Consider the following 71,288-nt stretch of genomic DNA (forward strand, 5'->3'; position numbering starts at 1 on the left):
CATTGACCCTTATGACCGATGATAAGCAAACAATGTTGAAATGTGCCTGACATGCACATATGATTTGTTGACGGTGCGAACTGAGAATAAATATAGGTCTGTTACCACGCCTTGATGCCACGCCCGCCCAGTGGAACTCCGCACTCGCTCCGGAATTGGCCGCGTCCGCCGCACACAGTGCGTGCAGTTGGCCCCCCCCCCCCCCGCCCACACGGGCGCGCAGGTCGTCCGTCGCACACGGTGCGCGCAGGTCGTCCCCCGCACACGGCGCGTGCAGGTCGCTCTCGTAGAGAGGTCGTAATGGATGCATGCGAGCCACCGCGATCCCACAGTCCACGGCTACAAACTGCCGTGCTGTAGGTTTAGGACTTAATGCTAACATGTTCTTTTCGTTTTAACCAGTGTGGGGAATATCGAGGTTTCAAAGCAGCCATGGAAGGCTGTTGCCCATGACAACCTGCATCAGGGAAGGGAAAAACCAAGGCCCATCATTGAGGCTCATGGCGGCCTGCACCAGGGAAGGTATAAACCAGGGCCCATCACTGAGGCTCATGGCGACCTGCACCAGTGAAGGAATAAACCAGGGCGTTACACGGAGCGATTCTTTGATACCCCTGGCTGGGTCTGCAGCGTATTTTCCTCCTGCAGCCCGATGCGTGCTTTCTGCAGCGTGCTGCTCTTCCGCCAGAAACTCGAAGCGAGTTACCGTGCCTTGCGTGCGCACGCCTAAGAATCAGCGCCGTGCCCTCACGCAGGCGGGCAGCTGACAGCGGCCGTGGAAGTAGGACGACTAGCGACCTTCCGCGCAATGCCGCACGTGATCGGAGCGTATATATATATATATATATATATATATATATATATAGTAGTTAAACGCCAAACGACGGGATCATGCCATTTCAGCCGTTTCAGCCGATCATGCCGTTCAGCCATCATGCTATCACAGCCTCCCAGTCCCTCAGCTTCTTCACGCCAGCTGCCGGTCGGTTCACGTCCCCGCCATGCAGCTATGCGAGCAGCCTGCCATCGGTGCACCACAGCAGCCGCCAGTTTGTAGGTGGCACACCACAGCCACCAGCCTGTCACAGCCGCCAGCCTGCCACCGGTGCACCACAGCCGCCGCCAAACCTGTCAGCGGCGCACCTCAGCAGCCGCCAAACCTGTCAGCGGTGCACCACAGCCGCCGCCAACTTGTCAGCGTTGCCTGCAGCAGCTGCCAGCCTGTCACCGGCGCACCACAGCAGCCGCCAACCTGTCAGCGGTGCACCACAGCAGCTGCTAGCCTGCTACCGGCGCACCAAAGCCGCCGCCAGCCTGTCACCGGCGCACCACAACAGCCGCCAGTCTGTCAGCCGCGCACCACAGCCGCTAGTATTTCGTAGTCTGGCGGTAAAGTCATTGCCAGAGACCTTTTTGTGTTCGTTATATGAGGCGCTGGATTGGTTAAGAACTGCATGAAGAAGATTCAGTAATGCTGAAAGTTCCCGGATAACATGATGTGGCTCTCCTTGGCTTATTCTGCCTGAACCGATGGTTACTTACATACGTCATGTGCGTCATGTCCCATCCCCCTGTTTGGCTTTACATGAACACAACTACTGACATACGACAGGCATTGATGAGGGTGCATGCATCTGAGCAGCATATTGAACTGGCACGCATTGCGCGACAAATCTGGGTGCAACGCGGTACAGCCAATTCATACACACACAAAGTTCGAGCACCGCAAACAAACCAAGCGGTCCTTCAGTGCAGGACATTTTTAGAATTGTTGCGCACGGCTACTGGCCGTTAGTTAAATGCAGTGGCGGCTCTGTACATGACCCTTCGTTCACCTGTCTCAGTCCTCATGACCCTTGGCCTTAACAGCTCCTGCTCGCTGGCACGGTACCTCTTTGCTGCACCTGACAAGAAAGCGTCATTGGCTGGGCGATTGCGAATGGCTCCTCAGTGCCCAGTGCTCGTCGCAGCAAGCAAACGCAACGATGCGCACAGAGCTTATGGACGGAGAGCCAGCCGAGCCGCGAAACCACGTCACTGAACAAACACCAGTCAAACACCAGTCACCAGTAACCACCACCAGGAAATGCCAGTCATGTTACTGCGGGCCCGATATCTTATATTTATTATCCGAGCGTAGAAATGTAATACCTGAATTCGGCGCATGGACTGCTTCGATGCGCTACCGATGTGGACGGAAACGCAGTACCTTACAATGGAGAGAACAAGACCATTGATGACAGTGGGCAGAACCTCTAATGGCAGACTGTGATTATCGTGGAGCAATCCGATGAGCAAACCACCACACCGATTCGCAATCTCGTCTACATGAGGCCCAAAAGAAAAACGCCTGTCGAACGGCACGCCCAGGTTTTTGACAGCGTCCACCTCTGCAATGCACGTGCCACACACGTAACGCGTGACGCGGGTAAGACTGCTTAGCATCTGATGAGTGCCAATCACATGAAGTTGGGTCATGTCGACGCTCACTTTCGCCGGGCTCTGGCTGAGCCAACCAGACAAGATTTGTGGGGCGTATTCCATGCTGTAAATAAGTCCCTCCAGGTCGGATTCACGGCCGTTTGCCAAAGCCTAGGTCGTTATCGTATTGGGTAATGAAATGTCTCTCTTCGCATAGACTCATGGCATTCGCTAAAGCAGTGTACACTAATGGTCCCAGAGCGGTGCTCTTATGTGCCAGAGCTTATGGGTTGAGGCGTCTAGCGGAGTTCAGTAAGCCGTTCTTCGGTGTGTTGAGGCGTCCAGCGGAGATCAGTAGGCTGTTCTCCGGTGTGTTCAGACGTCCAGCGGAGATCAGTAAGCCATTCTCCGGTGTGTTCAGACGTCCAGCGGAGATCAGTAAGCCGTTCTTCGGTGTGTTGAGGCGTCTAGCGGAGATCAGTAAGCTGTTCTCCGGTGTGTTGAGACGTCCAGCGGAGATCAGTAAGCCATTCTCCGGTGTGTTGAGGCGTCCAGCGGAGATCAGTAAGCTGTTCTCCGGTGTGTTCAGACGTCCAGCGGAGATCAGTAAGCCATTCTCCGGTGTGTTGAGGCGTCCAGCGGAGATCAGTAAGCCATTCTCCGGTGTGCTGAGGCGTCTGGCAGAGACCAGTAAGCCATTCCCCGGTGTGTTGAGGCGTCTAGCGAAGATCAGTACGCCGTTCTCCGGTTTGTGTTGAGGTTGCACTTGTTTGCATTGGTCTCTAAGGTGGCTTTTGAAGCATTCTATGTAGGCACTGTAGAGAGACTGACGCAATATCAGTAACTTTTCAATCGGCTGTTCATGGCTAACAACGTCGAGAGGGAAGAAAAGTCGCTGATGACCAATGCGCACAACAATTTTGGAGAAGCAAGATGCAATCGAAGTAGAACTGAAGCTGGACGGATCGTCAAGTGAGCCTGCGGACTTAAAAATGGGATGGATAATGCCAGCCCCCATTGTTCATGTGCAATCACAGTGATGAGGCTCGTGTTGAAAATTTACAGAATACATTTCATGCGATTTGTTTGACTTTTCAAACAGCTCTGCAGCTTTTTAAGATTTATTCCGAACCATTACGTTGGATGAATATCAGTTGGTGATCGTTATAACACAAATCATACAAACATACATATAACATACAATAACACTTTTAATTCATACCACTTTCAACACTGTATTGAAGTTGCGTATATTGATATCTAACGCAAATAGGCTTGACACTAGCATTTTTGACAATGCGTCCAAGAAGCCGGCTCTAAATTACGTCACACATTTTTGGAAACTCGCCAGCCCTTGCTTCCCTGTTACGCACTAGTTACGCCAGGCGAAACACCTCTCCGCCTTATTACGCTGTGTTATGCAAAATATTCCCAAAAAGCGACGTCCGTTTCCCGCCTAATACAGCTGGAGATGCGAAACAAATAAAGAGCGTGTTCATTGCTATAAAATGAAATCAACGGTGTCTCGCCTCAAGATTTTATTCCGCTTAAAAAGTCTTAGCATGACTTGTAACCACATCTGAATGTAACATTGCGATGTCGACAACGTGCTCCTCTCTCCCATGTTACGATTCCTCTGCGCTCCTTCAGCTCCCCCTCGGTTCGTACAGTAATTTATGGACGGTCCGTAACAGTGTGTTAGCCATCCTGCGGGCTTTGTAAATGTCTACACGCATTCATAATTTTCCATTTTTATCAGGCTAGCGCTGGATATATTGGTAATCGAATTTCAAAGGAAGCAAGGTTTCTTTCGAATGTCATGGTGTCTGATTTCTCAAGTGTGTGCTGATAGAACTGTCCAGGTTTTTGAGAAGCACAATTACCCGAAGCACACGTCAAGCGTGTAAAAAGCTAAAACATCAGTGATCTGCATGCATTTAGTAAAGTATTCACAACATGGAAGCTTAAGATGACATCACTTGCTTTTCATGTGATCGGAGAGAGTTTCAGCTTTATCGGCAACTTTGTGGAATCATTCTGGGAGTTTTTTTCAGTATAAATACATCATCGGAAGGCATGATCATCACGAAAACGCCACGGCAATTTTCCAAGCATTCCGCAAAAACTGCCTCTTTCGTCACTGATTTTCCGGGTAATTGTGTGTAACCCTACAAGTACAACCCACGCTCTTCGTTTGATCCAGTAGGACTCCTTCCTCTAGAATAAAGGTCCTTGACTCAAGGCACCCCTCCATATAGTAGGAAACCAATGGCATCCTTCAAAGATTTGGGCACTTCACTTAGGAAGATCTTAGTGGTGCGCGCCTGGAGTATGCTGGACACACGATGTTGATCATCGATTAATGCTTCGCATTTCCCCGACAACGAAAGGAAACTTATACCGCAGGCAGCCGTGTGCATGCTAAGAACACCCATTACAACAGAGGCTGGTCTTCCTGGATGGCAGGAATGGTTTCCACACAACAGACCATGCCTAGTGGGAGCTTTATGTAATTTGTTCAGTGCATTAGCGAGGAAAATTATTCACATAGATAAAACAGTGGTATTAACCATATACCCCGGAGAAAAACCAGGAGAGTGGAGAAATAGTTGGGTTGATATTTTGGCAAGATGCCTTTATCGAAATGAAAAATGCATGTTGCCTGCCCTCTGCAAATGGCTTCTGCTATATTCGAAACGATGAAGACACGTTGCATGACTGCTGCTCTTATTTCGATAGAGGCATGTTGCCGAAATATTAATCCAACTATATTTCCATTCTCCTGGTTTTTCTCCGAGGAACAGGACTGATACTACTGTCTTATCGGATGGAAACGTTGATTCAAAGACTGCTTTGAGCAAGTAACTGTGCGGCCACTATTTGTCAAAGCATAGGCAGTACACGCAGCTTCAAGACACGTCTGCAGATGATGCGACACCCGCACCAGGGCTCTAGATTTAAAGTTTGGTGCAATTTAGAAAATAAACTGTCAAATTTGAAAAACGGTCGGCTCTATGGTATATTTTCGTGCTGTGATGCATCAGTATCGTATTACGGTGTTTTTTTTACCACAATATATCTTCCCATCATGACATGCGCGTTACATTCACAAAGATGTGATATGTACGTTCGTCATATCGTTACCTGTCAACGTTGTTATAGCATAGAAAAATTGATTGCAGGGCTTGCGGATATTTTCTCGGTATAGGACGTTCATGACGTCTGAAAATGTATATAGATTCAGTTACCTTTGAACAGTGGACTTTTTCACGATACGTTTGCCTTGCCTTGCCTCGCCTATCTTTTAATGTGTGCAGAAGTTCCTGCATCGTACTGGTTGAAATGTGGTCTTGTCATCATGCTTTTACATATTTTCCAATTTTCACTCCCTGTTCTATTGATTCCTACTTCGTCGATTTTCCACATAGGTTTATAAAGAACCGAGCAGCACACTGACACCCGTTTGTGTTTGTTGTTCGGCGAGGCCCGGCACGCTCTACTCCGAGTAGAACTCAGTGAATGTGCTGAATTCTTTTTCGGCCGATCGGCCGATCGGACCGCCCAGCTCCGTTCTTCCTCCAGCCTCAGAAATTCCCCTGCCTGACCCGCCCTGACAGTGGTTCTTGCAACCCGGCTCAGGCAGGAGCGCACCCAGGGCACGGACATGGAAAGACGTCCTGCGAGCGTCCGCTTTCAGGACCAAACGGACCTGAATAACCTGCGTATTTTGAATCAGTAACCTGGAGCCTGCCCCTGCCGAAGCTTGCCTGCAGGTCGCCATCCCCACATCACGTCCACGGTCACACCAATGTGCGATAAATGTGACGCGATCGCGCGACAACTGCCGGCGGAACTTAGCATTCAATCGCGTTTGGGCAGTGATAGCTATCGCCATGAAAAAGCTTCCTGTGGCGAAAGATGGGCGCAGGAAAGACGCTTGAGGAAAACGAGCCGACGGCTGACAATTGAGCCAACTACAGGGCAAAAATCAGCCGTAGCCTCGTTCAGCGAGATCGGATGATATGAGAAGACAATGAAAGGCGACAGAAATATGCGTGCTGCTGAAGGACGTCTGCGAAACCATCCGCCTTAAAAAATGGTGTCGGGGAAAATATCCTGGATAGATAAATTGGGAATGGCTATAGTAAGGTTAACATGCATACGGTTGACGATTGCGGTTTGGTACCGCACATGCACCGAACAGAATGTGTGACCCATTTGCAGTTCGGCAAACAATCAACATCGAAAATTTTCATCTGTACCGTGGCGCGATTCGTTTGCGGGAAAGAACGCACTGACGCTGGACTGTTCATCCGAAGGACTGATGGAAGGGTCTGCGGGCCTTCCTTCGACCTTTTCGTGTTCAGATCAGTGGCTGCGATGGGGAACATAAATGACGGGAGATCAATGGAGACTAGGCTCCCCGAATGCCAGCCGCAGTCCTCGACCCGCTAGAGATTTGGCCAGCAAATGGCCGCCGTGCCGCCGTGCTGACCCGACTTAAAGTGCGGATATTAGATAAAACTCAGACTGCATTTTTCAGTGTCTTTCCCAACTTAACGCGTATACTTACAACGCACGCACATCGGGTACCTTATTAGTGTCATCTAGTGCACACGATAATGGTGGTTGAGCCAGGCAAGCAGCAACCAGCATACCTCAAGTACGGAATTTCTGTAGCAACTATGCATTACGTCAGTTTCAACTCGGAGAGGAAAGGAGAAGGGCAGAAAATTGGAGTGAGTCCCTCTTTCAAGAATGCCACCTCTGTTTCTCAGATACAAAAACATAATATTTGCCCTTTTGCATTTTATGTTGGCTCCGGCTTTCGCTTTTTTGCATTGTTTGTCATCAAGTCTAATAAAATTGGTTGCTTCAGATCTCATATTGCTAAGCATGATATAATACCACTGACAACTTCTCTTTACAGGCACTTCTCGTGACCCATTGAAACTGTTGGGTTTGCGTGGAAAAGTGTTACGGAAATTATAGTTATAAATATATACATATATATATATATATATATATATATATATATATATATATATATCAACAAATGGTCAGTCTCACCATTTCATAAACCCGAGAAGCTGCACAAAACAGCACCCAATCGCTGGAAAGTGGAGGCATTTCGATATAAGTCACATGAACCATTGGGTATTTTCAATCTGTATGCCTCAGAAAACTTGAATGCACCAAAGTAGCCGTAAGACCACAAACCGGATAGACGAAAACAACTAACCTTGCTGGTGTTCGCCTTTTGCGCACTGCAGTTGCCTCGGCCATTGTCCTTTCACTTGAGTACCGACCGAGTTGCCATATGTCGTCCCCACCGAGTTACCATACGGCCCCCGGCTCAAGCTCATGGCCCTCCGAGTAGACAGGAATGACTCAAGACGAATGTGGAGGGACCTCGTATGATCCAGTGTCCTGCAGATGAACGTATAGGATCCCTGGCAACAGTGTGGGATCCTCCGAGCTAAAATAAAGAACCGAAGACCAATGTTGCCGGCTCCTGAGAAATCTGTATCCTCCTGACAGATCAACAGCAAGTGGCTCGGACAGGTGCACGGGGCCCTCCGCCAGTGGAAGCAAATGGGAATAACGCTATGGCAATTAAGACCGGCCCTGAACTGTCATGAGTGTCCCTGCATAATAACAGGAGCGCATGGCCTCCGAGAAGATTGGAAAAACAATGTCGACATGAAGGGGCCCCATGGCGATCATGAGCGCCCCGAAATGTTGACAGTATCCAAGGCAGCAACGCACGGCCGTTTGAAACAAATGCAAACACAAAGAACCGGAGGCTAGCGCAAAGGCCCTTGGTGATCGAGAGTGCCATGGTAGATTAATAGATACGGTTCTTGAGAAAAGTGTGGAGCCAGCTGCCTATGGAAGCAAAGAAGAAAACATATTTGTGTGTGTGTGTGTGTGTGTGTGCGTGCGTGCGTGCGTGCGTGCGTGCGTGCGTGCGTGTGTGCGTGTGTGCGTGTGTGTGTGTGTGTGTGTGTGTGTGTGTGTGTGTGTGTGTGTGTGTGTATGTGGACGTCATGGCTTGAGCATGTCATCGTACCTTTTACATCGTTGATTGAGAGCCAGTTGGCGACCGTTATACCTGGAATTCGCACTCACGAAGGCCAGATATGAGCGCCTCGACACTTTGTTTTTCTCGCCCTCGATCGCCACATGACTTGTAGAATGACAGGAATTGAATAACGCTATTATGACGTCATGAATATCGAGGTGACTAAAATACTATACCCCATATTCTCTCCCCATTTTCGCGGGCATATAGCTCAGAAACTAGAGGGGCGTAGGCCTTAAGAACGGCAGGGATGTGGAGAGCACCGAAATTTCTTCATTAGAGCTCTTTCAGTTCAAAACCACATATAAATGTGGAACACTCCCTTCAATTCCCGCCCTGATTCGTCGATTTTTCATAACGCGGACTGGTGGGAGGTCGATGCGACCCCTTACCATTTCCAACTTAACAAAGATAGAGCTTAGCAGAACAGCAATGGGCTCGTCCCAACATGATATCGTGACTTGTGGTGCATGTTATGCTACCAGGTCAGTAATATAATAAACCTTATCCTGCCAGGCCAAATCTCAGTTTTTCCCGAACACCGAACTTTTCAGCTTCACACGTTTATGGTTACCAGACAACGTCTCGCAGTGATAGGGAACCTGAACCGGCATGTTCCTTGTTCAACTAAGAGTAACATGGCATGTAGATTTACGTGTTTCACTACATATTTATGATGTAAGAGTCCCCCTAATGTAACAATGTCGGCCCACTACGTGCGTTCCGTGGCATCATTGGCTGCCGTCCGCCGCCCGTGCAGGCTGTGGATCGACGTGCAGTGTTCTACGAAAGCCCCCGCTGCTCCGAAACCAGAAATGCCAGGGACATTTTTGGGTGCCAAAATATGCAATAGATTCCCCGTACGCTAACCCTTTCTTCACAGCGAGGATTAAAATACGACCTGCTTCGGGGCCTTCAAATGGGCACTCGAACGCTAGTCCCGAGGGGACGTTAAAAAGGAATATGCCCTCTGCGCCCCCCCCCCCCCCTGTCTGCACCCCTGCCTGCGCTCCCTCTTGCCCGCGCCGCTGTCTGTTGACAAACTAGTAGCTAACTACAAAAACTAGCGGCGATTGTTATCAGCTGATACTAAACTAATATTGTTGCTACGAAAGCCATTTTCGACGGCTTTACATCCAGACGTGTACAACGCTTGAAGCATATGCGCAAAAATGTAATAGATTAAACAAATATGAGCTAATCTTGGTTTCCTTATACTCCCTTTTTCTACCATAAAACCTTTGGTAAAGTAATGCCCATCTCTACGAAGCATTGTGGGTGAACAGCTGAATGACCTTGCGGCGGTTTTGTTGTGAAAACCGCCCCCTATAGGTCTTCCGCTCCGTGGTTCTAGTTAATAGTTTCGCCCGTTTGGTGTGCGGGTGTAGTTAGGTGGGGCTACGGTTGTTTCTGCTCGTACACGGTTGGATGCGAGAGCGCGTTTCACCATACTCCGCACTGCTGTGATACCAGCGTACACCTCGGTTTGGTAATGGCAGATGGGCTAAGATCAGAAAATGAAGTGAGAGGCTCTGGAAACAAAAAGCTCACGAAGTCAAAGTCTGGCCTGCGCATAATACCCATTAACAACACTGAAAGAAGTCCGTTTGAGTTGAAAGAACCAACATGGTCTCCAGACAAGGAGGTAAGCTATGCCGTCTTTTAAAAAGCTAGAGGGATTTGTTCAATCCAGTTAGGTAACTGTGCAGCTTTTGTCATGCAGGGTCAAGCTGGGATGTTCATGAAGTAAATGTTATTGTTAAGTTCTGTTTGACTGTTTTCCCCATCAGAACAACATGTGTGCAAGTTAACTGTGAAGCACAAAATCATCCATTCAGCTAAAATATCCTTGTGATATATGTGTGGCATGTGTGCCCCACTGCTGTCCCACATTCTGCATGTTTGCTTTGAACTTATGGATAGGTACTGCATGTTCACTACAATACACAAGTTATATTCATATTGACATACTGACATATCAGACATTCATTTAGATCATATAGATCTTATATATCATATGATGCTGCAGGGGCATGCCTGCAGGCATGTCCAGAAAATCAAGGGCCACTTAACTTATTAAGTTGCCAGGTCTGTTCACAGTCATCAGGGTTTTGATTAGGCCTGGGTTTCTGGGAAGATAACAATAGCTACTTCTGTAGCCAAAATATGGGTGTTTTCTCTTTTTCTGCCATTCACCCATAAACAGGTGACCAGGCTGGACCAGCCCTGTCCACCGTAGTACATAGAGCTGTTCATTAATGCCTGACTTAAGAATATGAATTTGCTACAATATTATCTAAACACATATCTACTTATTATCAGTTAATAGATAGATTATCTTTCTATTTATTATCTATTATCAATTTATGGCATTTAAGAAAAACAACTTGGAGATCCGGCTCTCTAGAGAGAGAGGGCCGGAACATAGTATTTGTTAACTGAGACTTTCTTCACCTAGTCACATGTTTGTGAGTAAATGTTAATGAGTACTCCCTGGCACTGCACACCATATCAGCATAGGCAGTTGTCTCATGATACCAACAATAATCTAGAAGCTATAAAATGTGCATAATCACATTCCTAATTCCAGAAAACAAAAGATTGAACACACTTCTTTTGATTAATCTAATTGGAAAATTGGACATGTTGCACATATTTGACATAACTCATTTGGCTATGTTTGAGAAGTCATGCCATCTGCACTTTGCATCTGATCACTGCCGTTGTCACTGTGCGATGCCTTTACGTGCCGGAATACAACTGGCGTCTACTGCAAACACTGACTAGTGCTATGAAATGGAAGCACTAAGAGCTAGGTTTTATACTAGGCACTAGTCAGATGGTTCAGAGATTTTCCTGCTCTATTGACATATGCCTGGGTGGCTGGCTAGGTACCCTTTGCTTGGTTGGGGAGTCAATTTGACCCCCTGTGATATCCTGAGAACTATGAGAGCTAGAGACGCCAAATTTACAGGGTGTCTTGACCCATACATTAACTCACTTGGGTCGAGGTTTGAGCTTCCTAGATCATGACTTTTGGGTCAAATAAGGTCAGACAAGGTCAAATTCCAGGTTGGTCTCCAAAGTGCCCCCAGAACATAGGCAACTGTTTCTAGGCAAGAGCTCACAAGCTGATTTGAGGTCAGTGACCTTGTTTGACCTTTTGAAGGTCATGGTGACCAAAATCATACAACACTGCTCTGAGCTTTGCATTTGAATAAGCAACAAAGATTATGCTAGGCAGTATGTTCCTAAAACAAAATGTCAGCTGGGGTCATCTTAGATCAGTGACCTGTTCTGACCTCTGAGAAGTCAATAGAAGATGTATGATGTGATTCCTGCCATCAACAAATTTGAAGTGAGCACCAAAAACTATCTCATACAGCAAGCCCTACAGTAATAAATCAGGTTGGTTTTATGTTGTTCTCACCTTCATACCTGACCTTAGGTTGATGCAATTTGCTCATTTAATGTTTGTTGTGCCTAAGACTAGAGGTGTATGGCTTCGTCAAATGCTCCGTTGTTGTGTCAGATTGAATGATTCGCTAGATATTGCCCTCGCTGAAACCATGTTCTGACTTTGACCTGCCAAAGGTCAGTGACCTTACAAGGTACATTAGATTTTTATGTCAGATGATCTGCTTTTCAAGTGTTTACAGCTGTGCCAAATTTTGCGCGGCTACGCCGCGTCGTTCGGAAACCATTCTGGAAAATCCTTCGGGGGATCAATTTGACCCCCACCCGAGCGCTTGTAACACGCGTTCGGGTGGCCGGCGAGATGCCCTTTGCTCAGGTGGGGGGTGGGGGGGGGGGCAATTTGACCTTCCTGAGATCTTGGGAACTAAGAGAGCTGGAGACACCAAATTCATAGGGTGTGTTGACCTGTATGTGAAATCACTTGGGTCAAAGTTTGATGTGCCTAAGTCATGACCTTCAGGTCAAATAAGATCAAATAAGGTCGAATTCTAGGTTGGTCTCCAAAGTGCACCCAGAACCTATATAACTGTTTCTAAGCAAAAGGTCACTTGCTCATTTCAGCACAGTGACGAATGACCTTTTGAAGGTCATGGTGACCAAAATCATACAAGATTGCTTTGATGTTCTGCATTTGAATAGGCGACGAGGTTCACGCTAAGCAGTGTGTTCCTGAAAACAAAATGTTTACCTGGGTATTTCATGTCAATAACCTATTCTGACCTCTAAGAAGTCCTTGGAAGGTGTATTATGTGGTTCCTGCCATTAATCAATTTGAAATAAGCACCAGAAACTATCCCATACAGCAAGCCCTAGAGTAATAAAACAGGTTGGTTTAACCTTAGTCTGACCTTTATACCTGACCTTAGGTCAACATAATTTGCTCATTCAGTAGTTAAGTTCCCTAAAATGGTATCTCAGAAATGCATGGCTTCGTCTAACACTCTGTTGCTGCATCAGATTGAACGATCCCCTACAAATTGCCTTCGCTGAAACCATGGCGTGACTTTGACCTGCCATAGGTCAGCGACTTTGCAAGGTGCATCTATATTGTTCATACCAAACGATCCGCTATTCAGTTGTCTAAAGCTATGCAAAATGCGACGCCCCGCCGTTCGGAAATCACTCTGGAAAAACTTTCGGGAGTCAAATTGACCCCCACCCGAGCGCATGTTGAGGTGTGTCACATTTGAAGATATTGAAGCAAGCATCAGATATGATGAAACAGCTCACTTATAACTATTGGTATACTTTTTCAGGAGAAAAACTGCTCTCAACAGCACAATGCTCTGTGTAGTAAATATGCTCAATGTGTCACGGTTTGATCGTCATTTTCCCTTGCACAACATTGATTGATGGCAAATTGAGGGCTATTAAACCTGGATTATGTCTGGAAATCCAGCTCACAAACACCAGAACGCCAGATATGTACACCTCAACAGTTGCATTTTTCTCAGCATTGATGTGCCAACACAGCTTATGGAGTGGCAGGATTTGACTGATGCTATTATGCCATCATGAATGTCGAAGTGACTGAAAAACTCCCAGGTATGCCTTACGCCATTTTCACGTGCGTGTAGCCTTAGACAGCATAGGGGCATGAGCCTTACAAAGGGCGGGGCTGTGAACAGCACCAAAGTGTCTTTGAGGTGCCTGTTTCAGTTCAAAGCCCCATATAAATATGAAACACTGCCTTTAAAAACCCTGGGCACTGAATAGTCATATTTCATTTGAGTGAATAACTAGCTGTAGTGCACTGGCACAGTATTAGAAATGGAGACTTCTGCTGGATTTTCTGCCTCCAGAAGCGTGTGCTCTTATTTTGATTATATTTTTTTTTTGGTTAAAGATTTGACAATCCCCACAGCATGACCTGTGCAATACTAGCAGTTTGAGATGTGCCCTGTTCTTTAGATGCCAGCTGCCGGTAATTTCTGTGGTTTTAGATGCACGGTTTGAAATTTCATGTCTTCATAGCTCTTAAAATTCCACTTTTTATCATCGGAACATGCACACTCAGAATTTGTGTGGGTGTGGGGATGGGTGTGGGTGTGGATGTGGATGTGTTTGTGTCATTGGGGCTTTACGACGCACTCAGCAGCGGGGGCTATATGGCGTCGCCTGCCTCTCACCCTGGCAGGAAGGGTGGGCACCGCGGGAAGTCGGACCCCGTACCTCCGGTTTCCCAGACGCGCAGTGGTTAACGCAGACGCGTTAACCACTGCACTTCCGGCGCCCTGCACTGAGAATTTGCCTTTCCAAACCAGGACCCCAACCTGAAGTCCAGCTCCAGTCCTCTTTTGTTTCATGTCATCTCACTTTTAATTATGCATTTTTCATTATGCTGAATCATTCCTCAAAGTTTTAGTTTGAATGCAACCCGCTGTGCTGTGCCACTGCATGGCGATTCCAAACATTATCCCACCATTAAGACCCCCGTCCTGCTCAGCGACGCGGCTGTTACGACACTCACTACTGAGCAACGCTCGCAGCAACGGTGGCCGCACCAGGAGTGGCTGACTCGCCGCCCGGCTCCAACATTTTCTTTGGACAGATTTATTGGGTCATGGCCCATGCTAAGCAGAGCGTGTTGTGTGAGACATGTCCCCACCATCCGATTGTGAAATTCCATTTCCGCAGCAGAATGAAACACGTATTGTGATGCTCGGCATGGTCCGTCCCTCCCTCTGACCTCATGTGACCTTGTGCGGCCACTGCTGACGGCTGCAGGCCATGCCGGCCAGGGGCAGATAGCGAGTTCCGCGACGGCTCGAACTCACAAACGCCACCGCGGGAATATTAGAGAGCAGGCGCTCTAATCGATGGGCCATGGGTGCCTGTGGCATGGTCTGTGTCACGGTCACAGTCTCGCACTTCATCCTGCTCGTGTTTAGAGCCTGTGTCTCCCGCTTCAGACCTCCGAGTGCTCCAACAGCAAGTGCGGCCTCAAGTTCGACTTCCTGAAGCGGCGCCACCACTGTCGCCGGTGCGGTCAGATCTTCTGCGGCCAGTGCTGCCAGGCGCGCGTGATGCTGCCCCGCATGTGCTTCGTGGACCCAGTCCGCCAGTGCTTCCGCTGCTCGGACGTCACCACAGCGGAGAACGACTTCTTCAACAGCAGTCTGAAGCTGCTGACGCAGGGTGGGTGCGATGCTCCAGCGGCTATGGCGGGGTAAGCGGTGCCGTATATGGCTATTCCAAGATGATGTGTACTGTGGAGGTTTGGCTATTGCCAGCTATTTCGTGTGGGGCTTGGCATTGTAATGTAACTGGTCTTTAATGCGTGCTTTCTGTGTATACGCCCTCACGACATGTCGGATGCATTGCCGGCGATCTTTGACGAGCCAGGTGCAGGTATACGTACTATGCTACAGACAGCGTGCGTGTTCCGAACGTGTCTGTAGCGTGTGCAGTGATAATGCACCGGCTGCCAGCGTCCGTCTGCAGCCGGCGGCGGGCGCCTGTCCGTAGCAGTGCAGTGATACTGCACCGGCTGCCAGACGTCCGTCCGTAGCCGGCGCCGTACGCTGTCCGTAGCAGTGCAGTGATACTACACCGGGTGCCAGCGTCCGTATGGGAGCCGGGGCGCCGGACGCTGTCTGTAAGCGGTGCAGTGATACTGCACCGGCTGCCAGCGTCCGTCTGCAGCCGGGCGCCAGTCAGCGTACAGCTCTGAGTGGCCACGTCGCGTCCATTGGCAGGCGCCCAGTTTGACGTGACCAGCGGAGAGCAGACAGTGCTGTGCCTGGCCACGGTCAGCGCCGACCACCGCTTCCTGCGGTTCGAGCCGAGCTGCGGCGACCCGGTGCCGGAGCGGGTGGAGGTGTCGCGCATTGTGACCGCCCAGGTGACCCAGTCGACCATCGAGTACGGTGAGTCGCGGCCCGGCGCCCGGCCGCGCCCCTCACCCAGCCGTGCCTGTCGGCTCGTTCTCGACTCGCCGGAACTGGGGCGGTGTTTTGTGCATATTTGCATAGTTAAGTGGACAGTTCCGTACAGGGTTATGTCCGACACCGCAGACCTGACAATTTCGCAGACGGATTCGTCGAGAGTCCACAAGGTCTTTGTGCAATGTAGCGGAAACATGACCATTCTCGTCGTCATATGTCAGCGGGTCACGTCAGACACACGGTACGTGATCTGTGCCTGACCGCCAGCTGCCGGAGAACATGGTGCTCAGGAGATGCTCAGGAGATGCTCAGTGTTCAGGAGACGGAGGGGTCTGTTGTGGCGTGGACGCGGGGTGTTTGTGCGGCGATGGTGGCGGGACCTGCCGCCGACACCGCCTCGGGCCCGGACTGTCCTCCCCTGCGCGTCACTACCGTGACGGTTACGAGGAGTTACCTCGTCCCACGGTATCCGGACACGACGAGGTCGTACCCGTTATGATCAGCTCATGTCGTGGCGTCGGTCACTGGCACCGATCGCCAGTGCTGCCACATCGGGGGACATGCTGCAATGCTCTCTGCTGGGAGATGTCGCCGGCACCAGCACGGCTGCTGTTCACTGCACGGGCTCAATCGAAAGCTGACGTGCTTTGGCCATCATACCCCGCTCTATTGAAGTTGGTCGTTAAGCTGACCTGTACGACCGCAGTCCGCCAGTGGAGCACGAGCTCTGTTGAGAGCTGACGTGCTGTGGCCATCATACCCCGCTCTATTGAAGTCGGCCGTTAGGATGACCCGCACGACCGCAGTCCGCCAGTGGAGCACGGGCTCTGTTGAGAGCTGACGTGCTTTGGCCGTCATACCCCGCTCTATTGAAGTTGACCGTTAGGATGGCCCGCACGACCGCAGTCCGCCAGTGGAGCACGGGCTGGGTATTAACTGTCCGGGTATTCGTCGGCGCAGTGCACTTTTAAGGCCTCCTGCACCGCCTCGCCGGGCGGGAATCTCGGGCGATGGAAGGGACGAAGTCGGCTCTAAGCCAGCACACTCAAACCCGGCTCCCTCCAAGATGCCACGACCAACGCAATCTTAGGATCTGCGCGTGCTGCCCCCGTGCCGATGAACGGCCGGTCGGTCACGTCACGCGGTTCGACCCACACACCGCTATCGAACATTGCCGCCGACACCGAGCGACAGAGCAGAGCAGGGCGTACCTGTGCCCGTGTTCCGGCAGCGTGGCGCTGCAGGACTATGGTCGCCGTGCGGCGAAGCCATGTTGTCTTCGTCCCGGCGGGGTCACGCGCCCCGTATGGAGCGTACGCAACTACAGTAATCGTCATTGCCGCGACACGGAATAATTGATGTAAAAGTACCACAACAGATCTGGCCTTCCCACGACTCATAGGTCCGACCAAAACCACTTACTCCCCAGCTTCGTCCAGGCTTACGTGCCTCTGTTCATGCAGGTTATGTGTTCAAATTTATACTGCGCATGTCCGTTACAAGTGGTCCTTGGTACCGCCTTCGCAGAGAATGTCAGGTGATGGCAGTATTGATCCATAAACCTTAGCAACTCATTAACGGGGCAGTTTCGCTGCGATGTTTCTGTAAACGTCATGCTTGATGCATTTTAGCTTTCCCCCTCGAGACCTATTGTGAAAATCGCATTGCCAGAAAGCCCGGCTGATTATTTAGTCACGTTGCATGTGTTTTGGGAAAAGCTGTAATGGACCAAGGAATGAACAATCCCGCGCGTGTACCGGTCATTTACGTTTGTTTCCTTCCTCTAGACTGCTCGGACGATGGTGACGGTGAGTATCCGCTGGCCGCGTCGCGTCGCACTAGGGGGCCCCAGCTCCGTCGGTCTGGCTGGCCAAGCCGTCTCCGGCGAAAGCTTCATGTGTCGCAGCCACGTGGGTTTTACCGGCGTCTTGTTGAAAAATGTTCGTATGTTTTGCCGTTCGACTCGGGCGGCTGCCATCAAAACATGGAATGCTTTTGTACATCATGCACACCGAAGGCGAGCCCAAAAGTCATGCAAGTGCCGGGTGACGCAATGACTCCGTTTTGCCTCCATTTTACGTTTGACCATTCACGGACCGGGTGGGATCGCCAGGAGGATCGGCGCAGGTCACTTGAAAAGGCGCTAATATAGAGGGAGCAAAGGAAGTAGCATACCCAACCTTTCCAGCTCTTCGCATTCTTTATCTATCGGTTTGCGACGGGTTGGTTACAACACGGGAATGTCGCGACATCGGCGTCATAAGAAGCGCGGGTTTGCTGTGACGGCAGACAGGTGCGACCCGCGACATGCCGCCAACTTGTGCTAATTGCCAATGCCAACCCGGGCTGCTGTCGGTTGTGCGTCGATGAGCGGGGCCGTAGAGACATGGGTGGCACCTGGCTGTTGATTTACCATAAGGTATTTACCTCAGGATCTTGCGCGATTATTAGAACATGTACGTGGGGGTTTGTCTTCAGTGCAGCCTGCAAAACGGACCACCTCTCGATTTCAGCCATGTAGTGTGCTTCGATGCTCCGTGTGTGTTGACACAAGATGTCGGCTTTTGACAAGCATGGCTCCGGCAAAAACACGAGCTTGCATTTGACGTGGCAGCAGTTGAAAAGAAGAGTTTCACATGTGTATGAGGTTTTGAACTGAACTAGTCATATTGAAGACCTCTCGGTGAAGCCCTCGGCCATTTCCTTTTTAGACCTAAAACTCGCTGGTTCCTGAGAAAGTTTGCAAAGATGAGTATGGGGAGTATTTCAACATCACTGGTAGTCATTAAGTCAGAATAAGGTCACCGAAATCCTGTCATTTCATGAGACTTGCGACAATCAAGGTAAAAAAAAAAATGTAATGGTCGAGTCGTTTATATCTGGCGTTCGTGAGCATGATTTCCAGGCGTAGCAGCCGCCGATTCGCTCTCAATCAATGCTGTGCAAGGTACGATGATGTAATCAAACAATAACGTATCGAGGAACATGTCCGCCAAACAGAGAGCTTGTGTTGTATGGAGTAGTCATTTTCGTGGAAAAGTATGCTATTAGTTGTAAGCAATCTTGTTTCATCATATCTGATGCTTTGATATCTTCAAATGTGAAACATTCCCTTTAAGTAACACAGGATGTTGCAGTCTTTGAAACGTGCTCACTTCTTTTCCCGCTCAATCTTTATTACCGTGTGGCTGCATCTTGGTCTACATCTGCTGCCATAGCGACCAGCTTGCCTGGAAGCGATGTCCTACTGACCTTTTTGAATCCTGACAGGCCACAAGGGCTCAACGCTTTGCGGCAGGCATTCGCATACAATTGAACGATTTCAAACATTCTTCTCGTGTATCTCGACTGGGAGAGAATTGCCAGCTTCAATGCGTAGAATTCCATGGGTGCAAGTACGTTGTGCTGCACATTTATGTGTCACCGGAGGCAATGGGCTCCTTCTCGCACTAGCAAGTTTGAGCATCAGCTCTGTGTAAGCCACCTTACGCCTGACAAAGGCAAGACACCGTCGCTGAAGGGCATGCGCAGTCCATGAGGAGGCTGTACTGTTGCCTTCCTCCGACCGTCGCACGTTGCGGGACGCTCCGACACCCTTGCCGAGAGGTCCCGCTCGCACCGGGCCCACGTCGTTGTTGATGCTCCCGTGATAGGGTACGTTGATTAATCATCATAATTTGATGGACTAGTATAGCTAGCTACGCTGATTTGGTTTCCATCGGATATTTGTGTTGAAAGTGCGGACGCTTTCCGAATGTCGTAATGGAACTCGCCTGGCTGTTTTTCAGTGGTCACCGATAGTGTGCGCACAATAAACAGCACGTAAACCAAGCTGGTTATACGAGCTCGTGGCAAATGCCCGAACCCGGACCAGTCGCCACGCTGCGCCAGCGGCCTATCGGTGGTGCGTGTGACTCAGCGTCCAGGCACCCGGACAGTCTGAAGGCCGTGCCATCCAGGGCGCCACTTACGCGACAAATTTCCGGGCACGCATTGCCTTATGATGACTCAGTTGACACTTGGAATGGCCTCTTTCCATAATACGTGGAAGGCATAGCCGCCTAGGTCGTGACGTGCCGCGTCCCGGGAATCCGTCGGCTTTTATTGCGCTGTTTTCATTTTTGCGTGGCAAGCGATCTGGTAGCCGTTGATGTTCTCCGTTGCCTGTTCAGCGGGTTGCGGAATGTGACTGGCGTGAGCAGCGCCACCTGTACACCATTTACGACTTAGCTCTGTGGTCACACCAGACCTTGATCCATGTGGTACGTGAACGATGTTCCTGTACGATACGAGAAATGGACTGATCCGGCGACCGGCACCGCATGCGGTGGAAAACCGTGATTTGTGTCGCGCACAGCATGGTGCCAAGCCAGCATTATACCAAGCATTATGCCAAGCATTACGCCAAGCACTATGCTAAGCGTTGTTCAATTCGTTCGTAATCACGATCTATGTTTCTATTGTTTTGCGTGGTCTTCTCTGTCGGCTCCGGCAGCGTGCCCTCACACGCTGCCTCGTCGCTATCGCCTTCAGCTCCAGTCCCGTCGCTCCGTGTGTCCTCGCTGCGAGCTTCTTAGGACGGCTGTGTGGCTTGGGCATGTGGTTGCGTGTGACGGATGTGTGGCTGTGTGTGACTGGAGTGTGGCTATGTGTAACGGCCGTGTGGCTGTGCGTGTGTGTGACGGCTGTGTGGCTGTGTGTGTGTGACGGTTGTGTGGCTGCGTGACGGCTGTGTGACTGTGTGTGGCTGTGCGTGGCAGCCTTGTGACTCGAGCGAGCGCCACACGGCCGTCCGGCTGTCGTGTCGTGATGAGCTTTGCGTGTGCAGCTCTCGGCCGGACTGGGCGCGGCCGAGGGGGCGTGGCACCGACCGCCGCCGCTGCGGCCGGTCACCCTGCCGGTCGGTCCGGCGCGGCTCGGCTGTACGCCACTGACACAGACGCCACGGCGTGCGCGTCGCTAGCCCGGCCTTGCGGCCCGCTGTTGCCTGACGTTCCGCTTCATTTCTGTTAGACTGAAACGCTAAGGAGACATGTACGACTGACGTGTGGGAGTGCTCGACATGTAAAGACGGACGGAGCCGCATGTTAGAAGACACGATGTGACTATTTTGTGCATAAATTCTGGCTTTCGTGACGACTTTGTACTTGGCGGGGAACCATTTGAGGTGACACTGGTGCTTTAACTGATCCAGACAATACTGGAATGTGCTTATTTTGTGTGACACTGTAAGAGTTACTTGTACCCACATCACAGTTAAACGCTGCATGGATAGGTAAGGGTCCGTCTTCTATGTCCTGTTCTGTGGCCTACGTGTGATCATCTGCTCCCTGCCCTGTGGCATGCGTACGGCTGTTGTGCCCGTACCCACTCACGTGCGCGGCGGGACGACTCGGTGCCAGCTGTGTGTGACGGTCCGCACAGTGACCCCACAGCGCTGGATCGGCCACTGCCCGAGTCACCTGTGACAGGTGTGACAGACGGTGCGCAGCGTGAGTCGATGTGTCGCGTGTGCCCTGCGTGTCGGAGGGTGTACCGGTGTGTGACGGACGGTGCGCCGTGTGAGTCGACGTGTCGCGTGTGCCCTGCGTGTCGGAGGGTGTACCGGTGTGTGACGGACGGTGCGCTGTGTGAGTCGATGTGTCGCGTGTGCCCTGCGTGTCGGAGGGTGTACCAGTGTGTGACGGACGGTGCGCCGTGTGTATCTGACGGTGTGCAGTGTGTGCCGGTGTGTAACGGATAGTGCGCCGGTCGCCGCAGTGCCCGGCCAGACGCTGCCCGAGTCTGTGTCGGTGACGTACCGGGCAGCGGGCTCGGTGGAGCAGCGAATGGTCCGACTCACCGCCGGGCCGCACGTCAACGACTGGCGCCAGTCGGCCAACTGGATTGTCGCCCTGCAGAGGGTGAGAGAGAGGGAGAGAGAGAGAAAGAGGAGAGAGGGAGAGAAAGGGAGAGAGCACGGAGCTGGCCGCCCAGCTCAACGGTAGTGCCCACCAGACCCGGGCAGAGACGGGAGTCTGTGCAGCCCGCCGAGCAGCGTCGCCCCGGGCTGTGCAGGCCGTGTACGCCACCCGCTTAGGACCCGGCCGAGCCGTGCAAATTCCCGGACTGCGCAGACGTTGTACGCCTTAAGCTGCCTGTTATCTGAGTCGTGCGGCTGTAGTGGGTCTCGCGGCCGGTGAACAGCTCCGGTTGTGTCGTCTGACCGAGGTGTGCGGCTCCCGCAGGCGCTGCGGCTGGTGTGCGGCTCCGGTTGTGTCGTTTGACCGAGGTGTGCGGCTCCCGCAGGCGCTGCGGCTGGTGTGCGGCTCCGGTTGTGTCGTTTGCCCGAGGTGTGCGGCTCCCGCAGGCGCTACGGCTGGTGTGCGGCTCCGGTTGTGTCGTCTGAGCGAGATGTGCGGCTCCCGCAGGCGCTGCGGCTGGTGTACGGCTCCGTTGTGTCGTTTGACCGAGGTGGCGGCTCCCGCAGGCGCTGCGGCTGGTGTACGGCTCCGGTTGTGTCGGTTGACCGAGGTGTGCGGCTCCCGCAGGCGCTGCGGTTGGTGTACAGCTCCGGTTGTGCCGTCTGAGCGAGGTGTGCGCCTCCCGCAGGCGCTGCGGCTGGTAAACAGCTCCGGTTGTGTCGTTTGACCGAGGTGTGCGGCTCCCGCAGGCGCTGCGGCTGGTGAACAGCTCCGGTTGTGTCGTTTGACCGAGGTGCGCCTCCCGCACGCTGCGGCTGGTGAACAGCTCCGGTTGTGTCGTTTGACCCGAGGTGTGCGCCTCCCGCAGGCGCTGCGGCTGGTGAACAGCTCCGGTTGTGTCGTTTGACCGAGGTGTGTGCCTCCCGCAGGCGCTGCGGCTGGTGTACGAGGGCCGCGAGCCGAGTCAGCACTAGCCGGCGGGCGGCGGGACCAGCTGCGGCGGCGACACGGACGCGGGGGCTCCGGGCGGCCGCGTCGGCCCCCGACGGGAACGGCCTGTTGGGTCACCAGCTGGCTCACCTCCCACCGCGCGCGCGCGTGCGGCCGTCGGAGGCGCTGGAAGGCTGGAGTCACAATACTGATACTGGAGTCGCGATTCTTCCCCGCTCTGAGGTGTGATGGGCATCACCAGACCCGTCGTCGGTCTCAGGGTTGGGAGGATCGGCTGCACCGGCATGATATTGGCGTGTGCTGCACCTGCCCGCTAACCGGCTCTGGACACGGATCGAGTCGCCGCTCTTTCCGTCCGGTGTCGGCGCCAGTGTGTAACTCTTCCAGTACAACAGCGGCCGTCGTCGGGGCCGCGGGGCTGCGCCCGCCTGCCGTGCTCGGCAGGCGGGGCGCGAGTGACCCCGTTTGATAAGGTGTGTACGTGCGTCGCTGTAAGCTCTGGAGACGCCTTGTCTCGTCGCCTCTCGCAAGAGGAGCGGCTCATGAAAGCTAGTTGTTTTCCTTTAGAGATGAGCATCCGCGTGTGTAGCCGCACGGACTCCTCTGCGTGTTCGCGTGAGTCCGAACGTCTGCACGTGTAGCCGCGCGGACTCTACTGCGTTTGTCCGCGTGTGTGGCCGCATGGACCCCACTGCTTCTGTCCGCGTGGGTCCGAACGCACGGTCCAGTCGGCGTGGCGCCTTTCGCTGACGTCCCGGACTGGAGCTCGCCGTGCCGTGACTCGATTCGCCGTGCCATCCGGGATGGTCTGTCGCTGATCCCTTACAAGTGTGGCGAGCCCGCTGTTACCGAGTGGGCCGTCGGCGCTGTGCCGCCGCCCCGCGCCTGCGGGCAGGGGCGACCTCTGCGACTCTGCGGGCGGGGGGGCGACTCTCGGTGGCCTCTGCGTCCGGCCCCGTTCCGGACGCTGCCGGCTGTGCTGTAGGTCGGGTGCCAGTGGCCGGGCGCGGCCGGTTCGCTGGACGGAGCGGGAAACCGTCTGCGGTGAGGTGGCCGCTGGGTCACGGTGCTGAGGTGGTTTGTGCTCGACCGCAGACCAAGGCGAAGGCCGCGAGGTGAGGCTGTGTGTGAACGTTGACGTTTTATCCGGGGGACTCGGCGAGAGTCCACACGCGCGGAGCCGCACTTTGATAACTTTGCTCTCGAGTTGAGCTGGACGAGAGTGATGCCCTGTGCTTTGAACGGAGCGACGGGCTGCTATGCATTTAGATATTGTCGAAGCGATGGATGCGTAATCTTATTTTTACTCAGACTGGTGGTAACAAGGCCATATACGTGTTTCCACGCATGTCGTTTAAACTGCAAAGAAGAACCGAAAACGTGAATAATACATTTTCCAATAAAGTGTTGGTGAGAGCTTGAGTGGAAGAGGCGGTACGGAGGACGGCTTGCCTGCACCGAGTTCTAGGACCGAGCTAGTGGATAAACCGTTGACGTTTTGAGTCAGGCTCTTGAAATCACGAGTGACGGGGCTCTTAGGGTGTCGACATATAGCGTCATCTGAGATGGAATGACATCGCAGTGTTTGGGCGGATACATTCATGACACCTCAGCGAAAACTGGCCACTCGGATTCTCCCCGACATGGTCTCGTGAAACGCACATCGGGCCCTGTTAAGAACATCGCGTTTGATGCCTTAAATTTGTTTACGACGGGTGGCTGGCTGTTGAGCACTGTCTTAACTGGTAAAGGTCCATTGACCGTCTCGAAACGGTGACACAACCAGCGGGATGTGCAACGGGGCCGAGAGGCCCCCCCCCCCCCCCCCCGGCCACCGGGCAGGCACCTGGGGCCGAGGGTCTGTTTTGGATACTGAGAGGCCCTATGTGGCACAAGAGGGCAAGAGGAAAGCGCCAGGCGTTAACGTCACACAAGTAGCGCCAGAGTGCAGGGCGCTAGAATGTAATTAAGGCGCCAGCATAGCGCCAGAGCGTAAGCCGCCAGCAGAGCACCGGTGCAGGATGCCGGCATAGTGCCAGTGTAAAGCGCCGGCGTGACGCCGGGTCGTAAGGCGCCAGCATAGCGCTTTACAATTCAGAAACAATATTCAAAGCAAATAAACGTTTTAGAAAATATTCTAGGCATTGAGCCTCGCCTTGAAGTGCAGGAATCGGTGCGACCCCACCGACGAATCCGTCGATGAGAGGCGGGCATGACACCATGCATTTCAGGAACACCTACGGCATGAGGTAAAATATTCCCACAGAACCAGCTACAACGTACTCAAAGTTCGTTAAAAGGGAACACCTGTGTATAACTTTTGTATTGCAGCGCTGCAAGATTTCGCGGATGTCGCCAGTACATCTGACACAGTCAGCTTTTCAGGAAAAAGTGCCATTTAACCAGGCCTCGAAGCGTCCATTCTTGGTGAAGCAACACAACGATGCTAACCAATCGCGAGATCTCCTCGCGGCTAACCGACGATCTCTTTTTCGCCGCCAGGCTCCATTTTTCTTAAATTGAAAAGGAAGGAAAGAAGTCAGTGCCAGTATCAGTCTACATCGATCTCCTGTGTTTACAACGGAACATCCAGCCGAGGGTAAACGAAGGCTACAAACCTATACATGTCCTCCAAATATGCCGGAGGTTTCAATGCGTGCTATGGCGAAAGGGCCGTGCAGTATTTAAAACTTTTAGGACCCTGCTGGCTTGAAGGGGGCTCATCTCTTGTGTTGCAAAGGTGGCATATAAAGGGGACTTGCTCGCCCTCCGGCTTGTGAGAATGCCCTGTGGGCCAATAGAGGGACTAACCGCCGGCTTGTAAAAGAACCTCGCTGAAATGCTCGTGCCCGAGACACACTGTCAGCACTCCCTCTGACATTTTCATCACGTGACGGCGTTCCCATTGCCCAAGGAAAATGTGACCGGCATCCACGAAAAACGTGACGCGGCAGCGAATGCCAGACACCACATTCCGACCCCATCCCACGCTCCTGTGGACCACCTGCACGGATCAGGCTTGGGGCCCCCTCACCAGCTAATGCGCCAGCTGGACTAGTGCGCCCTGTCCGCAGTCTCCTCTCAGCTGAAGATCGGGGAGGATGGGACAGCAGTTCGCTTCAGCCGATAACCAGGGACGGACCATGCGCTGCCGATCGCCGTGCCGAACCGCCAGTCCATTCGTTAGCCAAATGCGCGGCACTCACGCCATACAGACGTCTGGCACCGCTGCTCTGGTGTGAATAGCGCTAACCAGTCCCACCCAGATGCAGGATCAGTCAAGCTCGATTAGAACGGGCATTTGTCCCTGCGCAAGCTGGAACCCCACGCATCCTTCACCGAAGTTGTCCTCCCATCCGAACCTGAATGCTACCATACACTGGGTTTCAGTATCATAGTCTACTTGCTCTCCTGCAGTTCGCAGCGTGTTCCGTCTTTGAGGCGTTGCTGGGTGGCCGTTGACGGCTGGAGCCCTGATCCTCTGACTGGTGACTGGACCGGGCTGATCAACTACGGCCAGAACTAACGGAGCAACGGTGGCCGCAGCTAGCAGCCGAGGGGAGAGTCAGAGGAGCGGGGGCGTTATACCCGCCACTACAGAACGCGCCCCCGGTTTATTCAGCAGCAGTTCACGACGCCCACATACCGCACGACTTCAGAGAGCGCGAGCGCAAGATGGCTGGTCGCGATCCGTGAACAGGCACAGGGGCACACGTGAGCGGCCCACGGCTCACCCACGTGGCTGGCTATAAATAACACTTGTGGCCAATTAAAATAAACACAAAGGATTGATTCTACTCGCGTCAGCCCTCCCCTCTCAACACACCACACAACGAACCTAACACTGCATACAGTGTTGGGCGCAGGAGCCGGCTTTTCCGGCGTCGACGGGCGGTGGGAGTCACGCGATCGGCGCTCGCGAGTGCAGGTTGGGAGCGGTGGAAAGCTCGTCACATGTGACGCTGCGCCGCTCAGCGGCAAGGACGCCATGCCCGGTCACGACTCGGGTCGCGTCACGTGAGTTGGCACATCGGCAAGTCACATACGGCGGCACATTCTGTACGCAGCCGGGGAACGATGTGTCAGAATCGGTGTGTTTCCAGACATGTTCTTTACAGACAGGCATTTACCGACCCAGCACATGCGCCCAGTGTGAGCGAGCCCCAGCCCTCCGGCGGGACTGGGTCGGCACCGCTGGGCCGGGGCACCGGCGCCGGGACAGGCAGGCGGCCACGGACAGGCGGCCAGCTGGACAGGCCTCTAGCGTCGCGTCAGCTGACTCAAACCGGTCAGGGTGCGCCGCGAGTCCAACGTCCTGGAGGCGCCCGTTAATATGCAGATCTGGAAACCCTGCAACCGGTTGGGCGCCGGGCCAGCAGGGAGTTGGAGATCCCCTGACCTCGACGACTTAACCCCGCGGGTGCAGCTGACCCTGGGTACCAACTGAACGCGATGTCAACTAGCTACAGCTGTTTCAGCAGCCAACCGGCTCGCACGATGTCCAACGCGCACAATCTTCCGAACTCTGCACCAGACGTTTCGTGCAAGACCGCAAAAATAGTCGCTGCCATACCCTATGCAAAATATCACGAGATAGTACCGAAAACTGTGAAGTTATCTCCGCGCTAAAAACAATCTACAATCTACATAACAAGGTCACCTACACCAGCTCCCACCATGCACACAAGAAGAGTCATCGGACTGAGCACAGGCGGCCCGAGGGCGGCGGCGACACTAGCTGTCCATAACCGGCGCTGGAGCCGCTCACGGCAGTGGGTGGCTGGACGGCCGGTGGAAGTCGTCGCCGTGGATCTCGGGCGTGTAGGTGAAGAGCACGATCATGACCCAGAGGTGCAGAAGACACTGGCAACAGGCCCAGCCAGGATCAGTGATCGCAGTCATTGGTCTGCCGTCAGTGATCGGCCGTCAGTGGCGGGTCGTCAGTCCGCCGATCCAGTTATGGACCAGGTCCTTACCGCACGTCAGCCATGCAGGATGCACCGCTACCGAACCGAACAAGGACGATCAATGTGGTGCACGCAAGGACAACGCAAGGACACGCCAGTTTCAACCTTGAGGCAATACCACAACTACTTTGGGGAAGCGCTGTGACCGCAGTACTTCTTCACATAGCAAAGCACAAATGTTTTGTGAGCTGATGAATTAGAATGTGGAATATTATTTTGGTACCACATAATTTGGGGCTTATGTGAAGTATTTATTTCACGGAATACGGACATCCACCAAGAACGAAGGCTGAAAAATATAGCAACTGTTTGTTGTAGTCCTAAATAATACCGACCGCCAATATCTTGCCCACATAACGCTACCGGGTGACCTACCGAGTGCTGCACACCGCGGTCAGCCTGGCGCGTGGTGTGCAGCACGCGACCCGTCCCCGGCTCCACTCACCATGCATCCAAGCACACAGACCCTTCCTCGGCCCCTCTCACCATGTATCCAAGCACGCGACCCCTCCCCGGCTCCACTCACCATGTATCCAAGCACCCCCCCCCCCCCCCGAACCCACTCACCATGTATCCAAGCACAAAGATGCGCGCGATCGGGTACCGCTTGAGGAAGACGCCCATGCGGACGGAGCAGGCGTCCAGCGTCGAGTAGGCTCGCTTGACGCGTCGCGCCACGCTGCCGTCCCAGGGCGTCTCTGCTAAGAAGGAGGGCGGCCGCAGCCGCGGCGCGTCGCCGTCGGCCGGGCCCGGCGCGCGCTCCGGCCGCGGCGCACACCCCTCCAGCTGCTCAATCTGTACCTGCGGCCGCGGCGTCGGCACGTGTCAGCGGCCGGACGGACCCAGTACGTCAGGCCGGGCTCAGCGGCGCCGGCACGTGTCAGCGGCCGGACGGACTCGGTACGTCCGGCGGGGCCCAGCGGCGCCGGCACGTGTCGCGCGGACGGACCCAGTACGTCAGGCCGGGCCCAGCGGCGCCGGCACGTGTCAGCGGCCGGACGGACCCAGTACGTCAGGCCGGGCCCAGCGGCGCCGGCACGTGTCGGCGGCCGGACGGACTCGGTACGTCAGGCGGGGCCCAGCGGCGCGGCACGTGTCGGCGGCCGGACGGGCTCGGTACGCCAGGCCGGGCCCAGCGGCGCCGCACGTGTCGGTGGCCGGACGGACTCGGTACGTCAGGCCGAGCTCAGCGGCGCCGGCACGTGTCGGTGGCCGGACGGGCTCGGTGCGTCAGGCCGAGCTCAGCGGCGCGGCACGTGTCGGTGGCCGGACGGGCTCGGTACGTCAGGTGGGGCCCAGCGGCGCCGGCACGTGTCGGCGGCCGGACGGACTCGGTACGTCAGGCCGAGCTCAGCGGCGCCGGCACGTGTCGGTGGCCGGACGGGCTCGGTACGTCAGGCGGGGCCCAGCGGCGCCGGCACGTGTCGGCGGCCGGACGGACTCGGTACGTCAGGCGGGGCCCAGCGCGCCGGCACGTGTCGGCGGCCGGACGGACTCGGTACGTCAGGCCGGGCCCAGCGGCGCCGGCACGTGTCGGCGGCCGGACGGGCTCGGTACGCCAGGTCGGGCCCAGCGACGCCGGCACGTGTCGGCGGCCGGACGGACTCGGTACGCCAGGCCGAGCTCAGCGGCGCCGGCAAGGTCATAGGAGCCCAGCGCGGCAGGGTCTGTACGGACACGGCGGCGTTCGGCGGAACGGTACGACACGCCAATGTCCGCGCGACGTACAGCGACGCCAGAGGCCCCGAACAGGTTCAGGTGCATGACTCTTAGAGCCACAGCGTCCGCACAACTAATAGGGCTCCGCGAGGAAGAAATGACTAGTTAATTGCTACGTCGGTTTTTCATTTATAACAATCATCCACACATGAGTCGATGTTGATCTGATGTCCCAATGACTAAGGTATAGAAAGTCGATGAATATATATATATATATATATATATATATATATATATATATATACATTATATATTAAAGTCGCTGAATGGCGTGACCTGATGCCGTAACTTGCGTCGGGTACAAGACAAGAATATAGATCAAGACTGACACTAAGAATGAGAAACGTAATTTCACTATGGGATCACAGTATGAATGATGCTACTTAACACTTGAGGCTTCCCAGCTGTGCCGGTGGCTTACCTGGGCGCGTTCCAGCTGCACAGCAAGCGACTTGTTTTGCGTGCTCAGTGACTCGATGTTGGTCTGCTTCTGGATCAGGTTCTCCGTGAGCGACCGGAGACGCGTCTCCAGCTCCACCTCTGAACACAGGTGGCCCAACCGAGTCAGGCCCCCACCCGAGGTCACGCGCCAGGCAGCCATCCGCCACAGCCAACGGCACGTGCATGAGACCACAGGCTGCCGCACAGCAGTCCGCTTCCGCGGCCCTGGCGCCGGCCCTGCTCCCCAGTCTGTCTGTCCGCCCTGCTCCCGCGGCCCTGGCGCCGGCCCTGCTCCCCAGTCTCTCTGTCTGCTCTGCTCCCCAGCCTCTCTATCTGCCCTGCTCCCGTGGCCCTGGCGCCGGTCATAATGATAATGATGATGATGGCTTGGGCTTTAGAGCGCGCCGACTACCCAATGCCGCACCAGTCAGGAAGTCGTGTGCCCACGCCCACGTTACGTTGTTTCTATGTGATCAGTGCTGCGCACAGATCGGCCCATATGCGGACGCTTGTGCCCTCGTGTGACGTCATGGATACACATGATCTGTGTGTGTCATGCCATTGGGGCTTTATGACGCACTCAGCTGCTGAGGCTATATGGCGTCGCCTGCCTCTCACCCCGGCAGGAAGGGCGGGCGCCGCGGGGAATCGAGCCCCGTACCTCCGGTTTCCCAGACACGCATGATCACTTATGCTACGGGCCATGTGTGTCATGCCAGTGGGGTGATCATGATCACCTGTGCTGCTGGCCACGTGCTTGGAAGTGATCTGACGACGCAGCTTCTCAATCTCGTCGTCCCGCTCCTGAAGCCTGGTGAGCGCCTGCGTCTTCTGACGCGTCATCTCCTCACGTAGAAAGCGCATCTCCTGCAGACAACACGCAGACATGTGAATCGACAAGCCGCGTGTCTCCGCTGCAGGCAGTGCGCCTGAGTCCCGAACCACAAGCTCGCGCCATATCCTGACACACGAACCCCTACGGACGCGTTTGAAAACAGCAAGCGCAGTCGAACACTTCCCAGCTTTCTGCAGGCGATGTGACGTGTGATGTGCTCTGGACAAACAGCTATCCTCTCTGGACTCCGAGTTGGCGCTCGCAGCCCGCGGCAGCTCGCCCCACACGCACCTGGCCAGCCTGCTCCAACTCCTGCTCCAGCTCCTGACGCAGGCGGCGGTCGGCTGTCTCGCGCGTCTCCGCCTCGCGCAGCGCGTCCGCCGCCGCCTGCGCCTCGTCAGCCGCCGCCGCCTCCGTCTGGTGCAGCTCGTCTCGCAGCTGCTGCACTCTAGCGGCCAGCTTCTGCACTTCGGTCTGCGCCAGCTCCCGCTCGGAGCGCACCTGCTCGAGCTCGGCGTTCAGCAGGTCGCCGCCGTCGCCGCCCCGGCTACCGTCCTTCAGCCCGGCGATCAGCTGGTCCTTGGACTGCAGGATCCGCTGCGCTGCAGGCGGCACGAGTGGGCCTCAGGCTGCCGCACGTCTCCGTCCCGTCCGGGAACCCAGGCAGCGCGGGCCAGGCCCCCGCGCCTGTGGTAGAGGCTCACCCACCCGAAACACGCCGTCAGCTCAAGTCAGCACCAGAACATTGGATGGACTCGTAAGCGGTCCACGCCGATGGGGAGCAGAGGGGGGAGGAGAGGCTGTGAGTGCGCGCGCCGGACACGTGGGCGGTACTGTGACCGCCACCACGCCCACATTCTGAAAGCGCGAACCCCGCTCTCCGGCGACCTGACCTCACAGGGATATATGTAACGTGTGCTGCCAGCCCGCCGCCGTCTCCACACACGCCCGCCAGCGACCCCGAGCTGAAGAGTGGCTGCGCTCGGCGCCGGCGGCCGGTCGCTAACCTTTCAGTTTGTACTCGGCCAGCTCGGCGGCGGCCGACTCAGCGGCAAGCGGCCGGTCGCTAACCTTTCAGTCTGTGCTCGGCCAGCTCGGCGACGGCCGACTCAGCGGCAAGCGGTCGGTCGCTAACCTTTCAGTTTGTACTCGGCCAGCTCGGCGGCGGCCGACTCAGCGGCAAGCGGCCGGTCGCTAACCTTTCAGTCTGTACTCGGCCAGCTCGGCGACGGCCGACTCAGCGGCAAGCGGTCGGTCGCTAACCTTTCAGTTTGTACTCGGCCAGCTCGGCGGCGGCCGACTCGGCGGCAAGCGGCCAGTCGCTAACCTTTCAGTTTGTACTCGGCCAGCTCGGCGGCGGCCGACTCGGCGGTTAGCCGGCTCTCGGCCAGCCGGCGCTCCAGCTCGGAGCCGCTGCTCTGCTGCAGCTGCAGCTGCTGCCGCGCCGCCGCCAGCTCCACCGACAGGCTCTCCCGCTCGGCGCGCACAGCTGCTCCACCCTGTGCACGTACATCACGGTGGATAGTAGATGGACAGCGGACAACCCGCTCGCACAGCGGCTGAACACGTCACCTGGCGAGGCCGTTCCAGCGCGTCGAATGCGAGTCAGTCGGTTGCCAACGACAAACAGTGCCTTCATCCACATATAACGACGGCCAGTCAAACATATACAGTGACTTCTCCGACTATAACAACACTACCGGAGGTCGGAATGTTCCAGTTAAGACATGAAATCGTTCACTTGCATAGCAAGAGAAAGGACTCCAGCCCGCGGACAAGCATGACGCAAGTATCAGACGGGGAGGGGACAGAGGAACAAGTTTGTTAGGAGGAATTCGACGGCGACCATTGTAATTTCAGGCAGCGCAGCCCCGAGTGCTGATACTGACAAACGTCTTGTCATAAAAATATCCCGGGGCACGAAGTGACCAACCACCAAACCAGAATGGCAGGTGACACAGTGATGCAACCCGAAGTCCACATCAACCGTTTCGCAGACATTCCGGCGACAGCAGGGACCAGACGGCGGCGCCCGCCAGCCGGACGCGACCCTCGCGCCCGCCGTCCTTTCCTGGCGACGGCCGGCCCTGACTGCACCTGTGGCGCCTTTTTCCTGTCGACCGCAGCCGCCCCGGCGGCCTGGCGTGCCGTCATTGTGCACGATTCTTTTCAGCACCGAGAAAAATGCCGTAATAAAACGCGGCCGTTGTTTTTCAGAGTGGCGGCCTTGAGCGACCTGATCCCGGACACGGTAACGGTGTCCGTCTCCCATGGCAGGAGACACCTCGGCTGCTGTCATCCTGGACCCGGCCTGACGACGGACACGGTAACGGTGTTCGTCTCCCGTGGCAGGTGACACCTCTGCTACTATCATCTAGGACCCGGCCTAAGCCGGACACGGTGTCCGGTGTCCGTCTCCCGTGGCAGGTGACACCTCTATTTCCATCATTCCGAACCGGACCTGATCCCGGACACGGAGACGACGTCCGTCTCACATGGCAGGCGACGCCTCTGCTGGTATCACCTCCGACCGGACCTGATCCCGGACACGGAGACGATGTCCGTCTCACATGGCGGGTGACGCCTCTGTTGGTATCACCTCCGACCGGACCTGATCCCGGACACGGAGACGACGTCCGTCTCACATGGCGGGTGACGCCTCTGTTGGTATCACCTCCGACCGGACCTGATCCCGGACACGGAGACGATGTCCGTCTCACATGGCAGGTGACGCCTCTGCTGGTATCACCTCCGACCGGACCTGATCCCGGACACGGAGACGATGTCCGTCTCACATGGCAGGTGACGCCTCTGCTGGTATCACCTCCGACCGAACCTGATCCCGGACACGGAGACGATGTCCGTCTCACATGGCAGGCGACGCCTCTGCTGGTATCACCTCCGACCGGACCTGATCCCGGACACGGAGACGATGTCCGTCTCACATGGCAGGCGACACCTCTGCTGGTGTCACCTCCGACCGAACCTGATCCGGGCCGCCCGACAGGCCGCGCCGACGGCCGCCAACACGAGCGGAACGAGACCAGGGACTCTGAGAACCTTTGCAAGGATTCAATGGATGCAAATTCCTTCTTTTGGGTGTAACGGGAATCGTTTATACGGCCTGCGATTACACAGTCTTCTTACACTGGTGTATAATGTGGCAATCAGTGTGCCAGAGACTGCAGCATGACATGCGACATGCTGGACTGATATTCTCACTGATATTTGACGTAAGTGGAGACCACATGGAAGGTTGGTCCTCACCGCCCACTGTTTGCTGACTCCCAGTTTTCCGTTGCGCATGGCTTCTTGCTTAACGCGATTAACTTACTGCCCGACAGAAGGCAGCATGCCCGTTATCACCCTGGCCGCCAGCTGATCTGATGTGGCCTGAGCACACGCATTCGGTGGCGTGGGCTTGAGTGGCGTGGCGTGGGGTGGGGGTGGGGTGGGGTGGAGTAGGATTGGGTTGGGTTGGATGGGCAAGGCGAGCTCTCTGACCTGCGCGCTCGTGCTCCTGCTGGGCTGTGGCCAGCGCCTGCTGCTCTTGCCGGGTGCGGGTCTCGGCCTCCTGCAGCCGGTCCTGCAGGCCTTGGATGGTGCCTGACTGCAGGCCAGACGTGTCGCTCGATGACTGCAGGATCCTGCCAGGTCAGGTCAGGCCAGGTCACAGTGCTGTAGGATTCTGATCACAGCTGTGTCCTGGCAGCGTTGGCAGTGTGGCGGGACAGACAGTGTGCAGGGTTGGCGGTGTAGCGGGGGTTGTAGTGTGGCGGGGTTGGCAGTGTGGCGGGGTTGACAGATAGGCAGGGTTGACAGTGAGGCAGGGTTGGCAGTGTGGCGGGGTTGACAGATAGGCAGGGCTGACAGTGAGACAGGGTTCACAGTGAGGCAGGGTTGGCAGTGTGGCGGGGTCGGCAGTGTGGCAGGGTTGTCAGCGTGGCGGGGTCGGCAGTGTGGCGGGGTTGACAGTGTGGCGGGATCGGCAGTGTAGCAGGGTTGACAGTGTGGCGTGGTCGGCAGTGTGGCAGGGTTGTCAGCGTGGCGGGGTCGGCAGTGTAGCAGGGTTGACAGTGTGGCGGGGTTGACAGTGTGGCTGGGGTCGGCAGTGTAGCAGGGTTGACAGTGTGGCTGGGTCGGCAGTGTAGCAGGGTTGACAGTGTGGCTGGGTCGGCAGTGTAGCAGGGTTGACAGTGTGGCTGGGTCGGCAGTGTAGCAGGGTTGACAGTGTGGCGGGGACGGCGGTGTAGCAGGGTTGACAGTGTGGCTGGGTCGGCAGTGTAGCAGGGTTAACAGTGTGGCGGGGTTGGCAGTGTGGCAGGGTTGACAGTGTGGCTGGGTCGGCAGTGTGGCAGGGTTGACAGTGTGGCTGCGTCGGCAGTGTAGCAGGGTTGACAGTGTGGCTGGGTCGGCAGTGTAGCAGGGTTGACAGTGTGGCTGGGTCGGCAGTGTGGCAGGGTCGGCAGTGTGGCAGGGTTGACAGTGTGGCTGGGTCGGCAGTGTGGCAGGGTCGGCAGTGTGGCAGGGTTGACAGTGTGGCTGGGTCGGCGGTGTAGCAGGGTTGACAGTGTGGCGGGGACGGCGGTGTCGGACACCGGCCAGCTCACCTGTCGTTCTCCAGCTGCAGCCGGTCGACGGCGGCCTGTCGGCTGCGCAGCTCCTCGTCGGCCTCGTCCAGCCGCACCTTCAGCACCGCCAGCTGGCCGTCCTGATGACAACGTCATCCAGGTCACGGCTCCGCGCACACTGCCCACCGGCGCGCGCACCAGGCCCCAGCTCAGCAGCGCTGGCATCAGCGAAATACGATGGTTGCGCACACGTGGAGACTCATGGTGGAAGGCGAATAAGTCATTTTAAGGGCACTGGCAATGCACCAGTGGCACCCTAAACATTCATCGTAACGAAGATTACAAGTCACATTGTTGCAATAATTTGTTTATCATGGCAGAGTATGGTGCTATGGAAAATCTGATGGGATTTGTATTACAATGCATGTATATACCTTAATATGCACCGAGCTACAGCTGCACATAATCGTGATGCCTATCCCAGAGACGATGATAAATCATCCCACACATGACTTGTTTGCGTCTTTTCCGTTCTAGTGTGGGGCCTCAAACACCTCAAACCAATACGACAGCCCTCCCCAGCACCTCCATAATGGCCAGCTTCGCCTGCGGCAACCCTCTCTGATCGGAGGCATTACCGACAAGAACATCGGCGTGTGCGCTTCGACTGTTCTGTTCGACTGTTCGACCTAATTATGCTTGAAGCTCGAGCATCATTATCATCACCGGGTATTAGCATCGGCCATCAACTTGTTACTAGCCGGACGCACAATCGTGAACAGGAACAAAACACGGTTTGAGTTCAGTTACATATACTTATCACACGTTTCGGGCCGCCGTGCGGGTTAGGTCAGTGGGTTACGCAAACACCCTGATGAGAACACTAGGGACGCATGCTTCGCCGCATATTTAAAGGCATTCCAAAATAGTAAGGTAACTGGTTCACAAAGGACTGCGATTCAAACTGGAATATAAGCCAAGCCACTTGCAGCACAACTGACATCCTACTTCTCTTCCAAAGGTGGATTACAGCCCCACGTGTAATCCTTTTAGTCACAACGAGGACCACAAAGACTCGCAATCAAATTTTACCTATCTCGCGTCGAATGACCACGTTGTCAGTAACCCGTGAAGGAATTACTGGCGCGAGATGATGGGCAGTAATGAAATCGAAACATTACCTATACACACTCGAATGATACAAGACATTGGAAACATTACCTCTACAGACTCGGAGGATACAAGACATTGACAGACTCAACAGCGTGGTGCCGGCACGCTGGCCGAGGGGTGCGCTGGGACTGGCGGTGGTCCGGGGACGCGAGAAGTCCACCCCCGGGGCGCTCCGGCCACGTGCCTGAACCCTGGGGGGTCCGCTGGGACTGGCGGTGGTCCGCGGACGGGAGAAGTCCATCCCCTGGGGCGCTCCGGCCACGTGTCTGACCCCTGAGGGGTGCGCTGGGACTGGCGGTGGTCCGCGGACGCGAGAAGTCCACCCCCCGGGGCGCTCCGGCCACGTGCCTGGCCCCTGAGGGGTCCGCTGGGACTGGCGGTGGTCCGCGGACGGGAGAAAGCCCATCCCCTGGGGCGCTCTGGCCACGTGTCTGAGCCCTGAGGAGGCCGCCGGGAGCAGGCCGCCGCCATCTGAGCCCTGAGGAGGCCGCCGGGAGCGGGCCGCCGCCATCTGAGCCCTGAGGAGGCCGCTGGGAGCGGGCCGCCGCCATCTGAGCCCTGAGGAGGCCGCTGGGAGCGGGCCGCCGCCATCTGAGCCCTGAGGAGGCCGCTGGGAGCGGGCCGCCGCCATCTGAGCCCTGAGGAGGCCGCTGGGAGCGGGCCGCCGCCATCTGAGCCCTGAGGAGGCCGCTGGGAGCGGGCCGCCGCCATCTGAGCCCTGAGGAGGCCGCTGGGAGCAGGCCGCCGGCGCCTGAGTCCTGCGGAGGCCGCTGGGAGCGGGCCGCCGGCGCCTGAGTCCTGCGGAGGCCGCCGCCGCCTGAGCCTTAAGGAGGCCGCTGGGAGCAGGCCGCCACCGTCCGAGCCCTGAGGAGGCCGCTGGGAGCAGGGCGCCGGCACATACCGGGCCACTCCCACCTACCTTGGCGGTCAGCGACTCCTGCAGATCGGCCTCGCGCTGCTGCAGGTGACGGCACTGCCGCTCGGTCTCAGCCAGCTGACTGCCGCTCGTCGTCAGCTGGTACTTCAGCTTGGTGCAGTCTGCGGCGAGACGACCACTCACCACGCGGTCACGGGCTGTCCCCACCGAGAGGGAAGCGTTCACCGGCCATAGGCCAGCTCGCACGCAGTCAAGGTCATCAAACTGCTCCACGGCTGAGGAGCATGGCTCGCCTGATAAACTACCAGCGAAACAGCTCGTGATACTAGAATTGAATACGTCACCATTAAATGCATCATCGACTATATCATGTTTGTTCCGTGCTTGCAGTTACAATGAAAGAAGGCTACGGGCTATCCCGATACTCGGGGAGAAATGGGCAGCCCACGGTCGATTTAGTGAGTCCCTGCTTTCGCGCAGTCGGAAAAATACCGGAGGGCGCACGATCGATGCCTGAAAACCACACACAATAATTACTGCACGTCCCAGTCATTCACCGCTACACAAACCCGCAACTGGCCCGATCCGCGGAGTCTGACCCGGGTATGACGGATCACTCGCCATCCGGCGGCCGTGGCGCTTCTCGCCGGCCCGGCAGCCGTCCTGCAGCCGTCCCCACCTTTCTCGCCGAGCTTGGCGCGCTGCACCAGCTGCGCCATCTCGCGGTTCAGGTTGGCGATCTCCTTCTGCAGCATGCGCACCTGGTCCGGCTCCGGGTGGGCGCCGTTCTCCACGCTGCCAGCCGGCATCGCGATGGCCGTGTCGGCCGGAGTCGCCGGCGGGGGCGCTGGCGGCGAACAGGCGGCCAGGCGGCGTTACCAGCAGGCTGGCATAGCGCGCCCGCAAGACGTGGAACTGACACCAGCGGAGCACAGCAACAGCGCACCACTGCCGACCACCCACTGTCATTGGCATTCATTCGTAGTGTTCAGCCGAAGTGTGGTTCTCACGGTGGCTGACATGTCTGCCCGCAGGTCTGGCTGCGATATTTGATGTACAGTGGTGAGCAAAGCACATCTGAAGAATGGCATTGGCCCCACAGGACAGCTGGCCGTAGATCAGTGGGACTAACAGCCCAGCCAGTTGGACTCGCAGACCGCCAGAACGGGCACAAGTCGAGCCAAGTGCCGGCCGCATGCGACTTCAGCCCGTCTGACGTCCGTATCCCGCCCCAGTCCGGCTGCCGTTCGTGCTCGGCCCCAGCCCAGGCGCCGCCCGTACCCGTACCCGTACCCGGCCCCGTCGCCGCCCGTAGTCGGCCCTAGTCAGGCCGTCATCCGTACCTGGCTCCAGACCGGACGCCACCGAGAGGAAGTTGCCGACGGACACCACCGACGACACGCTAGACTGGCGCGAGTGGCTGGACGACTGCGGCAGACGGCCGGCCGTCAGAGGCAGCGTCCAGGTCACAGGGCGCCGCCGCCGCCGCCTCCGGAGTGTACCGGCGGCGGGCATCAAACGCACGCTCACTGGCGCACTGCGTCAAGCTCATCCAGAACCGAGCCGTCCCTCGTAATATACATCATTGTACAGCACGGATGGTCATGACTACAGTACCAATGAGTGATGCCACTGGCCATGCATTGTGCAAGGGATCCGGACTGCGAGTGGGCACGGCCATGTAAAGGCGTTAGCCATGAGTCCTGCCCAGGCCGGGCGCCAGTCCGTGACCGGAGAGCTGGAGCATTGATAGAGGCGGTCCGCCACATTGAAGTCTGACGAGCGCAGCTAGCGGCCAATAAAGGCATCAAAGCGGCCACCGAACCCGACAACTATTGCAGAAACATGCGAGCAGCATGGAGCACTTGTGATGCAGGGTTCCCTCGCTCTGCCCTCGCTTGCAGAGGCGCATGCGCCAGCCGTACTCACGGCTTCACGGGCGTGGAGTCGTTGAGGAAGGCGATCAGCTGTTCGTCCTGGTCGAGGCGGGCCGGCCGGCGGGCGGGCGGCGTGCCCAGCCCGCTGCCGTGCGAGGGGGTGCGCGGAGGGCCAGACGGTGAAGGCCTAGCAACAGGCGCCACTGGCCTGCAGCAGCACAGGAAACACACACTGTCCGGTCAGGGGCCACGGGCGAGGCAGCGTCGGCACCATTACAACAGGCCAACTTAAGGCTGAGCATGAGTTCGTGTTTTTGTACAGTTGTGTTTTGCCTTACATGACCACAATGACATGTGAACTCGACTTGTACTACCATGCTTTATCACGGACTTAATGGTGGATAACACAATGTTTAGCTGTCACAATAAACAGCAAGAGATGCATCATTGCTGAATGAACAAAATACTGCGCTTACAAAATCATAAAGCATAGTGCATAACACTTACATTGGGGAAGCTCTCTCAGCATCAAAGCGATATGATTGCTTTGAATTTACACCATTGTAGTTGGTTTTCTGTTTCTGCAGGGCAACTGCTGCCCCCTGATCCAAGGAGTTCAGAAGACTTTCTGTCTTTGATGCCAATCCACTTAACCAGGACATTATGAAGGTCTTTCACTTGTTGCAGAATGCTAGTGGTTCAAATTGCAGCTCTCTTCAGCATATCAGCTTCCAGTCACACCCTTGATGCAGTCATGTTTAACAATTGACACAACCTGAAACAAAGCATTTAAAAAAATGAACAGAGAACTGAAACCAATGGCAACCACATGTACATATAATATCAGCATAAACTCATCCATAAAACCTGTTTAAAGTCTTTGAGTAGTCCTTACAAATTTTCACTGACCAACTCAATTTGACATCATTACCTGTTACTTAGTATATATTGGACCAATGATAGAACATATTTCTTCTGCTTTAAAGTTCAAAGGTGAGATGCAAACATTACTAGAAACTGGCATTTCTCAGTGTTAATGAAGCTGTACAGCTTTGCACTCAAAGTTTTCATGATGCAGAAATGCACATTGATGTGCTACATGATATTGCTTTTCCAGCAACCTGGAAATCTATAGTAAGCTGTTTTACTGGTTCTTATTTGCAGCTGCACTCACAACCAACTCAAATAACTATACCTGATTAGCCAATACAAATATTTATTGAGTCTGGTGAGTGACACCAAAGATTGACTGACAACAGCATACATTTGATAGAAAACCTGCATTGTATATCCCTGCTCTGACATTTTTGTCTTCCATGGCTGAAACATGTGCTCTGAAACCAGGAAACCAGACTAATTTTCAGTACTTAAGTTAGGAAGGTTGCAATTTCATATCATTTACTCTAAATACACATTAACTGCCCATTGCTGCCTTAAATCTTGAACTTGAAGTACAGTATATACAATATACATCTAAAATAGGATAAGCCTTGCTCAGCACAAACATCCACATCTATACAATGGGCTCACTGCCTACCATCAGCAGCAAATTATCTCTTTAAAGTTAGATGGGGATGGGAAGAAACAACTAAGAATTCCCTTGCATTTGCAAGTAAGTTTCCACATGCCACCACACAAAGTGAAATAGATCACACACCTTAGTTATAATGCACTGACATGAACAGACATTACAGCTTCTTACCATATACATGCCAACACAGACATGCATACATGCAAATACACATTGTGACACTTGAACACCACCAATGAACCTTTCCTTATAATTGACTGGTAAACATGTTTAATATCAACAGCATGGACTGCTGCATTACAAGTATGGTTTGTTAAAATATCCTTTGTATTCTTATGGTCTTTAACGGTTTATGTACTTTTGTCTAAACTTGACCTTGAGATAAGCTAACTCCCTAAAACAATGGCTCTCAATGCACTGATATTGATGGTGATAGTGCATCAAAATCTGAGCTCTTGTATTCTGTGTTCTGTGATGTACTGCAACATCACTGCTACACTGGACATGTTTTCAAAGTTGTTTTGAGTGTCTGGGTGGAGCCGTGCAGCACATGACGCAAACAATAGGTTGCTGATGATTATTGCTCTAGTTGCTATTGTTCCACAGAAGGATCATCCCAGGCATGCCCATACAGCTATTCACAGCATTTATCAAATAACATTATCATTTAGAAATGCAATATCATTTGGATCTGTCTGTTTGGGGACATCCAACCTTGCCCATGGACGTGATACCAGCCTGGCGCCACAGCATTTGTTCTTGTGAAGTATCATTAACTTACTAGTTGAATTTCCCCAACATTGTGGTATACACAGGCATCTGCTCCACAAAGCCCCTGTCGATTTTTGTGCTGACCAATAGTTGTTTCCAACAGTTCATGCTCAACAAGGTAGCAAAAGCATAAAAGTTTGTAGTGATTCACAGGTGGCCAATTATCACGCTCAGTGTAGTCAGTGTGTCAATTTCTTATATCACCTGTGGGGTGAAGCCAGTGAAGTTGACTGTTCACCATAATTATCATGCAGGAATGTGCAGGAATAATTCATGTGCAGGCATGAATTTCCATTTGAATCCAGACCCCCCTCCCCGGAAGCATACAAAGTAATGCCCGCACGCTGTCACAATCCCTCTGCACCCTAAACCGGATAAACAGGATCCATTGCAAACAAATGCAGCCTGCGTAGTTCTACGAAATAGAACCACAGTCGAAGTTTACGTGCCGCAACTCCCTAAATCATATGTTTCAGTGGAACCTATGCACCATATCATATCACGAACACTATCGTACCAACCCAAGGCGACAGTGCCCAAGGTGCCACATAACACTGCCTACCAAGGTGCCTTTCGAGACCATTAATATGATTGTTGTATTTTGTAGGACAAGGGCCATATTTGTATTTGTATTTTGATGACGTCTTATATAGAGATGGGCAAAATATAGATGGGTTGCAAGGACGTATTAGTTGTATCGGGACATTTCACGCCAATTCAACCACTGTAAGTGCACTTTTGCATACTGCTATCCCAAATATGAGAAAAATGTCGTCTGCAAGCCGTGGTCTAATCGCGATTCGGAAGAGAGTGAGCTTCTGCATCCAGCCGTTCTCCATCGGTGATGACGTCGGAATGACGTGATGACGGAAAGGGCGCTTTATAAAACCATGAATAACTAAAGAGTGTTTGTCATCCATGGTAAAACAGTGATAACTCCGCAGCCATTATGAATCTGCTCCAATCAGAAAATGATACTCTGTTGGCAATGTGTTGCCCGAAGTGGCAATATAACGCAAAACTGAATACTTGACACCATCATCGCGGTTTTGCTTTTGCTTTGTTCTTGCTCTTTGTTTGTGCTGTTCCAGTACAAAAAAAGTCAGGCTGATAACACGTTTGATTTCTCAGCAGCCCGGATTGTCGGCATCATCGCTCAATTATGCACTGGGAGCTTTGAGAAGAAAACCGGGGAACCACCATACACTGGCGCTGAGAGGATGCGATGCGATTGATTGGGGGGAGCGCATTATTTGAAGAAAAAAATGGTAGCGTCGCGGTTATGAGCCTTCCCCCCCCCCACACCCAAGTGCCGCGGTCGTCTCAGCTGCGGCTCAATTGGCGGCGTGAGCTTTGTTCGGATAGGTGGTCGGATAGGTTCGGACAAGGCACCGATAGCAATATATATATATATATATATAGAGAGAGAGAGAGAGAGAGAGAGAGAGAGAGAGAGAGAGAGAGAGAGAGAGAGAGAGAGAGAGAGAGAGAGAGAGAGAGAGAGAGATCTCCCTCTCTCTCTCTCTCTCTCTCCCTCTCTCTCTCTCTCGCGGCCCTCATCTGTGTACCTGTTCAGGCACACCCGAACATTCCTGGGCCCACCGTGTTGCAGCTTGCGTACTTCTAAGTTGAATCGACGGCCCTATGTTCTTGTCGGACCCCATCTATTGAGCTGTTCGCACCAGCGGCGAATCCAGAGAGAGAGCGCGGGACCATGACCCTTTGTGCACTTATGGACCCGTAGGCTCCGAAGGGGCCCATAACCGGACGAACGGACGCAGTTTTCTTAAACACAAAACACAACGAAATTGGACGTCTTTGGGCCTCCAGACGACCAAGAAGAATCGCAAGCAAAAATGAAGTCCCGTAAGCAGACAAAGTTAGTTCTTCGTTGATTGAAGGTTTGGTCATTGGCGAAAGTTTCGAGGTTCATTACGCTGTCCAAGGGTCTTACGCTGTTGTCGGGACCTTATATGTCCTCTCAGCGGATCAATCCGGCCGCTAAGGAGCCTTTTACTTTGCTCTTGACCTATTTGCATTTTCTCATAGGGCTGTGCGCTCCTGTTGGGGCACTATCTGCTAGCATGCCGGGTCATTCTTGATCGATCAGGGGCCCTCCACGGATTCTTCCCATTCGCCCGAAAGGCTCTATACGCTCTCGCTGGGGCCCCATATGACAGGGTACACTCAGTTGCTCACGGGCCCTTCACATTGGTTTCGAGTCCTTTCCACTCGCTCGGAGGGCCTTGTGCTGTTGCTGGTGACCATATATGGTAAGGCACCGAGCCACTCGATGCTAACAGGTCCCCTGCATTGATCTAGGGCTCTTTCCCCTTAATCTCATCTCAATCTACGGACGACCCTATACTCCTATCGGGCCTTTCTGTCAAAGGGAATATTTCACATTTTGAGATGTTGAAACAAGCATCAGGTATTATGAAACAAGCTCGCTTATAATTCTTAGCATACTTTTTAACTGGAAAAGGCTGCTCTAGACAGCACAATGCTCTGTTTAATAAATTTATTGCTCAGTGCGCCATGGTTTGATTATCTCATCGTACCTTACACAGCATTGACTGAGAGCCAAAAGACGGCCGTTAAATCTGGAAACCGCGCTCACGAACGCCAGATATGAACGCTTGGACGGTAAAATTTGTCTCGGCGTTGATCACCACATGACTTATGGAATGGCAGGATTTGAATGCAATTATGATTAGGTCATGAATGCCGAGGTGACCTTAAAATAGTCTTCCCAATATACTCTCTCCATTGTCGCGAGCGAGTAACTCAGGAACTACAGGCGCTTAGACCTTAAGAAGAGCAGGATTGTGAACAGCACCGAAAGGTCTTCAAGATGGCTCTTTCAATTCAAAACCCCATATATATGTGAAACATTCCCTTCAAACTGCTTGGGAACTTTTGATCGCACAATGTGTACAATGAACTCGGCTAATTTCACTTTGCTCAGAGGGTACTGTGCTCTGGCCCGGGGCCCTATATGTCGGTCTGCTGAGGCACTCACGGTCGTTCAGGAGTCCACCACCTTGCTCTTGGATTCTTCTCGCTTGCTCTCCTTTATGTTGACGGGAACCTCTTGTTGACTTACCGCGGCCCCCTTGACCTGCTCAGGTTCCATCCCTATTGACCTTGATGCCTTAACCACAAAGCAGCAGTCTGATATGCGCTGGTGAAATCTGAAGAGCAATTGTCTGACAAATAATTTTACGTGACGCTGACCTCGCATGTCATTTCTGTTGGCTACAGAATTTGTGACACTTATTATACTTGTTAATCACGTTCTTAACACATTAGGAATGCTAGGATACTTTCTTCTCCTTCATGACAGGCAAAGCAAAAACTCCGCATTAGTTATCAAACATCAGCTGATCGCATCGACCAGCCAGCTAGCCGTAATAAGCTAGAAATCTTGTTCGTGCTTGGTCTTGATGGTATTTAGCAGCAGCTATAGCATATTTTACAACGTTTTTCTGAAATACTTAGCTTCAAAATGACAGCAAATGACACCATGACATCAAATAGCAACATGATCTGGAGAAAATAAATAAGCTCCATGCATGTGCATGCGTGGCACACCTAATTTTCTAGGCCCATATTCAGTAAGATGGGTTCGCGTATGCAAAAATCATGCTCGAAATGTCAAAATTTAATGGCCGGAATACGATTATGTTTTTTAAAGGGCTCCAAACTCCACAATGTTGCGTGCCCTGCACATTGACGAAGTCCTGGATTCACTCCTGGAGCTCACGCTAAGTACTGCTTGTTGTGTGAGCCCTGACCCCTATCAATCGATCGTGCAATTCCAGGTCAATGGCAGAATTTCATGGCGAAATTAATTACCTTGCCGCAATGCTCAGCATAGTCCGTCCTGTCCTCTGACGCCCTCTGACCTTCAGCGCGGCCTCTGTCAGTAGCCGCAGGCCATACCTGTCAATGGCAAATAGCGAGCGGCCAAATATACTTGAACCCACTCCACCACGGGTGGGTGGATCGGAAGGCAAGCGCCCTAATCAAGTGAGTTATCGAGACGGACTGATTCAAGTCCCATGCTGTATGCTATCGGGACGGAGAGACGGATTGGTACACGGCCCGGCAGCGAGCGGTGGCCAACATTGAACTGTTTGGTGACGGGGTCACCTCCCTTTATTGATTGCTTGATGCTTTAGGTGAAGCGGGTTGACACAATTCCTGCCTATTTAAGGAGTGTTCCGTATTTGAAGACATTGAGACAAGCATCAGACATGATGAAATAAGCCCAATTGCAATCACTGAAATGCCTTTAAGTGTAAGATACTGCTCAACAGAATGTCTCCTTTCTCGTTAACATTTCTTTCACTATCTAGTAAAGAAGCTCCGCAGCACGCCACCGTTTAACCGTCCATGGGATGCTTGCAATACATCAGAGTTGCTGCCAGATGGCCGTGTCACAATTATCACTGCAGCGGGCGGGCAAACTCATTTGCAGTGCTTCAACATGCCGAGAGATGACGCGCGCGTCGCACGTGTTTGCGAAACCCGAATATCATTATGTGCGTATGTTCTGACTCTTTCTCGTGATGTTCTTGTGTGCTTGTCCGTGATTTGATGATGGTTACTTAAGTTTACATACTCGTTTATGGCCCTATTCTGAAATTACTTGGGTCCCATATTCCCAAAAGGGTTTATAAATTGTCATTACTTCCGCCATAACCCGTACCACTGTGTTCTATGGCGCAAAACGTGATTTGTGTTAGGAACTTGCACTGACCACATCAAAATGGTCGCGGGCCAACTGATGTTCGCTGATGCCATGGATAGTGCTGACGTACGCCAAACACAAATGATTTCTATGATCATGTTTGTTCTTGGCCTCGAGCAATACATGACCAATGATGTGGTGGCATTTACGTGACGTTTTCTTGGCGTTTTGAACGTCTGGGTAATTTTGAAAGTCAGCATGCGAAGGTTGTACAAGTTCGCGGGGGGGGGGGGGGCGAGCTCAGAAACAAGAGGGTTTTAAGCCTTCAAAAGAACATGACCATGAGCTGCACTGAATGATCTTGAAAACGGTTAGCTCAGTTCAAAACCTCATACAAATGTGGAGCACTTCTTGAAGTATATGTGTAATGGTGTTACACGTGTCAGCCGACAAGTCCACGGCCGCGCGGGGCGGCCTGTCCGCTCGGCGGTCGGAGGTCGCGGTGCCCGGGGCGTTGCGATCCGGGCGGTGATTGACTCGCGGCCCGTCGGACGCTTGGCAGGCGACCTGTGGCTCGGGTCTTCGTGCGGCGGGAGACTTAAAAGGAACGTCTCACTTTTGAAGATATTGAAGCAAACATTAGATATGATGAAACCAGCTCACTTATAACTATTGAAATACTTTTAAGAACTGAAGACTGCTCTAGGCATAATTTCTCTGTTTAGTAAATATGCTCTTCGATAACGTCATGATGTGATTACTTCAACGTACTTTGCACAACATTGATCAAGAGCCAATTGACGACCGTTATATCAGGAAATCGTGCTCACAAACGCTAGATTTGAGCGATTCGACCATTATATTTTTCTTCGTTTTGATCGCCACATCCCATATAGAATGGCAGGATTTGAGTGACGGTATTATGGCGTGATGATGCCAAGGTGACCCCAAAATACTTTCCCCGAAATAGTCCCCCTATTTTCGCGGGCATGTAAATCAGAAACTAGTCTTAAGAAGTCTTAGTCTTAGTCCTAGTCCTAAGTCTAAGTCTTAAGTCTCAAGAAGGGCAGGGCTGTGAACTGCACCGAAAGGTCTTCAAGATGAACATTTCAGTTCAGAATCCCATATAAACATAGAGCAGTTCCTTTAAAGGCAGTGTTCCATATTTCTATCGGGTTTTGGACGGATGTCGGCCCGGTGCGGGCGTTGAGATTGGCAGTTGCAGCGGGTTGTACAGGCCACATATTCGCTACATTTACCGAGCCTACACGTGAACGCTTCATGATTATTGTGTACGTAAGACCGTCTATTCAGAGAAAGGTCACGCTGTTTGATGGGTCACAACTGGAACGATTGAGGCCCTTTGGTGTGGGGAGAAAGCTGGTAACGATGACGCTATCACCTTACAATGATTTCAGTCGCCTGGGGTCGTCTTTCTGGACCACGAGGGGGGCCGACAGCTGCCGGTAGCATCGACGCGGGCCGGACCGGTCGGCGGGGCGTTCGGTAACGCACTGGGACGGCCAGCCGGGAACAGCGCGTCGTGCCGCCAGAGGTGCACAAACTTCCCAAACCGTATCTAACAAGATACCCGCCAATGACCAGCTGTCTCATCACTATTTGTGCCTTTAGAGTAGCATTGAGATAATGGTCACTTGTTTTCGTGATCTCATGTCTCTTTTCTCATCAGTATTAAAAAGAACATTCAACAGCACAGGGGTGTATTTTAGCGGCCAAATAGCCTAAATGCAAAGACGAATACAATAACTCAATATGGCGGGCACATTCTCTTCAAAGCATTGTCACCAATACTGCCATAACCACATCTATATGCACGTGCATCCATCACTATACCTTTTTTCAATCCAATAGGTGATCCTAGTTACAAAATGGCACCAACACAGTGGAATAAATTAGTACGTTGTAAGTCCAAGATATCTTCTATGTCTATGATACATTCTAGATAATATATTTTGTTTGAATGCCAACTGACTCTGTTCAAGCATAAGAGCTTGACGCTTCATGGGTAGTTGAGGGTGGCTGATTGACCGATAAATAGCACTTAGCAGCTAACCTTAGCGCTGGTAGCAAAACTTTCTCGGCATCTTTTGGTTGAAACTTTGATTATTCACCATCCATGTCTATGTTACAGGCAACTAAGGCAGAGACCTTCGAGGCTTGGTATCTCGAGATTGAGCAAACAGATACTGCAGAAATTGAAATGTCAGTCCAGAACAACGCGTGGAAATGAATTCATTGGTGCTCATTTTTTAAGGTCGCAGATCCTTAGAAGTCTTCAGGGTGATATTTCTAAATAAAGGTGCTTAACAATAGGAAAATGAGCGATTTGATAAACTCCTGGGTTCTCATATATAATGGTAACAGTCTGGTTCGGTTTTGGGGAAAATTACAGATATGAGCATGTTGATTGAAAAGAGTTGTTACGAAATTTAGAAAGATACCTTAAATGAATATGACACGATCCTCTTGCTTGCGCTTCTTTTCATCATTATTAGCTCCACGTCTATTACTTTTACAGTTATCAGCCCAAAACAGCACGCTTCGGTACACCTTAACAAAAATATTTATTCAGATTTTTAAGTTTTAGTGCGGATATTTTGATCATAAGTATTTCTGGGATCAATGCCAACGCTTAACAGCGCTTGTCGCGATAGCGCTGATATCACCACAGGTATGTATGCATGTATGATATCTCCGATCGTAAAATTGGACCTTTAGCACGGCTGCCGCCACATGCCGCAAAACATCCCAGCCAGAGGCGAACGGCAAGTGCACACAGCGATCAATCACGATCAATCAAAATCACACACACAATCCACCACGGGGTGGTGACCGGATGGCGGACGCCCGGACCGAGTGGCTTATCGGGATGGACGGCAAGGTTCTGACAAACCTTTTTCCTAAACGTTTTCCACAATTTACAAGTACTGTAAAAATTACATGGGTGGCTACCACGCATGAGGAGGTGATAGGGAATGGGTAATGGGTGGATGTGGGCTGGGTGACTCGATCTGCAGGGTGAGCACATATGTACCCATGTGACATGGGTGCAGTTACTTTTTTGTACCTTGAAGAGCGAAACGTTTACGAATTGTCAAGTGCATTCTCCAAGACGTATTACACAATGTTACCCTTTTTGCTTCATTCAGACATAATTAGCTCAATTCACTATTTTTGTGATATTAACGCAATAGAGTAGGTTTATATTTAAACGTTAACGGAACTCTTCCACAAGTTATAAAAGCATACTTGAAAATATGCAAGAGTGGGTAACGGGTACGCACGACTGATCACCAATGGTTTACGGCGAGGCAAGGGGACAGCCATATGAGAAACGGGTGGATTAGGTTAAGAAAATATCACCTGTGAACGCCTTAAGAAATCAAACAGCCCAGGAGTAACGGACGTAGTTGGTTTAGGAAACCTTAATCATGAAGTCCGCTACTCTGGTATTGTCTAGGCAGTACAAATTTCTCCTTTCCTTGAAAGTTTCTCGCAACTTCTGATTCTTATCAAATATGTTGCGCAATTCAACAACTTTGCAATTTCAGCCTTCAGGCGTGTGTACCGAATAGTGCGCACGCCACGTGTGCATCAACAGGGACAGGTTTGTTCAGCCTAACCACGCACACAACGGAACTGTCTCGTCTGGTGGGCGTCATAACACTACAGATGTCATAGCCTTTTTGTCCCAAATCTGTAAAAATGGTCCCAGAGCTAATCATCCAAGTAATGCGCTGTCGAATTCGGAAAAGGACGCAAACTGCGGAACCGACAGAGCCACGTTGCGTTCAATGTGTGCTAAAGGCGAGTCCAAAAGTGAGCAGATTAACGCAAACGCCCCATGACCTATCGTGACCTGACCTATCCTGATCTTGTAAGCATGTCAGTCCTGCTAGGCATATGCACCACCAGTCGCATAGCTGTCAAGAAGAGTGGCGATAGGGAAACCCAGTGTGGACAAAATCGCTTTTCATCTACAGACGCATGAGGGCGATATTTCGAAGGGAATGCAAAATCTGACACTCCAACTGACCTAGAAAGTCTAACTAGCCAGGGTATATCAGTGAAGGATGGAGAAATTATCTACACAATTGTGATATCTGCATGTCCAAACAGGAAGTATTCACGGATTTCAAAACAGAGTGTCCTATTGCAACCCCCATTTTTCGAAAAACTGCACATTTTAAGTTAACGCGCGAGCTAAAAAGTTATTTTACGATTTTTGTACCAAGGGTTTCAGAAAGACTGAGGTGACAGGAAACTCACTCCCGCCTTTGAATGTTAACACTTTGAGCAGAGTGGGCGCATTGCAAACCATTCACGACGTAGAGTTGATTGCTAATCTAGATCCTCATCTATATCTAAGGCTTAGCTTCTTCTAGCCTCTAGTTCTAGCTTTTCTCTAGCTTTTCTTCTTTAGTTCTAGTAGTCAACGCACACTCCGCCACAAGAATGTTCCCCGTGTAAAAGATTTCCGTAAGCATTTTCTACCATCGTTCTTGCCATCAATTGGCCTGTTTTTTGTTCTGGTCTGTTGTTTCCCCTGCTATATCCGCATCAAGCACGCGCCACATAGTGCTCGTAAGACAAGGCATTGCATGGTTTTGCCTTGCATCTTTTTGTCCTGCTCCGTACTTCTTCCTCTTGCTCCCACAGTGGCCCAGCTTGCTTTAGGTGAAAGAAATTCGTTCTTAGCAGCGTTGGTTAAGCTGGAAATAACACTGTTAGGCAGGGAAGAAATGGACTGTGCTTACATAAGATGTTCACCTCCTTGTTGGTTCACTGGTGTACCCTCTGGATGTTTGGTCGGCTATGTGCCTTCTGATGCGTGAAAGGGGTCTCCTGCTTCAGAAAAAGCCTCTAGTTCACAACGGGGCCTCCTAGTCCATAACGAAGTCTCTTAGTTCATAACGGGCCCTCTTAGTTCACGACGGGGGCCTCCTAGTTGATAACGACGATCTTCTGGTTGATAACGGGGAGCTCCTGGTTGATAACGCGGGCCTCCTAATTCATTGCGGGCCTCTGTAGTACATAACGGGGTCCTCTTTTTCATAATGGGTTTCCTGGCTCATTACGAGGGGCCCTCCTAACTGACAGCGGAGGACTCTGAGTTCATACCAGGGGCATCTTAGTTCATAACCGAAGGTCTTCTAGTTCATGATGGGGACCTGCTAGATCATAGCAGTGACCTTCCGAGTCAGCAAAAAGGCCTCCTTAATGCAAAATGGGACCTCCTGGTCTTGAGCATGGGCAACCTTTATAAACAACATTGGGAACATTTATAAAGACGGCCTCATGATCCAGAAAACGGCCTCATGATGAAGAAATGAGTCTTCTGAGCCCAACTTAGCACGATCCAGCTCAGTTATTGAGGCTTCGTCCTTCGTTTGAATTTTCGAAATCCCATATTCGCTACAAAGCCTTTGTTTGTTTGGCGAAAGAGACCTTCGGAAATATACTCTTGCTATCCTGCCGGCAGCAGGTGAGGAAACTAACCAGTCTACTACCACCCCTCGCCCCCCCCCCCCCCCGCCCCCGCTGCTGCACCGCCCCTGCTGCAGGCTATTCCAGTTCAGTGGCGACTCCAACTGACACACCACGCCACAGGTAATTTCGAAGGCAAGGCTCAAACTAATTGAGCTGCGGGGGCGCCAGAGGCTGAATGATTAAACGCAACCTAGACGGCTTAAACTGCTCTTGATGGCGGCAAACTATATCGCGAAGTGTTAATAGCGTGTTTCAGCAGTAAGCCCAGCTCAGAGGAAACGGAGACCGTGCGAGGCAGGTGTTCACTGGAGCAACCAAAGGGGACCTTTCATCCACATACGTTTCCACCGTTGATGGCTTGTAGCAGCTAGTTTAAATTCGGCATGATGCCTTCTTTGAACTCGGCCATCGTATCTCAAGAAAATCTTGACTGTGCTCCTGTAGGTGCTGCCAGCCACGATGCGTCTGACATTATCTAACGTCACGTGCAGCAAACTATCAGTCTGTTTCTTGCCCACTAGATGACACTACAAAACGCATCGCGTTTGAAAGCTAATCATGTTTGATCGCGGCCGGTACTTCACAAGGCCAATCGGCACATGTGGTCGAAGTGCAGCCAACCTCGCTCGCCTCTAGCGAAGCCTGTTCTGCAGTCGGCATCAGGCGGACATCACATATCGACGTCACGCAAATGGTCCATCCGCAACCCACATGAGATCCTCGAGCGACCGACACACGCCCGGAGCCAAACTGAGTCCGAGTGCGTCTGGTGCGATCAAATGCTTGCGAGTCGCACATCCAATACTTTGACAGTCATTAGTTGCCGAAAATTGTCTTGGTCTCAGGGCTTTAAGCAAAAAATAACTTTCACACATCTTTTTTTCCAAAACCGAACCACATTATTACAGAGGATCGTGTTAACAAAGTGAAGATGTGATGACAAAACACATGGGTGTTGCCTCTAAAATCAAACAACCCGGGTTATCCACAGGGCACTGCTGTCAGATTTACTTCAAACTTTATCACGCTGCACATCTGGAGCTTGGTCACATGTTGATTCAATCATTAAGTTGCACCTGCAGTGCTTCGACAGTTATCTATTACCGAAGGCTATATTTGTCATAGAGCTACACATAAAAACATTGCTTTTAATATTGGCTCATGAATTCCTGGTCGTGCGTCACAGTTAAACGCAAGGAGAAAGTATTGGACACTAATCCATGACATATTCAGCCGATATTCAGCCGATTAGAAAGCTTGCCGACGTTATTTAGTAAGCATAATTACCCGGCCAAAGCATTGCATTGACAAATAATATGCTATATGATGCCCTGACATTGCTTTGACTTGTTCTACGTGTAGCCCTTTGTCTTACATGATGATTAAGTCATCCATAACTGCCGAAGCATTACACTTGCGACTGGACGATTTTATCACCACGTGGCCAGGTACCACCTGTACATCACAAGAAAGTTTGACTGAAATCGCAGGGGTCTGCACTTGATCGGTGTGTTCCATGTGTTCCATGTGTTCCAACCCATGTGTTCCTCCGTCGCTGGACTCGGGGTGCTAGAGGCAGTCACGGCGCAGGTAAGCCCGCGGAGACCCGCACCAACCGGCCACCCGCTGAGCTCAGTACCTGGCAGAACGCGGACGCGGGTACTGCATGTTTAAACAGCGAACACCAGCGCAGAAAACACCGCAGAATGTGCTGAAAGTGCTGTCATTCTCTAGTTTTCCAATGAAACGGTTCTCGAAGAAACGGCTGGCAAGTATGAAAACGAATTTGCCCAAAACAAAGATCGTGGTGATTTCAATATAGCCACGGGCTAATAACATCTGCAAGCTTAAAGCAGAGAGCTCGAGGAATCTTCGACTAGAACAACTAGAAGAAGATTTCTGGTGCGTATTCAGTCCTGGTAATGTATTTGCCGATGTTTGAAGATCAACTCAGCAACACATCGCACAAAGCATATGGCGGGTCTTGGTCATAAGTCTAAATGGGTCTAAATGGGTCTAAATGGGTCTAAATGGGTCTAAAGGTCATGGGCGGGCAACAGTCTCCTCGAAGGAGGCAAAGGGAAACGAAAAATATTTCGAAGGAGTTGTATACACGCCAATGCATCAAACACAATGCTTGTGCCAGACGAGACCAAGCATGAAGAAGAAAGCTTGATCTCTGCCATTCCCTTTTCAAATTCATATGACAGCGCCACATAACCACCGTATTTGAAAGCAACTTCTCGGGGAGGAAGGTGTTACAATGGTAGCAAAGCCAAAAGGCAGAAACAAGCTCCGTTCATGCAAAGATGGGGTCCGCACACGAATAGATCCCACATCATTAAGTTACTCCGATAAACTATTTAGATTGCTATTGCGCTATGTTGAGATACACCTTTCATTGATATATATTTCGAGTTTTTCGTTCCGATTACGCTTCACTCAAAAGCATACCGATGCATTTTAGCTTGCGCCCCCCCCCCCCCTCACACCTCTGAACAATGCATTTCTTCAATCATATTATTCAAATGGGGGAGGGGCATTCGTCCCCTTTGCTGTTATTTGTATTGGCTGACTTTCCAAAACTGTTTAAAAGGTTTGATACAGCCAGAATTTGGATTTGGTTTGGTTCTTTCGAAACTATTTGGAAACGGAAGCTCCCTTTATACCTACGCATTGTGTCAAAGTTTAGGGCATATGAGGTGCGCTGATATGATTCCATTGTCCAGTTTGACAAAGGGCCCACAGTATAATTTGTTGATAGTGCTAAAAATAGAGGGCCACCGAATTACGCCTATTGAGATTGCATGAGCTATTGCTGTTCCCAGTTGATGAAACAGCTGCACCACGAGTGTTGGTTTTGCATAACACAAAAAGCTGGCAGTTCACAATGCGCTTTACCAAAGGCAGGCAGCAGGCCGTCTAAAGGATGAATTTCCGTACAGTGTGGGAACAGTTGTGAAGTCAATGCAGCATGCGAGATGCTTGTTGCCACCAGGATGTAAAGTTTTGCATTCTCCGCCAACATTTACAGAACGGCTTGTTTTTAAACTATTCACAACCGAAAGTTTTTCATTAGATTAACACCTAGGCTGGCCAAAAAATGGACTGCAGTGTGAGGCAACCTTTAGGCATTCAGTGGTTGGTTTTAAGGTAAAGAGGCTTCATGCGCTTCGGTAAATATTTTCCATGAACGTCACACTTGAGAACAGTGCACGAACATAACGAGCATTCCAGTCACTCAGGCTCTCACGTTCTGTCACCCAACACGCGATACTGTGTCAACGGCCGGCCGAAACAGAGACGACGAAACCGAAGGATTTCAATGACACATACCGGGCAAAAGCCCTCCATCTTCTGATGTGTGCGCTCTCCGTAAACGTGCGTTTACAAGGCGTTCACAACACCGGTCATGAAATTACATTTCGCGTTGCCTCCACACGATATCCCTGAGAACAGTTTTCAAGAGACCTTGCGTGCTACGTTCTTCCGCGTGCATTTCCCCTAAGCCGATTTATTCATGTGCGGTGAGCATAATCCCCGCTGGACACGCTGGAGTGTCGAGGGCTTATCGAGATGGCACAGACTTTAGGCAAGCGCCATCAGTCCACGCCACTTCCAGCCTGTGTAAGCCACACAAGGGTGCAGTGCCACCCTGCTAGCACAGCTTTCCGGCTATAAACGAGAACTTCACATGTAGACAACTTGTTTGTTTCGCCTTTCTACACCTGCATCGCGGGTCTTACGTTTTATTAAACGGGATGCCACGTAAAGTTTTACACTTGGGGTGGGAGGTGGGCATAGATGAAAAATGAAAACCCGGTGAGGCGCGCAGCAGGTGCACGCAAAGTTTCGTTTGTCACAAAACAACATTGCATGTTCTCGCTCTCTTCGTTCTTACGCGTTCACGTGGAATCTTTAGTCAGCATTTGGTCGCGCACATAATAGTAGATGCCATAACTTTGTTGAGGGGGCGGAGGGGGAGGATGGCGTGCCCACGGGGCTGCTGTGTAATGCGCACGCTCTCGTGTTTGAATGGAAAACCTGATGTGCACTGACGGCGGACCTCACTCAGCGTTCCGGATATCCACTCTCATGGAAGAGAAGGGATGCTTAAGTATAACTACACTCACATGACTGAGGATCGGCATATGCACGCGCCATTTTCTGCATTTGTGTTGTAAGAGCTGCCGTCTTAGTAATTATGGGGGGAGGGGATCGAATTATAGCGCAGCATGATGGCGGCCATGGGCTTAAAGCACAGCTTGGCGGTGCATGTACGACATTATTCATCACAGAAAGCATGTCGAGGATTTCTATCGGCACATTTCGTGAGGCGTGTTCCAGAGTGAAATAAATATTGGCGCGGTGACAACTGAGTTCTGTGAAGAAATCGGACCATTAACGCAGCTCCAAAACGTCGAATGTTCTAAATATAACCATTGTTTATTTGTTTATTGTACCTTGTTTATTTAACATCGTTTAACCAGCACCTCCTCGCAAGCTGAAGGTCGATTATGTTTAAAGAACTCCCAACTCAATGCCCCAAACGTCACCCTAGCAATGCCTTTCTTGCTTACATCAACGTCAAGCTCATGTCGAGGCGTTGGTCGCGCTATTCTTCAGACGGCCACACTGGTGACCCATCCGGTCACCAGCTATGCCTTCTATGTCTAGGCTACTTTTCAGACCTACTGTATCGTTCTTCTTGTCGATATGCCTGTTGATGTGCAAGCTCAGTTTCACTTGGTGTGGATGTTTCCTGGCAGTACACAAGATCATTTTCCGTAGTCCCTCCACGGAAAATGCATCGTGAGCAAACTTTTCTCTAGTCTGCATGTGTCAGGCGACACCATTCTGGATTACACCGTCTTCTACGTCTCGGACCACCTTCCATGAGTAATAAGTGCCGCCAGTTTTCCGTGATCACATCGAAACATCGTGCCAATATGTTTTTATAATGATGTTCATTTCTAAGCTTCAGTCCTTTTTGTCGAATTACAGGGCAAAATCTGGTATTTCAAGCGCGCTACGTCTGGTACCCTGTACAAAGAGGATGTCACCATTTGTTATCAGCTATATGATGACATGGTCTAACGATCTGGTAAGTCCGATATCGTTTTCACATTCATTCCAACGAAAAGAAATAATGTTTTCAGGTATGTTTGCGCCAAATGTTCCCAAGTATATTGCATCCAGTCAAACCTTTGCAAATATCAGAACCACAAAATTTAGAAACTGTTTAATGCTTTAGACAACATAATTTGACTGTGCGTTTCTCCACCCCACCATTGTAATACTGCACCACATCCTACTGTTTATGATCGCTCCATCACGTACATATCTAGCAGATGAGGCGCCATCTAAAGGGGGAAATAAGGGCATGTGGGATAATTAGGATAGCAAGTTGGATAATGTGCTAGAAGGATAGATGAAAGCTTTTCGCAATTTTTTTTTCTCTTGAAAGCAATCTTCAATTCCGACTTTTAGCATCTACCTAGATAAGTAAGCTTTTGACATCGGCGCACAAGCAGCCCATCGCATCATCCTTATTCTAGTTGTAAATCTCATGTCACCCATAAACTTTCCCTAACTGAATGGACGCATGCAAAAATCAGATGTGTTTGCAGCCACCACACTGCGTATCATTCGTAGACATTGTTCACACTGATAAGTATTATGTAGCTGTATACATCAGTCATACAATGATGGTGAGCTATGATCAGTGGGCAGAAATAATGAACGTTTTCCTTAGATGGTCGGAAAGACGTTTTTGTTATTTTTTCGAGTTGGTAATAAAATCAATTATGCATGCTCAGGAAGTTGAGGTTCAGCCGCCGTACTGCTCCCGCCCCTATATATATATATATATATATATATATATATATATATATATATATATATATATATATACAAATATATAGATAGATAGATATATAGATATATATAGTGGGTAGAAACGGGTACGTGTGGATAACAGCCACACTTGCAAATGAAATGGTAGCTTATATTCTTTACCCAATCATCTCGGATGTAATAGTATATAACAGCCTAATAACCAGTACATAAACTAATCAAATTTTACAGTGTAACTGAGAACTTAAAGTGGAGGGGTAAACGGGGCGGACGGTAAAGCATTCAAAACTGATGAATACACAGAGAGAAAGGGTACATTATTTCAGCCGGACAGCTAAGCGAGCGTATAAAGCTGGAGACAGCAGCGGACAGCGCAGCAGACAGTAGCGGACAGCAGCAGCGCGCAGCAGCGGACAGTAGTGCCAACAACAACAGAGAGCAACGGCAGCAGCAGCGGGTAGCAGATCCAGCAGTAGCGGAAGGCAGTGGCAGGAGCAGCGAGGAACAGCAGACAGCAGCGGACAGCAGCAGCGTCCAGCAGCGGCAGCGGCAGCGGCAAGCAGCGACAGCAGCAGCGGCACCAGCGACAGCAGCAGCAGCGGGCAGCAAGTGGGTACGATAATGACTGCAACGTTCGGGCAGAGGGCGGGCACGGCTACGACAATCTTCCTCGCACGCGGCTCTGCTGCGCGTTGAGTGGGGCGTCTCACGGAGTGCGGTTGAGTGGGAGCCGATGAGAATGGGTGCGGTAGATTAACGTGCGATAGTGGAGCACCGGCCACCAGGTCAGGGTGAGGAAACTTGAACCGATAAACGGTGCGCTCGAGGCAAAATGTAGCAACGCTCCGTTTGGCGGACAGGGTATACCAGGCTATCTGGGCGCGCGCCGCGCAGCGGTCGCCTGTATAAGGCGCGGCGCGCGCGCCTGCCGGCCCCTGATCGGGCCTGCTGATCTGGTCTGCCGGAGCGAGACGAACGGCACGTCCCGTGTGGCCGCCCCTCTCGACGCCAGAGGAGTGACGACGGCTGCAGCCTGGGGGGCATACTGCATTAATGTGTGCGTGGCTCAACGTTGGCAGTTCAAGATTATATGTAGACACGTAACAATAAGTAGATCGAAAGCAAGATGCCTCCTTCTACGGCCCGCACAAAATTGCGGGCCCCTGCGATGCACCGAACTCGGTTGTCCGCACAAAAAGATTACTTGTGCCCCCCACCTCCGCTTCCGCCTCCGATCCATTGTGAAATCATGCGCGCGCTCCTGACCGCAGTCTGCAGCCGGCGCCGCCAACGGCCGCCACCGATAGCTGCACGCTCAGCATGCGGTGAAGGTCTGTGGGAGACGGACGCCAGTCAGAACGTATGTGGGGGACGGACGCCAGTCAGAACGTTTGTGGGGACGGACGCCAGCCAGAACGTATGTGGGGGACGGGCGCCAGTCAGAACGTGTCGGGCTGGTCGTCACAAATCCTGCCTTCATGCACCATCTTGTTCGTAAATGAAGCAGCATCTGGCCTCCTGTTAGCAATTCAGTGATTACCTGCATTCGGTATGTCATGTACTGTGCTTCATCAGCACAGAGTAATATTTCAAGGATGCTGCGGCCAATGTGACACCATACAATATCCATGTGGTTGCTACCATGCGTGGCATCACATCGCTTCCATGGATCAAACACTGCACTAACCGGACCGACTACACGAACTCCAGTGGCCTTGGACCTGAGCCTGACGTCACTAGAGTCTGCACTGTTGGGGACTTACGAACCTAGCGTCGGTTATTATTGGGGCTTTTCGTAACTGAACCCAGCCACCTGCGAATATATCGTCGCCCAGGGCTGACGGCCCCGGCACCCCTCTGCACGGGCAGCGAAAGCCACCCAGACGGAGTGCAGCCTGTGTTTGACGCCACCAATCCACACGCCGCACCCTCTCGACCAAGCCCTGCCAGTGCCGCCCGAGGGGCGCTATAGACTCCATCCCTTGGAGCCCTTCTAATCCTCCAACCTTTCAAGTCTCTCGAGTCTTGCTCGCGACGCGTCGAGTCCATGCAATTTCCGTACCGACACGTGGAGTCACGGCAGATCGGCCCCAGACCGTTCGGATCTCTGCGGCCCCCCCTCCCCCTGTCATTCGCGGTCACCTGGTCCCCGTCTGACCCCGCGAGCCGTTCACGAACGGACCGGGAGCGGCCGGCGGACCCAGCGTGACTGCGTGACCGCCGACCCGGTCATTATGGGGGCAGCGGCCCGGGCGGGCAGTTCAGGCCCACACCCTGAGACCAGTCCAGTATTGATCCAGCGGCGCTCCTGGGGCGACGCGCGGCAGGTGCCAATGTCACAGCGTCCAGGTCGAGTCCCGGCCACCGCCGCCGCGGGCTGCCGTGACCGGCGGTGACCTGGCGCCCAGACCGTGCCCATGACCCGACCGCGGGAGCTGGCCGCGCCTCCGCATCGATCGGACCCGTTCGGCACGCGTTAGTGGTGAGGCTGGCGGCCGGCGGCTGTTTCCAGCCCCTCCGCCCAGTCATAGCGGCTGTTAGCACTGTCCGGGCCCAGTCATAGCGGCTGTTGCCAGTCGTTCGACCCAGTCATAGCGGCTGTTAGCACAGTCCGGGCCCAGTCATGGCGGCTCTTGCCAGTCCCTCGACCCAGTCATAGTAGCTGTTGCCAGCCCCTCGACCCAGTCATAGCAGCTGTTGCCAGCCCTGGACCTATCAAATTGGCTGCTGCCAGCCCCTCGGCCCAGCCATAGCGGCTGTTGCCAGTCCCCGGCCCAATCATAGCGGCTGTTGCCAGCGCCCGGCCCAGCCATAGCGGCTGTTGGCCCCGCTCCGCTTCAGACGCCCGATTGGGCCCAGCGGAGGGCACAGCTGGCCTTATTGAGCCCATTCTTCCGCGTCCCCCATTTGGCGCTCGCCCATTTCTGGAATTGATGTGATCATCGCCTCCCCCTGCGCAATGAGGCATGTTGCGTTCTGGCGGGGCTGCACGGCATGAGCCTGATGCTAACAACGGCGCGCATGGAAGCAAAATGGGTCGAAGAGGCGAGAGGGTGCTGAAGGCGCTGCTGAGCTGAGGTCTCCTGTGTGCTTTATTGGGCTCTCAGCTCAGGGGTGTGTGAAAAATGAGTGAATGAGGTTGTGTGATAGCCGCGTGTCCTGCCTGACGCGCTCTGCGACGCGTCTCATCAGTCTGTATCGCTGCTCTGGAGTGGGAGCGGACGCGTGGCTACTGGCTGACCAGCATCAGTCCGTATCGCTGCGCTGGAGTGGGAGCGGACGCGTGGGGTACTGGTCTGAACAGCATCAGTCTGTGTGACTGCGCTGGAGTGGGAGCGGACGCGTGGCTAACTGGCTGACCAGCATCAGTCTGTATCGCTGCTCTGGAGTGGGAGCGGACGCGTGGGTACTGGCTGACCAGCATCAGTCCGTATCGCTGCGCTGGAGTGGGAGCGGACGCGTGGGTACTCGCTGACCAGCATCAGTCTGTACTGCGCTGGAGTGGGAGCGGACGCGTGGGTACTCGGCTGACCAGCATCAGTCTGTATCGCTGCGCTGGAGTGGGAGCGGACGCGTGGGTACTGGCTCACCAGCATCAGTCCGTATCGCTGCGCTGGAGTGGGAGCGGACGCGTGGGTACTGGCTGACCAGCATCAGTCTGTATCGCTGCTCTGGAGTGGGAGCGGACGCGTGGGTACTGCTCACCAGCATCAGTCCGTACCGCGCTGCGCTGGAGTGGGGAGCGGACGCGTGGGTACTGGCTGACCAGCATCAGTCTGTATCGCTGCTCTGGAGTGGGAGCGGACGCGTGGGTACTGGCTGACCAGCATCAGTCCGTATCGCTGCGCTGGAGTGGGAGCGGACGCGTGGGTAACTGGCTCCCATCATCATCCGTATCGCTGCGCTGGAGTGGGAGCGGACGCGTGGGTACTGGCTGACCCAGCATCAGTCTGTATCGCTGCTCTGGAGTGGGAGCGGACGCGTGGGTACTTGGCTCACCAGCAATCAGTCTGTATCGCTGCTCTGGAGTGGGAGCGGACGCGTGGGTACTGGCTGACCAGCATCAGTTCTGTATCGCTGCTCTGGAGTGGGAGCGGACGCGTGTGGGTACTGGCTCACCAGCATCAGTCCGTATCGCTGCGCTGGAGTGGGAGCGGACGCATGGGTACTCGCTGACCAGCATCAGTCTGTGTGACTGCGCTGAAGTGGGAGCGGATGCCTGGCTGCTGGCTGACCAGCGCCCGGTCCCCAGCAGTTCGTCCGTTGAAAAGTTATATCCGACAGGCAATGCCTAACATGGACGCGGGACAGGAGGCGACCACCGGGTGTAACACGCGCAAATAACGCAACAAAGCAAACAAAAACATGGGCAGGCCTGCGTGTTTGCTTGTTGGATGTGTGCAATGTTAGCATACGCGTTTGGAAAGTGCCCGCTTTAGGTTTTAGTTCCCCGACCGTGTTGTGCTGTGGTACGTGACTATATTTGATTTTCGCTAGTGGTGTTGGCGATGTGCGTCAGCCCAGATCCCGTCAACACAAGAGTTCTCTTGTCCCGAGATGGTGGGTCGATGTCTATCACGAAACACAGGGCAGTCACGTGCGACCCCAAAAGACGCGTCCAGATTGGATAGCTGCCTGGCATCCCTTGGCCGGATGCCGGCTGTGGCTATGATGGGGCTGGACCTGGCGCTGGCAAGCCGGGGGTGGCGGCGCTGAGCGCGGCAGCTGGAAGCCGCCCGTGAATTCATGAATGCGCACTAGCCATCTAAGTGGGTCGGCGGCGGGGTGGTCGGGTGTGTCACGTGGTGTGCCCACCACTTGCGCGTAAATACGGACGGGACGACATAAGGCGCAGACCCTGGTGTTGAGCCCGTTCCGAAGGAGGCCCGCAGAGGCGGCGACGGCGCGGCCTCTGGTGTGCGCGTCACAGGAGTGTGCTGCACTAGCGTCACATGATTGCCGCCTAGCGCGTCACATGAGTGTGCCACAATAGCGTCACAAGGCGTGTCGCACTGACGTCACATGAGTGTGCCACAATAGCGTCACAAGGCTGTGTCGCACTGACGTCACATGATGTGCCGCCACGTCACAAGGCTGTGTCGCACTGACGTCACATGAGTGTGTCGCACTAACGTCACAAGGCTGTGCCGCACAACGTCACATGAGTGTGCCGCACTAGCGTCACAGAGTGTGCCGCACTAACGTCACAAGGCTGTGCCGCACTAGCGTCAATGATGTGCCGCACTAGAGGCACATGAGTGTGCCGCACTAACGTCACAAGGCTGTGCCGCACTAACGTCACATGAGTACTGCTTAGCGTCACAGGAGTGTGCCGCACTAGCGTCACAGGAGTGTGCCGCACTAACGCCACAAGACTGTGCCGCACTGAAGTCGTATGAGCGTGCCACTAACGTCACATGAGTATACCGCATTAGCGTCACAGAAGTGTGCCGCACTAGCGTCCACAGGAGTGTGCCGCACTAACGTCACAAGGCTGTGCCGCACTGACGTCGCATGAGTATGCCGCACTAACGTCGCATGAGTGTGCCGCACCAGCGCATTACGCGCTGGATTCTTGCCCAAGCATTAATGTGGCTGATGTACGGTCAACGACTGCGTTCATTGATTTCAAATCAAACGAAGTGTAATATTCGTGATAATCCAGTGGTGTATCTACAGTGGGTAAATCCCATCGGCCGTTCAATAATTCCATGACAATATGCTCACCGCCTGATTGATCAGTGGCTGCCAGCCCCAGCGCCGCTGTGCTCTCAAGAACAGGCGCGTGGGGGCCGCCGCGTCGCGCCATGTTGTATGATGAATGCCTGAAGTTGGGACGGACAGATTTAGGATAGCAACGAGGTGGTAAATACTACGAGCGTCGTACCGGCATCGCTGCACGCCTCAGTTCAGCGCTGTTGGGCTGCTGAGTGTTCACGTCGGAAGCATGTAAGTCGTTTGTGTTGACGACACATGTAGTTTGAGCCACGTCAAGTCGTGCTTATGAGCGTTGATGCAGGCTAAGAGGCCCTGAGGGGCTTGTTGCATTTGAAATGCCGTTACGTAAGTCTTTAGCGCATTCTGTTGAGGGTATAATGAGGGCAAACTGTGATCAGTCATAATCAGGGTAACTACGACACGTACGCAGAATCATGTGTGACAGCAAGACGTTGATCTTTCAACCAGATATTGCGTATCTGCCGATACACATACCACAATGATATCTAATTGGTCAAAAGTTGTGTGCATGCGTGCGCGTTCCGTGTGCCACGCCGAGTTGAACAAATCTTGTCGAAATTGTAGCCTTTGTCACAAAATCGAAAGATGGCCGATCGTGGCAGGGAATGCGTGGCATCTTTAATTTCACTCGATCGGAATGCGACTGATCTGTACTGCTGCATTGTGCTGTCATGAATCTACTCAGCACCATCGCAATTTGACAACAAAAATTCATTTTCCTGCCCCAGCTTGATGCAACTTTTGAATCACATCCGTACGAAGTTCAATTCGTGCTCTAAGGTAGTTGCTATCACAACGACCCATTATACAGCCACATGTCGACGTTCATCCGTCTGCCGGCTTCTGCCTGCGTCTGTATCTGACGGCGTCTGTCCGTCTGTCGTCGTCTACTGGGATCCATCCGTCTGCCGTCCTCTGACTCCGTTTGTATCCATCGGCGTCTGTCCATCTACTGCCCTTTGCCGGCTTCCATTTTCGCTCTTTCGTCCTTCCGTCCGTTGACGTCCACCATGGTCCGTTCGTTGCCGTCCGTCCTTCCGTTCGTCCGTCGGCGTCCGTTCGTTGCCGTCCGTCTTTCCGTTCGTCCGTCGGCGTCCGTTCGTTGCCGCCCTCCGTCCCTCCGTCCCTCCGTCCTCCTGTTCATCCGTCGGCGTCCGTACGTTGCCGTCCGTCCGTCCGTCCGTCCCTCCGTCCGTTGCCGTACCGTCCCGTCCGTTCGTCGGCGCCGGAGCCCATGTGTCGGCCGGGTCGCGTGGCGCAGCCAGGTCGATAGACGCTCGCGGCGCCCGCCGCCGCCCGCCCCGCGCACCTGGCATCGACGGACCCAATCGACCGCTATTGTCGCAGCGCGGCAGTCGTGACGCGCTGCGGGCGGCGGCGGTTGTGACGCGCTGCGGCGGCGGCGCGCCCGCAGCGTGTAGACCTGTTGGCCTGGGAGGGGGGATCCCCAGCGCGCGGCGACCTGGAGCGGGCCGCGCTACCGGCTGCCAAACACGATAAGCGGAGCTCTGTCGGCTATGGACGGGCTGCAAGCGATGAAAGTGCAAGATAAATACAGATTAAGTTCGCCTTTGGGTAATATATCGCTGTCTAGCTCATTGCAAAAAAAACTGCAAGGTTTCAGATTTATCATAATGTCAAAGAAGGCATGAGTGATGAACTAATATTTTACGCAGGCGATGTAGAACTGGCCAAATCTTAACAAGATGCATTGTTGTCTTTACCCACCAATATATCCGGGATTCAGCAGAGGATTGGCGCGCATATCTCTTAAATGTGATGGCCGAGAGAGGGTACGTGGATCCTCTTCACTTCGTTAAGTGTCCGCCATGGCCTGTTGCGTGACGTCAGAGCCTCTTCCACGGCTTCAGGCCGAATACTTCCCACAGATTCCGGACTTATCGTCAGAAGACTAGCTGCAGGCGGCGCGGCCTTTGGGCGAAGGCCGTTCAGGCAGTATACGTCAGCGACTCCCATAAAATGCCGAGTGTCGATCCATGATGGACCGCACACGCTCACCGAGCCCATAAATGGAACGAGACGCTTTCGTCTGCCAAGTGGTCCGTCTGGAACGACATCGCTATAGCTGTGGCGCATGGGATCGCAACAGGACGACTACCCACAAAATGCCCCGTAGTGGATCGATCGCAGAAATGCAGTTGGCGAAGAAAAGCTGACCTGGGCACAGTGGCATCTTGCTCCATCTGTGATTTCAGCTCGCGAGAAAGAAAACCGGCATAACTCTCGATGCCAGCAAACGAGAGAGAACTCCTGTCGGCGTCAGCTCACTTGACTTGCGTTATATTTTCGACAACCGTGTAAGTCTTAGGTGGAGTTCACTGCTTTGAAAAAGTACCACGATGCATCCCGTCACGATGTTTCGGGACGTTTGCCCAACATCGGACGGCAAAGGGAAATTCCCATTCAAACCGGGATGAAACCTGTCGATTTGAACTGGATGAAGTCCCCGATGGGAACGCCCAAGACACGCCCATTGCTGGGACCAAAATGGCCTTAATCCCGGTCAGTGGGGTCGCTCGCGGGCATATGGCCAATGACAAGTTGAAGTGGAATTGAAATTGGCGCTATTGTCTTCCGTGGCGGCTATTATGGGACATTGCCCGGATACCACTGCCTGTCACGTCCATCGCTTTACTTTATATCATGTGATCGCCGGCCGATTTTACCAATACCATGTTCGAAATTCGAGGCAAGCCCTGTTGCGGCTAACGTTTCAATGTTAATGTGTCCAAGCTTTTTTAAACTAAAACTCCAGTGATTTTGCCCCAAAAACGTCAAGACAGTAGGCTTGCCGTCTATGGTAACAGCGGATTCGGTGCCGTTCAGCAGCGCGCGCGATCCCAGTAAAAGGTAGAGGCAGCTGGCAGAGACCCAGAAGGAGTCCACTGAACTTTACAGACGTGAGCCAGCAAGTGGAGGCGCAAATACCAGACGCCTAATAACAGTGAGCTCTATTCGTGATTCCAGCGGGCAGTGAGGGAATGGCTGATGGCTCCTCGACAGTCGTGAACTCAGTTTGATCGTCACATTCTGATGTCGTTTATGCCGCACTCCTTTTACTGACAGAAGAGGCGAGGACTGACATTCGCCGCTGCGGGAGTAAAAGGGTAGCGTGGTGCGGAAAGGTGAAGACCAGGGTGATCCCGTCAACCGCCGCCGTTCAGCCTGAAAGGTAGCGTGGTGCGGGAAGGTGAAGACCAGGTGATCCCGTCAACCGCCGCCGTTCAGCCTGAAAGGTAGCGTGGTGCGGGAAGGTGAAGACCAGCTGATCCCGTCAACCGCCGCCGTTCAGCCTGAAAGGTAGCGTGGTGCGGGAAGGTGAATACCAGGTGATCCCGTCAACCGCCGCCGTTCAGCCTGAAAGGTAGCGTGGTGCGGGAAGGTGAAGACCAGCTGATCCCGTCAACCGCCCGCCGTTCAGCCTGACATGGAAGAGCCTCCGTGCGACGGAGCTCGGTACTCCGAGAGCAGGGCTGCTTTCTCGTCACAGCAATGAATCACGATAAATCTAAGCTTTAACTCAAGCCTGCTTTTGGGAGTCATGTCGGTAGCCTTTTGTGTTTAAAACGCCTAGAGCCTTATGCTTAAGGCACATCAAGTGTTCTAAAGGACTCCCCTGTATTTATGTGATGTATGTTCTCATTTGTAATGTATTTCTATGCAATATTGCCACGCCGAGCCATCACAGATTAAGCTAGATTAACATGTCAATGAAAGAACCTTTCAAGATGAAATTTAGCACCTCGGGCAGCTATTTTGATGCCTTGGAGGGCCGAACCAACCGACAGATAATGCCTTGGGAAAACTGTTGTCTGGCGCCTTTCGTATTGTTACTATGCAATGTTTAATGCAGCTGTTGTTCGGTTCTTTCAGTTAACTAGGGCAGGGTCCATGTATACAAGTCGCGTCTTGTTTAGTCTGATTTGAGATGTTTCAGGTCACTCCCAGCAGCGGGTTTCCATCGGTGCTTAATTAGATGTGTGATGGGCCATACAGTACCGCTTTCTTGCTTGCACAACGCACATGGTTATTAACACAAAAACATCTCCTTTACCCTTTTCGTCGCGCTGAGTGGATCTGATCCGTTAAAGGTCACTTATACTGTAGTTCAGCGAGCCTGCTCTGGTGTAGTTCTTCGCAAGCCAACCGTACCGCCTTCGCTCCGCTCAAAAATGCCCACCGTTTTCAGATGGCGAGGGGGGATGTGAAGCCTCTTGTCCGTCGAAGGTGACGAAAAGCACCTGTACGGCGAGGGCTGGTGTTAATTCAGCTGTATAAAGACATCCGCAAAGCCTGCCGTCAGTGTGCCCATGCTGTTTTTTGGGCGCTCTCTACCTCTGGCCACTTCACACGCAACACGTGCGGCAACGTGGGTTGGACTCGATCTGGGCCGAAGACGTCGACATGAGGTCCGAAATTCCGAAATGTAACCAATTTGTGGTTGCTCGTGATGACACCATAAGGCGATTAATCGCAGTCCATTCTACCCGAAAGCATTGTCTTATTGGAATGTTTAAAGAACACCCTAAAAGCAATGCATCCGTCAACATGGCGCAAACGAATACATCCTTAAATATGTGATGGCCAAGGGATGGCACAACCAGGTGGGCGACGCCCGTCCAACGCTTCTTTGAACCGCCTCGTTCCAAATTGTCCCGTGGCCTTGTCCTGACATTTCAGTTGGCAATAGCACCCGCTTTTTAGATCCATCCCACCCGGTGGGTGAATGGGTTCGAGTCGGTTTAGGCGCTCGCTGTCTGCCCTTGACGGATATGGCCCGCGGAAGGTCGGCAAAAGGCAGGTGACGTCAGAGACCAGGACGCGCGGTGCCAAGCATTGCGGCACGTCCAAGATCACGCACTGAATTTGCGTTGACCTGCAATGGCACGATCGGATGTATAAGAGTCAGGTTTCACACGACAAGCACATGCTTACCATTAGCCCTGATTCCATAGATTCATTCATGAAAATCTTATCCTGTAAAAGCATATCATTCTTGTAAAAATCTAGGCCATCTCGGCTGTCTAAACTTACATGATTTGAACAATTTCGGCTATATTTCTGTCAGTTAAGCTCAAGGCTTGTCAAAAAGTGCACAGCTAGATTTAATCCTCGCGCTACATAAATTTCACCTGCGATCTGTGAACGGCCCTCAGAGTCCCTTCCAAGATCTCCAGAACTGAGGAAGCTAGAGCCCCGCAGAAAACGGCATTGTAAATCTCTCGTCAAACTATATATCGAGATAGCTGAGTTCGATACCTAATGACTACGAGCTTTAATCGCTCAGGCGAGGTCACAATGATCAAAAGGGTGTTCACAGATCAATCCTATTATCTTGTAGGCAGAGCATGCTGCGACAGTGCAGAAGGCGGCGTCGAATAGAGTTTGGGTACTTCTCCCAGATAAACACCAATGAATACCGACACATCTGACCTGTGACATGCCATGTAAGGTCAATGGGTGAAGGCGTTGGCTGCATTAGTCTGTGAGACTATACAAGCACTGAGCAAGCCACATCAATGGGCAGAACAAGGGAATTAGAAAGATCTTCTTATGCTGTAAAATAATTGCTATTAAGGTTTAAGCCGTGTGATCCCCAAGCGACCAAATCTAGTCCCAAAGGTCAAAGTTTGACCATATTGACCTGGGATGACCTGATCTTTCAACACCCAGTAGAACGACGACAATGCAGTTCAGAGTGATGCAGTTAAAGAGGAAAGTTTATTAAACCTCTTCGGAGTACATATCCTGCGAGAAATAAGCGGCATTTTTCGCGTTTGAGCAAAATGTCCCTGACATGGAGTCGAGAGTTGGTAGAGATCCTCCGATTTCCGAACTCGGAGGCCGGTAAACGACAATGTCCTCCTATCATATACCAGCAATTTTTGTGATCCGCGAGCCATCAAGGCCAGAAACTTTGAACTTCCAGAAGACGTGTAAAAGTGATATAGCTTCAGGTACCTGAAAGATCGGCATCGTGCTCAAAACCGTTCAGAAATTAGTCCGGAAGCCCCTTAGTTGGGCCTTTAGGCCCCTCGTAGGGCGAGGTTTAGTTCAGGCAAAGCTTTGTTTGGTTCGTTTGCATACTTTGGTCCGTTGAATTGTGTCATGCGTTGCATCGTTTATTTTCGTATTGCATAATCTGAGTTGTTACCCGATGCGCTGCGTCGTTCTGTCTTGTTCCGTTTCTCAGACGTAGATGCCGTGCAATGCCTGAACGACAGATTAAGACGGGCGAGGTTTGGGTGGAGTGTTCCTTTTTGTCGAGCCGAACGACATTCTGTTACGCCAATGCGGTACGGCAGGACGGCCGCGGAACAGTGGGGCCGTCTGCGCCGGAGCTGTCGGGCCGTCGCGCCGGACAGGTCTCCTGTGCCCTCGGGCGCTAAATGGGTCAATGGGCACTGAACTCCACAGCGTCGCAGTGACCTTGAGCTCGAGCTGACCTGACCCATCCCCCCGCCCCTGCCGTAGCCCAGTTGGCCGCAGCGCGGCCCCGACGGCCGACTAAAAAATACCCGCCCCCCGCCGTGTCGCGTCGCGTCCGCCGCACTGCGCCACTTTCGCGTCGGCCTGCGTGACACGTGTGGCGCAGTCGGAGTCGGCGTGGCTTCGGCCGCGGTCGGTGCCGCCGCCGCGTCGGCCCGGTGGGGGCGGGGGCCGGCCGCCCTACCGACTGTTGACGGCCATTGCGGCGCTGTCTCGACCGCGGGCGCCTTGGCTCAGTGGCCGGTCTTCCTGTTGCGCGTCCGCCAGCACAGCAGACACGGTGCGCCCCGGCCGGGCTGCGGACGTTGCCTCCGACTTCCAAACGCGGAGACTGATAAACAACAATGCCCTTCTATATGGTATCAGCATCTTTTTTATCGTAACCGTAGCTACAAAATGCAGGCTACCAATCCCGGCAGCTTATGTTATAGGGAAGTTCTTACAGAAGAGTCTATCACATAAAACTGACGTTAAAGCCGAGATTAGGAGCTAATTGTGCCGACTCCCCGTGGTTTCAGCACCACTTTGTGCCAGCTCTCAAACAAGCGTGGACATAAATCAATGCGTCAAGGTACCCAGAGCCGTCGCCCGGCGTGAGCCATTGTCGGGCATCATCAGACCGACGAACCGAGCCGCCGGCAGGTGCTGTCTGCAGACGGGATCGGCCGGGCGTCGCCGCATGAAACACGAACCCCACACCTTCACCTGGCGTCGACCACGGCTCATTCCTGTCCACTGATTCAGCCGCGAGAACCTGTCGGGACAACCGGGCGCAGGCAGCGTGTGAAAAGGCAAGGAGCCTCCAGTTTCCGCTGCAAGCACCACATTGTATGCCAGGGACTACTGCTCCGTTCTCATCAGGTCGGTTTCCTTAAAGCCTTCTCTCATTAACACTAATAGCACGTGTAACAGTCATTTTCCGATGCGGCTCGTCGTCCGGAGGGCGAAACACGGAATCGTCTTCCTATTGACACAAGCTCGAGTCATGAATGAATGGTTGAATGGACCGGTTTCAAAGAATGCCTGGATTAACGCGAAAACCCACAACGAATCTGAAATTTGCGAAACCGATTACCGCTAGTTCCCAGAGAGTAGTCTAACCATGACATGAAGTGCTTTTGTGTTATCCTGAGTCATTCAGCGTGTTTTATTTTTGTTGTGAACCAAACGGAATGATAAGCTCACCACATCACGTTACATCCTATCTCTATGTTCAAAAGAGAACGTTTCAAAATAACTGTCATTAAAAAAATCGGCATCAAACGTGCCCACTGGCCAGAGAACCTCCGGTCTCAACAATGGCTTTGTCTTTGCAGTCTTTTTGCATAAACTTTTATCACATGCACAGTCTGGTATTCACCCTTACAGTCTTTTAGCATGAGACTATACACCAGACTGCGTAGAGCTTTACGCTGAGTGTGACATGACCGGGTACTGCTCACAGGATTCTAGTGTTTTGGCTAAAAAGCCTGTCTTCAGGTTTCGAATGA

At 52.9% G+C, this 71,288-nt stretch overlaps 2 protein-coding genes across 3 annotated transcripts; one reads left to right on the forward strand and one right to left on the reverse strand.

Moving 5' to 3' along the window:
* Positions 1–9,830: 9,830 nt before the first annotated feature.
* On the forward strand, positions 9,831–23,642 carry LOC119093856 (zinc finger FYVE domain-containing protein 21). Of its 2 annotated transcripts, XM_037216865.1 has the most exons (6): positions 9,831–10,151; positions 14,896–15,121; positions 15,682–15,852; positions 17,658–17,678; positions 21,631–21,773; positions 22,703–23,642. In XM_037216865.1, exons 1-6 carry the CDS (start codon positions 9,999–10,001, stop codon positions 22,745–22,747), a joined length of 759 nt encoding a protein of 252 aa, XP_037072760.1. In that variant the 5' UTR covers positions 9,831–9,998; the 3' UTR covers positions 22,748–23,642. The 2 variants fall into 2 exon arrangements, with proteins under 2 accessions (XP_037072760.1, XP_037072761.1); XM_037216866.1 differs by lacking the exon at positions 17,658–17,678.
* A 2,655-nt stretch (positions 23,643–26,297) lies between these two features.
* LOC119094285 (golgin subfamily A member 5) lies at positions 26,298–42,080 on the reverse strand. Its single transcript, XM_037217358.1, has 15 exons — positions 42,004–42,080; positions 39,692–39,959; positions 39,237–39,392; positions 38,614–38,796; positions 37,987–38,102; positions 37,350–37,468; positions 34,191–34,323; positions 33,482–33,522; positions 32,014–32,047; positions 30,978–31,288; positions 30,589–30,718; positions 29,832–29,950; positions 28,442–28,492; positions 28,259–28,387; positions 26,298–27,587 (listed from the first exon to the last, which is right to left on the reverse strand). The coding sequence occupies exons 2-15, from the start codon at positions 39,844–39,846 to the stop codon at positions 27,489–27,491; spliced, it is 1,776 nt and encodes a 591-aa protein (XP_037073253.1). The 5' UTR covers positions 39,847–39,959; positions 42,004–42,080; the 3' UTR covers positions 26,298–27,488.
* Positions 42,081–71,288: the final 29,208 nt, after the last annotated feature.

The sequence above is a fragment of the Pollicipes pollicipes genome, unplaced genomic scaffold, assembly GCF_011947565.3.
Source record: "Pollicipes pollicipes isolate AB1234 unplaced genomic scaffold, Ppol_2.1 Scaffold_4002;HRSCAF=4701_pilon_pilon_pilon, whole genome shotgun sequence".
Classification (NCBI taxonomy): domain Eukaryota; kingdom Metazoa; phylum Arthropoda; class Thecostraca; order Pollicipedomorpha; family Pollicipedidae; genus Pollicipes; species Pollicipes pollicipes.

Bases quoted from the DNA above. Each gene is read 5' to 3' on its own strand.
- LOC119093856 (XM_037216865.1), top strand. From the start codon at position 9,999: ATGGCAGATGGGCTAAGATCAGAAAATGAAGTGAGAGGCTCTGGAAAC. The intron at 10,152-14,895 runs GTAAGCTATGCC...CTCCCGCTTCAG, and splicing joins CATGGTCTCCAGACAAGGAG to ACCTCCGAGTGCTCCAACAG. The intron at 15,853-17,657 runs GTGAGTCGCGGC...TCCTTCCTCTAG, and splicing joins CCAGTCGACCATCGAGTACG to ACTGCTCGGACGATGGTGAC.
- LOC119094285 (XM_037217358.1), bottom strand. From the start codon at position 39,846: ATGTCCTGGTTAAGTGGATTGGCATCAAAGACAGAAAGTCTTCTGAAC. The intron at 38,797-39,236 runs GTGAGTACGGCT...TACACTCCGGAG, and splicing joins GACTCCACGCCCGTGAAGCC to GCGGCGGCGGCGGCGCCCTG. The intron at 32,048-33,481 runs GTGAGACGGACA...ACCGCCGAGTCG, and splicing joins GCAGAGGCGTCACCTGCCAT to GCCGCCGCCGAGCTGGCCGA.